Source organism: Thamnophis sirtalis, unplaced genomic scaffold, assembly GCF_051295495.1.
Source record: "Thamnophis sirtalis isolate CommonGarterSnake01/CBP01778 unplaced genomic scaffold, rThaSir2_p1.2 scaffold_7, whole genome shotgun sequence".
NCBI lineage: Eukaryota > Metazoa > Chordata > Lepidosauria > Squamata > Natricidae > Thamnophis > Thamnophis sirtalis.
Window position 1 is genome coordinate 45043798 of NW_028261387.1, and position 50614 is coordinate 45094411.

The window sequence follows — 50614 nt, forward strand, 5'->3', positions numbered from 1 at the left end:
GTGTGTGTGTGTGTGTGTGTGTGTGTGTATGTATGTATGTATGTATGTATGTATGTATATATGATAATCACATAGGAGAGGCACCTGATAAAATGAAAGCGTTGTTTCTTCTGCATACTTTTCACTGGGTTATTAGTTTGGCATTGTGCGTGTGACTTAATTGACAGAGAATTAATCTTAATCCATCACTAATGCGACAGTAATAGCCAGCTGCCAGGCTCACTTTTCTGACGACTGATCTGAGGGCGCGGGGTGAGGTGGGTGGGATCCATTCTTTTGCCTGATAGCCTTGAGTCTCGCAGCCAAAAAAGCAAGAGGAGCCGGAGACATTGTGTGTCTTGGAAGTTCTTTTATTCAGCAAATGACTCCTACCACTAGGGCTGAGGCAATCTAACCTTCAAAACAGGGACCTCCAGAAAATGCTATTCCTACATAGTTAGGAATTAGTCTAAAACAACAACATAACAGAGGAAAAGAAGCTTTGAACGTGAACATTTTAATGACCTCTTTTTAAGTGTTTTCCTAAGTGATTTCATGCACAAGTTTGAAAGAATTTGGCTAGGATATTCCACCCCTTCTTTCTCTGAGGGATTGGTATGCCCCAGGGACAGATGTCTTCAGATCTTTTAACATTTGGGATGTCGCTAATGCCCAAGTTAAATGAAATACCTAGTGGGGGGTGGAGGGAAATTTAGCAAAAGCACCAGGAACATGGAAGCTGCAGCAGCAGCAGCACAACTCTCATGCCTTCCAGGAAGTTAATGAAGAAGCTCAGAGAGAACCACTTCCTCTTTAAAAGGTAAGTGAAAACAAAGTAGAACTCTCTCTGTGTGTAAAATGTGGTCCATCCACTAATAGTTCAACACTTCTGCGTGGAAGGAAGTTAAGAGCAAATGATTCTTCTTAACTGATTCCTGGAAGTAATTTATAACTTTTGCCCCCCTCCCCCTGAAATCTTGTAATAACCACCAAGAATTAAAGGAAAGAATGTGGGAAAGCTGGCTTTATAGCAATTCCTTTACTGAAAAAGCAACTTAATGCCATTTTCAGAGGTTTTAGACCTGAATATCACTATCCGAAGATCCCCACCTACGCACCCATAGAAACACACAGAAGCCCAATTCTCTGAATTAAAGCATGAAAGTACAGGATTGGTGAGCATTATACCAACTCTTTTTTTTAGAAACTGCCTTTTTTCTTTTTCTTTTTTCTTTATCAGCTGCTTTGCCTTGGGGAGTTACTTAAAAGAAATGCTTTTGAGTGCATGAACAGGATATGGACCAGTGATTGCTTTCTTGAGTCCTTTGTTAAGAATGCATAAAGAAGAAATGTTTTTGGGCAGAAGAGCCATAGAAGCATCACATATTTTTTTATTAGTTGTAGGTTTCTCTTTTCCAAGTGAACTAAATCTCTGAGGACCAGATTTTTAGCTGGTTACCATGAAAACTTTAGCACCTGGAAACAAATGCAGGGTTTAAGAACCAGTTACAGGAAACATTTACAAAGCTGAAACTAATCTAGCCCTGAGTGTCACAAACAGGTTGGTGCTCTGCCTAGGAGTGTGTGGATTAAGTGATTGTATAAAGTGTTAAGTTTCTTACAACAGAATCCCTTGAAAAGTCTTAATAAATTTAGAAGGAGATAAGAAGGGATTTCTAGGTTGATTTGAATTATCAGACTTACGGATCCACATATTGTTAAAATTGCTTCCATTAAGCCACCATTATATTCACCTATTGATTGATTGAATTGCACAGTGTTATGTCTGATTATGGCATGTGGATACTCCATGGGAAAAGGCCAGTGCCTTTTTCTATCATTTCACAAAACTCATACAATTTAATGTTGGATTAGAGTTGTAGCATTTGGTTTCTGATACTCTCCAGTACTTGTCAGTGCTACACAGGAATGTGTTGCTTCAAGGTAATTTAATACTTTGTAGCAATCTATTGTAAAATTATCCCTTGGTGTTCTAGGATATTACCTTATTGTCAGTCTTTCTATGTCAACATCACATAACCTTGCAATAAAAATATCACATTTTTATATCTTCCCCAATGTATCAAATGGTTATGTCCCATTCAGTGAGGCACTTGCCAATAGTAGTTAATAATTCAAATATAAGTTTTGTTTAAAATGGATTGATCCTTTTGTATTTTCCACTACAAATCTCATGCGTGCGAAAAGTACTCTTTTGTCCTTGATTATTCTGCAAGAATTAGAGTTTGACTTCATTGTGAATTTCTGCTTATCTGTTTACACAGTGAAATTAATCTAATTTTTTCTTTCAGGCAACATAAATAACACATGTAGGATTCCTAGAGTCTTGATGTCATAATGATACGGATTGCATTTCTAATGAGTTAGATTCCATTGATCTTGGATGGAGAAATTGATGCTGAGGATTAATGACTAGCCTAGATGAAAAACAATCCCATGACAGAAATAGAATTTAAGCCAGTTTGGTGTCCACGACTCTAGCCCATTTATTCATCTTTTTCATATCCCATCCTGGCTTTGCCACCTAATTTCAGGCACGTGAAAGCTTTTGCTTGGGGAAGTATGCACTATTACTTTAAGGGTGAGCCTTGTGGTAAACCTGTCACAACCCTCGTACAGCATTCCATTCATTTATTGAATTGAATCCTAAATTCCTTTGTTCATACTCCCAGCATCTCTGGAAGATCCTGGAATAGACCTTTCAGTTTCCCACGGACAGGGAACAGTAGCTCATCAAAGACCCTGCTTGGATGATGGGTGAAATGCTTCAGGTTCCATGCCAGAATGAAGAGGGACTGAAACACAGCTGTGACATGCTTTATCATTCTGGAGCAAAGGAATTGGCCTCTCCTCTTGGTCTTGATGGGATGATGGATGGCCTGCATGTAGGGGGCACTAAAAGGGCACTTGTCCTTCACTGTTCTTTATTCTTGAAGAGCACATCTGGCAGCTAATTGAGAGAATGAGATGAATTCCTTCAGTGTTATGAAGTTAGCTCCTGTATGGCTGCCTAAGTAGGCAGAGCCTGGGAGAAGGGAGCTAGGGCATAGCTTTTTAGGAATAAAGCCAAATGGAATGATTGGACCATTTATGTTGAAATTCTTTCTTGCACTGTAGCTGGGGAAGCTCCCCGGAACACCCAATGTATAACACAGGTTATTTTGTACCCTGTTTCCTTTGGCAAGGGAACAGTTGAAAGAAGGGGCATAGTTGGCTTAAAAATCAGTCTGATTCTCAGGGATGAGGATATAAAACTCAAAAGAAAACACTGCTGTTTGCAGATCAACAGATTCTTTATTTCATAGTCACTCCGTGCTGCATTCAAACAGGAATAATCCACAGGCATCTTCCAGTTCCAACTCTCATTGGTCTCACTGCAACAAAGAGCCAAAAGATCAGTTTATTATATCATAAATTATTTCTACAGAACCTATACTCTGTGACAGTGATAGTTTTTCTTATGAATGGACAAAAGTACAGTTGTCAAGTAATAGTCTTGCAGTGGTAGAAGAATTTTAGGAAAAACTCTGTAAAATAGCTTTTTATTTTATTATGTGCTAGAGGTAATCAGGTGCTAGTGTCAACTAGGAGAATATTGAGGAGATGATGAATCTCAGATACGGGTAGTTGATGAGCATAGAATACTCTGATAAGTAATATTTCTGCATTAAATGAAACGGATGCTTCCAAATTCTACACAAAAACATTAATTTTTCATTTAATATATGTTGTCTTAAGACAGCAATGGTGGAAAAGTTCAGTAGTGCTGTGACAAAAAAAGGGGAGAATTCAGTGGTGGGATACAGTCTGCTGGGAGCACCAGGTACCGTTCCGGTATGGTGCTCCGGAGGGCCCACCCGCCCTCTTTGAGCCGATCGGTGCTTTCGCGCACGGAGCATACAGTGCCTGCGTGACACTCCACCAAGCAGCTGGAGCTTCGTGTGTGGTAAGTACGCATGTGCCCTTGCACATGGTGGACGCCGGGCCACGCTGGAGCATACCAGTTGCAACAGGATCCGGAACCCACCATTTGGGGAGTTTATTACTTTCCTCCCCTCCCATGCAAAATGAAAGCCGCTCTTTGTTAAAGAAGGAAAGCCCACAAAGAAGATCTTGGTGTGAAATGAAACAATTTTCCCTTCCTTAGAAAATGCATGCATGATCCAAGTTGAGAATCTCTATAGTAGACTCAATATACCTCCAAGGCACCAGAGTGTGGAAGATTGATGTAAGCTATTTTCAAAAGTCATTGACATCATTTCATTCCAGCTGGCCCAATCCCAGGCATTGTTCTGTAATACTCCTTAGGGTACCTGGGAAGTGGCAATTATATTGTAGAGGTGGATACTCTTATCAGTAGGTATTGGACAAATATTTACTCCTGGGGCTCTGTTTTCCTGGTAAGGCCTCTTTGTCTTTAACAGCTCATTATTAGCAGATGTTTTAACAAAGCTTTTGTTATCATTTTATCCTGAAACAGCTTGCCTGATTGATAGACTTTTTTTCTCCAGTACAGGGACTTCTCAACCTTTGCAACATTAAGTTAGGTGGGCTTCTAATTCCAAGAATTCTGCCTTGGTATCTACAGTAGACCAATTTGGCAACAACAAAAAATACTTCTTGTTTTTCCCCACCCTATTGATATTGTGGGGACGTGGTGGCTTAGTGGCTAAGGTGCTGAACTTGTTGATCAGAAAGGTTGGCAGTTCAAATCTCCGTGAAACGGAGTGAGCTCCAGTTACTTGTCCCAGCTTCTGCCAACCTAGCAGTTCGAAAGCATGTAAAAATGCAAGTCGAAAAATAGGAACCACCTTTGATGGGAAGGTAAAGTGTTCTGTGAGCCTTCAGCGTTTAGTCATGCCGGCCACATGACCACAGAGATGTCTTTGGTCAGCACTGGCCCTTCAGCTTTGTAACGGAGATGAGCACTGCCCCCTAGAATTGGGAACGACTAGCACATATGTGGGATATTGTATTGGCCTTGAAAATCGAATAGAAAGAAACAGATTATTCCATGTTTACTATTCTGTTACAAAGGCAGCTTCCTGTGATGCTGTTAAATATAAACTCATATGAGTTAACTTTGCTCCTTCTAAACAGTTTACTGGGCTGACAGTGTTTATAAAATGGCCCAATGTGCAGCTGCAATTATTTAAACAACCTGTATATATGCTGGCTCCATTACACCCAGGACTTTTCTGCATAGCAGCCTCAAACTGCTTCACTCCTGTGTTGAAAATGAAGACAATTTAACAAATCCCTTTCTGGATTTCCAATCCTTCCTCTGCTTTTGCCGTGGAGATGGCAAAAAGTACAAAGAAGCGCAACTAAGATGATTAAAGGCCTGGAGACCAAAACATATGAAGAAAAGTTGCGGGATTTGGGTTTGATTAGTTAGAGAAAAGAAGGACTAGGGGGGACATGATAGCAGTATTCCAGTATTTGAGAGGCTGCCATAAAGAGAAGGGGGTCAACTTATTTTCCAAAGCACCAGAGGGCAAGACAAGAGACAATGGATGGAAACTAATCAAGGAAAGAAGCAACCTGGAATTAAGGAGAAACTTCCTAACAGTGAGGACAATTAACCAGTGGGATAGCTTTCAGATATTGTGGATGCTTCATTACTGGAGGTTTTTAAGAGGAGACTGGATAGTCACTTGTCTGAAATGATATAGGACTGTGATGGCAAACCTATGGAACACTTGGTCTTTCGGTCTCTGCCGCGCATTGGGGGGGTCATGTGGGGGCCTGTGGGGGCATGCACATGTAGAGGGAGGTGCATGTGCAGGGGGCATGCACACATTGCATTTTGGGGGTTCGGGCATGTGTGCTTTGGCCCCTCAGTCTGGAAAAGGTTAGCCATCACTGGGGCTACCCCCGAAAAGCGTTCAGAGACTGCAGTTAGTCCAGAATGCGGCTGTGTGAGCGATATTGGGTGCACCGAGGTACACCCACGTTACACCTGTCCTTCACGAGCTGCACTGGCTACCAATTGGTCTCTGGACGCAATTCAAGGTGTTGGTTATCACCTTTAAAACCCTACCTGACTTAGGGTCAGAGTACCTTCAAGACCGCCTACTGCCACATACCTCCCAGCAGCCAGTAAGATCCAGTAAGATCCCACAGATTGGGCCTCCTTCAGATGCCATCAGCCAGACAGTGTCGGCTGGCGGGCCCTCCGAGGAGAGCCTTCTCTGTGGCTGCTCCGACTCTTTGGAACCAGCTACCCCCAGAGATCCGGACTATACCCACTCTCATGGCCTTCAGGAAAGCTGTAAAAACTTGGCTGTTCCGGCAGACCTGGGGCTGTTGACCTCATTGTTGAGGTCCAGCCCTGATTAGAATGAATGTATGAGGTGTTCCTGTTTTATACTGTTTCTTTCGTTATGTGTTTTGTTAAGTTTTTTTTTCCTCTTTATTTTTGTAAGCTGCCCGGAGTCCTTCGGGATTGGGCGGCATATAAATGTGGTAAACAAACAAACAAACAAACAAACAAACAAACAAACAAAGGATCTCCTGCTTGAGCAGGGGGCTGGACTAGAAGCCCTCCAAAGTCCCTTCTGGCTCTCTTCTGATTCTGAAATTACTACAATTACCATGCTGGATTCCTATGCTACTGTAATCCTTTCACTTTTGCTGGGAAAGCAAACACTAATCATTTTCCTTTCCATGGATGGATTTTTGAAGACATGAGGTTGATAAATCTTTTGTATGAGGGTCCCTTTCCTGACTCATATTTGACACGACCCATCTGGTGTCTTCCATGATAAGGCAGAAGATCAGACCAGACCAGACCAACCTCCATATTACAATTCTATTATTGGCGCTAGAGGGGAAAATGGAGAACTCTAGTCACCTGGCTTTTTAAAAAAAATAAGGGATTAGGTGTTTGACTTTAATGTAGGGGGTAGTGGAGGAAAGAAAGCCCCATGGTGGCCATTCTTCCTGTCACTTGATCCAGAAGGAAAACTAGCAGAATTGTTATCAATGTTTCCTTTAATTTTTGTCAGTCTTGCTATTGTTTCAATTCCCCTCAACAGCGAACTCGTAAAACAATAAAAGACAGAGATCAGCCTTGTGACATTCCACCATTATTTATGTTTTAAAAAAATATTTCAACATTTCACAGGCCCACAGAAGTTCTCTTGAAAAGGTTATGTGAGAAGGTGACAAAATGGCCATGGTGGGAAGTGATTGGTGACTGGAAGGGATTGGGCCCACCTGCCACATCACAAGGTACCCAGCTGGAGGGTAGATGGAGTGCTTACAATGAAATGAGATATGAGAGGTAAACCAGAGACCAATGCAACTTTTGATGTGTAGCAAAAAAAGAAGTGTGTGTGTGTGTGTGTGTGTGTGTGGTGCCTTCTTGGTGGGCTGGGTAGAAGACAATATCATGCATTCCTCGAGAAACTGCAGCTTGTGTTTCCACTGGGGAAGTCTGGATGTGCACATCAGTCCACAATCCATTGGCACAAGATTCTCCCTTCAGGGTTCTTTAAACGTGCACACAGCCAGGCAGTAAAAACACCATGTTTGGTTAAAAGCTGTTCAGTGTAAAGATCTCCACACCCACACCCACACCCCTGTGTATTTTAACACTTTAACTCATATCTTTGATTATGGCAATTTCATACATTATAGAGAGATAAACACGGCTTGGAGAATAGAGTGTATCAACTCCATTGCCAGGTGGGAAAATACCACAAAGGCCAAAAGAAAATTAAGACATTTTAAAAACATTCTGAAGATAATCAATGATTTGATTATCATTAAAAGAGCCTGAGTTCGTAAAGATTTGTAAGAAAGGAAAAGTGGCACGTTGTGATGTCCAGACTCTTAATTTGGGGTGGAATATTTGGTGTATAATGATTTTGAAAAGTGGAAAGAAAATAAGAATGACAGAGACGAAAGGGTAATTTGGCTTACTATCATGTTAGGCTTTGATTAGAATTATATTATGAACTCCAAAATAAACAATGCCAAAGTTTTGCACCAGCTTTGTACTGTTTTGTTCTATTAAGCGTAAGTAGCATGCAATATTCTTGACAAATTATCTTCAGAGAATATGACCTTTGATTAAAAAAAACACAAATCTTTAGGCTATGTGATGATAAACATTGGATCTCTCTCTCTCTCTCTCTCAGACTTTTAGCAAAGCTATTTCCATTATCTTTGCAGCAAGGCTTAAATGATTCCCTAATTCTGATTAGGACAGCACTTCCATACATGTCATATTATTGGGTTACCAGTTTTAATCTTTATCTCTTTCTTCATGCTAATTTAAACAGGTGAATTCTGCCTGGTTTTGGTGCTCTGATCAAAATGTTATCCATACAAAATGAGTTCTTTTTTTCTCCTGCCTCTTTACTTGACCCAGAAAACCTTCATACCCTTGCCAGAAAAAAAGCATTCATTAGTTGTCACTCACTATGTCTAAAGAGAAAGTCAACAGGTAATTAGTTGCTGGCTGTTCTTTGAAAGGATATTTAGTTTTTGACCTATATTTTCAAAATGAGGTGTGGTTACGCATTTGCAAACCTTCAATCGAAAATAAAACTCTTTAGATGTTGTGTCAAATTGTGACATTAAAGAGAGAAAAATATAATATAAGAAGGTAATAGTTAATAATTTGCTGGCCTTCAATCCTTCAACATAAGGGTGTATCTACAGAAATCAGAGGAAATGACAGTCAAAAATGAGGATTAGCTCTAAAAGAGCACAGGTGACATAGAAAATATTTATTGCTTACAATAACTCAGTTGCCTCAGCTTAGAGTTTCTAGGCATTTTGCTATTAAAGTTGATTAGTAAATGGCTTAATATTTCTTTTGAACCCAGGTTAAATATTTGAATAATCTTTTTGGCTGGCATCTAATATGATATACAGAGTTCCTAGTCTAGTTTCTATATTCAAAGTGGAACTATTTCAGATGCTTAATGTACTATTTTACTTTTATACTTAAGTACTGTACTAACAATTTAAAGGGATCCTTAAGTAGATATGGCAATGCACATTTAATGGGCTTTGGCATCCTTCAGTAATCTTGGATTAAAAAAAAAGAGGAAAGAATTCAGAATTACTTTTGGTAGGCAGAAACATCAAGACAAAACTTGTTTGCATGAAATAGAACAGGTAGGTTGCTTTGGAATGAGGAAACTAGGATGTTATACCACATATATTAGTTTTTTGTTTTTGGATCTCAGTAGCAGTATTTTAGATAACAATGTTCCAAACTAGGTGGGGTTTTGAATTATGATTGGAAGAAAATAGGAAGTTTGTAGAGATGGTATAACGTAATTAGAGACTCATGCTGCATTTTCAGAGCCGAGGTGGCACAGTGGTTAGGGTGCAGTACTGCAGGCCACTTCAGCTGAGTGTTATCTGCAGTTCAGCGGTTCTAATCTCACCGGCTCAAGGTTGACTCAGCCTTCCATCCTTCCGAGGTGGGTGAAATGAGAACCCAGACTGTGGGGGTGATATGCTGACTCTGTAAACCGCTTAGAGAGGACTGAAAGCCCTATGAAGCGGTATATAAGTCTAACTGCTATTGCGATTGCTATTATTGGTATAGCTTTTGTATTTTGAACGGTAGAAATTTGGACAGTTTTCAAAGACAAACCATACCAAATACATTCTGCTACTTACATTTGGACCTGCCTTTTCCTGGAAAGAATGCAGTTGACTTAGCTTCATTTTCAATTTGATCCAGATATAGAAACCCTTCCAAGCAAAACACCTGTTCATTTAGAAGATAATACAGGTAGTCCTTGTTTAGCAACTGCCTCATCAAATGACTACTCACATTTCCAGTGGTGATGAAAAAGTAATTTTGTCCGGCAAGATCCAGGAAGAGAGCCTTGTCCCCACCCTTTGAAACACCTTACCCCAGAGGTGAGGTGGGCCTCCATTCTTCCGGGCTTTAGGAAGAGTTCAAAAGGTTTTAGGCAACCCTGGGGATGGATGGTGATGTGAGGGTGTTCTCTCCATTTTTTTCTAGATTTTTAACTTTTAATAGTGTAACCCTATATTTTAATTGTGTTTTTAAACTTTATTTCTATTGTATGCTTTTATATTTTGTTGTATTTTTATTGTAAACTGCCCAAGTGACTTTAGTGAGCTAAGCAGTATAGAAATAAAATAAAATAATTTTTTTACAACCAATCCCTGCATTTACTACCACAAGTCTGTAAATCAAAGGAAAGCTGAAGGTCATAAGCACTGTTGTGGTTTTACTTAGCAATCACTTCATTTAATGACCAAATTGCTAGTCTCAATTGTGATAACTAAACAAGGATTACTATACAGCCCCATTCAAGAGACACAAAATACTGAATAAGTATCTATGGAGATTCCCAGTCATCCAGCAGGTCACGGTTTTCCCAAAGGCGCTTTTTCAAGAGCTGAAAAAGCTTCTTGAATGAGAATCGAAATGCCTTCAAAGAAAAACCAGAAAGACTAGTTGCCTCTTGAAAAAACAAGTATTTGGGAATACTGAATAAGCCATTCCACCAAGAAATAGTATTTCTGCCTTCCTTGCGTTAAATCTGTTTGTTGCTTTATCCACATCACATTTCTCGTGAGCTAGGTTCTTTGTGTATATGATGATTAGACTTCTCAGACATCAGTGATTTTACCCTGAGAAAGCCAGCTACCTCAATGATGTGGCTGCTCTTACAGCTGAAGTATACTTTGCTGATAAGCTTGATCAATGGTCAAATTCTATGGAGGTCAAAGTTGAAGGAAAATTTGCAACAGATATGCTTGGCACTTTATCTTGATTTATGGTAAATAGGCCCTGAGGACTTGTTTAATTCAATAAATATCACATTTAAATTTTCTTGGGCTACATGAAACACAGAACGAAACCAGGGGTGTAAAGTTCCCAGGCTTAAGATTTGCACTGGTGTGCGTGTGTACTTGCTTGATGTACAAATTATTTGATCAAAGTAGACCAATCAGGACAGGAGCCTTTATGATTGATATGCACGCTAAAATTTATATAATGTATTCATTTTGCAATCCCTGTTTTATTTATCCTCTGGATAACATCATTAGGCAGCTTTTACTACTCTGTGAAACAAGGCCAAGAGTCACCATTTGCCCAATAACACCCACAGGGGCCATAGATTTGAGTAATGGTGGTATTCTGGTCCTTTCGATGAAGAATATTCCAGAATTTACTGGAAATCCTACTAGAGCTCAGTTATAAGCAACAGTCTCAGGTGAGCTGGAACTCAGTTTATGAGTAAGAATAATTGAAGAGTAAAAATGAATAGACAAATGAGGCAAGCCAAAAATTAAACCCAAAATCAAATCGGGATCGAAGCACAAGCCGAGAAGTAGGGCTATTGAGCAAGTCAAATGTTAGAACTGAAAAACAAAAATACAAAAACAAAAACTCAGAAACACTCCAGGTTTTCTTACTCCAGGCAGCTTCATCTTTTATATTTTTTCCTTTTATATTTCTTCCAGGGACCAGCTTGGGTGGGCAGAACTTTACCTGAGATATTTCGCTAAGAAACATCAGTTATCAGTTTAGTGATTTCCCATACAGGATAGCTGCTGGCAATCCCATCACCTCCTAATTGGTTTGCATCCGTGATTGAAATGTAGGATGCTAAAGAACTTGAACTGCAGTATTTCTTAGGGATTTTTTTTTTTTTGAAATGATAAAATAGCAAACACATGCTGATCTAATTGTTTCTAATATTTATTATTTGACTTTATTTCTAGACTAGAACACATGTCTCCTGACCACATTTGAACCTCTACACCAAGCAGATTCTTTATTTATATTGTTAATATTCTTGTCTGTACTGTTTTCAGTGGAAATAGAATAAGGAAACAGTAAAAAGGGAAATCGATTTCATCTGTACTATAAAGGGGGGGGGGGAAACCCCTGATTTTCTAAGTTTCTATAATGACTACTTCCTGGAACACGTAAAACTACAAACGTAGTATTTCAGTTGTATACCCATAATCTTTTGCAAAAAATCTGAGGGACTACTTGCTTGCATGTGGGCATATACACAAGGGCTTATTGGAAATGTGGGTATTTTTAAAAAGTATCACCATATGCAGCTAGTCCTTGATTTACGACTACATTTGCGCCTGGAATTTTGGATATAAATTGGGGTGGCTTTTAAGTGGGTAGCCATGAAATCCTACGTGACTTTGTGGTCAATTTTACGATGGTTATTAAGTGAGTCACATAGTCATTAAGTGAATCCAGTATATCCAATGGGTGTCTTTTGTTGTTTTCTGTGGAAAAGGGCAAAAGCCGTCACAAACTGATCACATAGCAATGGGACAGTGCAATTGGTTATAAATGCAAGCCAGTTGCCACCAAGTGGTTGAAATGCTATCATGTGATGGGTCAGATGTTTTATGATGGTTGAAAGTGCGTTAGAGGCTGTAAAGCATCCTTTCTGAGGCCACCATAACTTTGAACAGTCATTAAGCAGATGGTCATTAAGTGAGGACTAGTTGTACATTCACAATTAAGCCGATCTACAGCTAAGCCAAACCTGGTTTTTAAAATGCATTTTAGTACACAAAATCCCTGACTTATCTGCGAATATGAATATATATATATATATATATATATATATATATATATATATATATATATATATATATATATATATATATATATATATATATATATATATATATATATATATATATATAGTAAATATATACATATACCAGTATATATATGATTGACTGGAATGCAATCAAATATATTTACTTTTAATTAAAGGGAAACAAGTGTTGGGTGTGTTTATCCCTAACAGCTACTTTCTAAAATGTAGTCAAATGCTCGGTGTGGTCCTGGATGAAGCTACTGTGTTGTTAAATGATCATGTTTGGAGGCAGTTTTTCTATCCTGTGACACAAGTGCTGATAGTGGCAGACTCAAAGGGATGCTAAATGGACAGGCCTTACTTTGGTATGACAGGATTTGTCCCTCTTTTCCCCCTAGCCTGGTGCCTTCTAGGTGAGTTGGGCATTCTGTAAGTTTTACCTTCAAAAAGTTGAAGCAAAGGCAGTATTGCTTTGAGTCATCACAATCTGCAAGGCCATAGACCTTAGATAACAGTAGCCACACACACATGAAAACTAGTTCACCATGTATGTTTATTGCAGGGCCTGGATTAAAGGTGATTACATGCCTGACTTTAGTTCCACACCTTTATCTCGGTAATGGCAAATATTTTGAATGCAGAAAATGGCTAACCTCTTTTGAATTAATGTTTATCTTTCATTCCAACTGGACCTGTGTACATTACTTTAGGTTTCTATATCATCCCTCATCAGTAAATATTTTAAGTGCTGCTTTTCTTCCAATGCAGTATATAGAGAAGTGGTAGTTGAAAGAGGAAAAGACATCTCTGTTAGTTTTCTCTTTGAGAAAAATGGTGACTTAAACATTAATAAGAGATACACTTTGCACTTTAATACCATAGTTTTAAAAATACTTTAATTGCACATTTTGTTTACAAACCATTCTGGATAAAGTTCTGTTTTCATGAGTGGTTTATAAAACAGTACGGTGCTTCAATTCATTTGCTGACTGCATATATATATATGCAGTCAGCAAATGAATATATGTGTGTGTGTGTGTGTGTGTGTGTGTTGTATTTGTGCTGATAAATAAATAAAGGGAGACTAGTATAGATTTATTTATCAGCACAAATACAACACAAATGTAACAAAGGCAACAGTAAAAACATTGGGTTTTCTGTCTGGATGGTCTCTTGTGACGAGCCAATGGACAGAGAATGGAAGCAGTGAACTTCCTCCCATATTTGGGCATACCAGGGGTTGTGACTTTAAATCTATCTATCTATCTATCTATCTATCTATCTATCTATCTATCTATCTATCTATCTATCTATCTATCTATCTATCTATCTATCTATCTATGCTTTAAAATTCAATGCTCCTTGATTCTTCTACTATCCAGTGCTATTTAAATTTTAAGTTCTTTTTAGAGAAACTCATCTGGAATTCTGTATGGCTAATAATTACTTTTGAGCAAAGGGTCAAACACTTCCCCCACTCTGTTTTTCTACTACAGCACTTCAGACCTCCTCTAAAAGCTGTTTTTTAAAATATATATTAGTTGTCCCACTGTATTTTGTTTTTGAGCATAACATGTATTCTATTGAAAACAGCATTAGGAAAAGCAGCCTTCACATCGATTGGATTACAGAACTATAGGAATAGTCTGGTAGTATTTTCATGCTAATGAAGTCTCTTGCTGATCATCAGAGAAAGTGCTCAAAGCGTGTTTCTCTGGCAGTAAGTTACAAAGGCAGAAAATACATTTTCATGTGTGTGGACTTAGAGCTGACTGCAGGGAGTTATTTTAGCTTTCCCTGCTCATCCAGGACTAGGGGATTCCTTGCTAACTTTTGCAAGAGATGTTTAATAAAGTCCCTCCCTTCTGGTGTTATGTGTCAGCTTGTCCTTTTGTGCCTGGAAGGATTTGGCTCCACTGATTCTCTTGCGCTGAAAAGGTATTGCTCACCTGCCCTGCTTCTCTGACTCAAGTCAAAACAAGTAACACAGTTTCTTTGGCACAACCAGAGTGAGGCAGTGCTGGGAAGGGAGAAGGAAGGGACTGGAAACAGGAACAAAAACTGCATGCAGTTGTACTGACTCGGATATTAGGATCAAACCTCCCCGATCTTCCTCTCAGTAACAAGTACTTGGAAGCAAAGCCCCCTAAAGGTAAGACTGCTTTTTCATTCCAGAAGGGTGGCAGGACAGCTGGTAACTGAGAGCTCATATTGGCCCATGTTAGAAAACAGCATTTTGATTTTGTATAATATATGGCTTTCCAGTTTTTTTTAAATCTTCAAATGACAAGTGGAAATCCATTGAAACCTGTTAATTGCAATGATGAGTCAATATTTGGGTTTTAAATGTAAAAGAATGGGAACTCAGTTTAAATCAATTATAGAAGTCTTCTGTGTACGGATATTTTAATATATTATTGAGATTCTCTTGGAAATTAGTAGCAATTACAGAAAAGTCTACATACAGATTGCTATGTAAGCTTTATAAGTTTTTTTGCTCTGGTCAGTGACAGCTTCAACAGCCGCGTGATTGTATTTAATTGTGTAAGTTACTTGTAATTTTTTACACAGATTACTTTTTCTTGGCAAATCTGTAACAAGTAGTGTGGACTCTAAACCCAGAAAGGTATTCTGTAGTTCCTTCAATTCATTTTCAGTGTCTGGAGGACAGGACAAAAAGAGAAGGCTATGAGATGGACAAACAGCTCAATAGAACCAAGACAGAAAAAAGAAAATTCAAAATTGCTTTTTATATTTAATGCAAATATCTCGGATTTTTGGATCAGAGGACTCTAGGGTCACAGGCAGAATTGCTTGGATGTAGCAAAAGAAGAACAAAAATCTTTGCCTTTATACAGCCAGCCACAGTGATTAGGAAATATATTGGGAATTGAGTCTGCATTGCTGAGTGGCAAATAAAGGTGATCAGTGATGACCTTATCAATAGGACATCATAGCACAGGTATTGGAATTGATAAGTCTGTACTGTTTCATCATGCGACCTCTGCCTAGTTAGCTTTCCTCATCATAGACTTGGACTGCGTTATCAAAGTCCCTTAATGCATGATGTTTGGCACCTGCATATGGCTAACTCAGCAACCTCCATATTTTTTAAAGCTAATTTGTGACTTCTGCCAGTGAAGACATCAAGTCTCCCTGTTTTAGTGGTGCTTTCTAATTCCTCTATACTGACTTACTAGCTGTGCCTGCATCCAGTCTCCAGGTTGTGACTGACTGGTCCCTAAGTCTGTCTTTAAATCAAATTTGTAGGTAGTCAGAATTATTATTTAGCATTAAACAAATGCTTGTCTTAGTAGATAGTATATATTACAGCTTTCATAAGTATATGTTATAAATTATAGTTTCAGATGCTCTTATTATTCTCACTTTATCTTTTAAATTTGTTCCAACTGTTGACCCATTGTAGCCTAATACTTTTCCAGTGGTATGGTGTTTCACATCTTTCTGATTACTTTATATTATTTTCATTTTATTTTCAATCATTAGTTTTCCTTTTCTTTGATGCATCATTAGTGCTTGCATTGGATTTACCCCTTGGAGGCATGGTTACCAGAGTAAATAAGAGAAAAATGTAAGCCAAATATGAAGTTGCATACTCAATGCTTTGTTAACAGTATGATCTGACCTAATCTGGCAAAAATCCTTTCTCCAGCCGATCAACCACTGACGCTGTGCAGTGTTTTCATGAGCATCACATAGTAGCGTGCGTTTGTTGTTACAAACCATAATATTTAACACAAATGTTTGATATGGTAGACTTTATGACAATCTGTTCAAAAATACAAGTTGTCCGTAAATTAGATGTTCTTATCCTAGGGATTGCCTGTACCATGTTAGTGCCATATCATTCAGTGAGATCTGACGGTCATCCTGCATTATAGAACAATGGAAGTTGGAAATAGGGTTTTATTTGTAATTGTGGAACTTGAACGATGGGAAGACATCATTAAGACAATAGGAGGGTTCATCCAGCTACAGGGAGGGACCTTGTTGCTATCACCATGTATTCCCATGGCAAAAATGGGCCCACCTGATTTTAGTTCAAAAACAGTGCAAACTATATTTGTTCGGGCATGAATTTCCACAAGTAATTTCAGAAAGAATTGTGCATTGCCCTGGTTATATCAAAGTTAAGGAACTTTATATTCTGCCAGTTAGATATATTTTTCCGTCCTACGTGTGCATCCTATTAATGCTATTACTCTATGTTAAACATAAAATATCATAGGGAAGATATTTGTTGGGAGAGCATAACATTGAAGGAACTTCCAGGGTGCACACCCTTTGTTTCATGAAGCAGAAACAGATGACCAAGCTTCACAGGGTGTGAGAGAGCTGCGAGGCTGCTGGGGGAAATCTGGAATAATAATGGCAAGATTTTAATCTCTTAATTGTTCAATTAGTCAATTAAATAAGGACAGTTAATTAAAAATAATAATTCAACCAGTAGGCAGCCCTGTTTTGACTTTGGTGGTTAGCTGACAAAAAAAGGAGCTCACTCAGCACACTCTTTAGAATGGCTTGGAGGGGGCGTTCAAATATCCATTGAGTTTGGGGTGGCGGTAAGAGTGGGGCACTGAGTCAAAGTCTGGGATCTGGTGCCCAGAGGACAGTTTGAGATGATTATTTAATTACTGTGCAATAAATATGCAGTTGCTAATCTGGTGGGGGAGTAGGGAGGGAAAGAGATGAGGAAGAGACGGGCACATTTTTTCAAACAGGTTCCCCCCCCATATGGTTTTCTGGGCATAGTAGAAGGTGGGCCATCTGTTTGAACTTGTATTTAGGGATTTTTTTTTCCACTTATTATTTCTATTTCTATGTTCTATTGGCTAGTTTTGTGATGTTCTCAAAGTCACTTCCACATTATAATTACAAATCATTTTATTTTATATGTATTTTGTTTATTTTCTTAAAAAAATTACTTGTCTAAAATTTTTACTCAGAATTTCTCTCTACTGTCCAGTCTAGATATCTTGCACTGTTAAATTTCTGTTCTGCTGGCTACCACAAATTCTTTTGCTTAGTTTTAGGTTATACTCCCCACCCCTCCCCTTCAACCCTGAAATACATGGATGGTGAACAGGCTGCCTCCTTGAAACTCTACTCCAAGCTTTTCCTCACAATTATGGTCACGACTGGGAGGGGCAGGTACGACGGGAGCTTCAGGGCTAGCCATTACCAGGGAAGGAGGGTTCGCTACATCACAGCGATCCCTCGTTCCGGCCCTGATAGCTCAACTTGGGAACCAGGTGACATGGGAAATCAGGGCCCTGGTCTCAGGCTGCTGTTGTTAAATGCCAGGTCTGTGGTTCATAAAGCTCCCCTCATCCGGGATTTACTATTAGACAAGGGGGCAGACCTGGCATGTATTACTGAAACCTGGCTGGGTCATGAGGGAGGAGTCCCCCTCTCAGAAATGTGCCCAGAAGGGTTTCAGGTGCTCCACCAGCCACGACACTAGGGAAGGGGTGGAGGAGTTGCTGTTATTTTATTTTTTTTTCATTTATTGAACATTTATAGGCCGCCCTTTTCCCTGAGGGGACTCAGGGCGGCTTACAACAATGGGGGGAAGGGAGTGCAGGACAAGACATAAAAGATAAACGTGAGTGGAAAAAAAAATTAACCATAAAACACAACATTCACTCAGCATTCGGGCGGGGTGAGAATAAATCCTATCCCCAGGCCTGACGGGATAGCCAGATCTTGAGGGCTGTGTGGAAGGCCTGGACTGTGGTGAGGGTACGGATCTCCATGGGGAGGTTGTTCCATAACGTCGGAGCTGCAACTGAGAAGGCTCTCCTCCGCGTAGTCGCCAGTCGGCACTGGCTGGCGGATGGAATTCGGAGGAGGCCTACCCTGTGCGATCTGATGGGACGCAGGGAGGTAATTATCTGGGAATCATTAGTTCCTCGGAGGATCCCTGTGCCAGAGAATGTTGGATGTGAGTCCCTCCTTGTGAGGTTGGACCTAGGGGGGTCAAGTGGGCTTGTTGCTGACGTACCTACCTCCCAGCTACGTCACAACAGCCCTGCCTGTGCTCCTAGAGTCAGTAGCCGGACTGGCGGTTGAATTCCCCAGACTTATAGTACTGGGGGATTTCAACCTGCCATCTCTTGGTGAAAGCTCTGATGGGGCCCAGGAGTTCATGGCTTCCATGGTAACCATGGACTTGACCCAAGTAATTCAGGGTCCGACTTATATGGCGGGACACACACTCGACCTTGTGTTTCTCTCAGAGCAGTGGAGACGTGATCTGGAATTAAAGGGGATTGAGATCTCACCCTTGTCAAGGACAGCACTTCCTGCTAAGGCTTGATTTTCGGAAGCTACTCCCCCACTGCAGGGAGGTGGAGCCGATTAAATGGTTCCGCCCCAGGCACCTGATAAACCCTCTGGGATTTCAGACGGTGCTTGGGGAGATACCTGACTCCCTTGCCCACAATTCGACTGAGTCCTTGGTCGCTGCCTGGAATACCGCAGCGACTAGGGCTTTAGATCAGATTGCGCCTTTGCGGCCTCTCCGCGGCAGTGGATCCAGGAGGGCGCCTTGGTTTACCGAGGAACTCCGGGAGATGAAGTGCCAAAAGAGACGCCTAGAGCGACGGTGGAGGGCTAGTAACTCCGAATCCGACCGAACATTACTAAGAACCTTTATTAGGTCTTATCTAGTGGCGATACGGGCGGCAAAATGTGCACATTTTTCCGCCCTTATTGCGTCCGCAGAATCTCGCCTGGCCGCCCTGTTTAGGATAGCCCGCTCCCTCCTGAAAAGGAAGAGCTGAGGAATTTGTTCAGTTTCTGTCGGATAAAGTCGCTCAGATTCGGAGGGACCTGGACTCCACTTGGACAGTACCAGCAGAGATGCCGAGGGAGAGCCTTGATCAAACTTTGTGGAGTGAGTTCCAGCTTGCCACTCCTGAGGAAGTGGACAAGGCCATGGGAGCGATGAGTACTGCCACCTGTCTACTGGAACCTTGTCCATCCTGGTTGGTTTCGACCGGCAGAGAGGTGACACGGGGCTGGATCCAGAGGATTATAAACACCTCACTTCGAGAGGGGTCTTTCCCGCAACCTTTGAAGGAAGCGGTGGTGAGACCCCTCCTCAAGAAGCCTGCTCTGGATCCGGCCGTCCTTAAAAACTACCGTCCAGTCTCCAACCTCCCATTTTTAGGGAAGGTTGTTGAGAAGGTGGTGGCCTCTCAACTCCAGTGGACCTTGGATGAAGCGGATTATCTAGATCCCTTTCAGTCTGGTTTCAGGCCTGGTTACTGCACCGAAACCGCTTTGGTCGTACTGATCAATGATCTCTGGCGAGCCAGGGATAGAGGGCATTCCTCTATCCTGGTGCTTCTTGACCTCTCAGCGGCCTTCGATACCATTGACCATGGTATCCTTCTGCGGCGGCTGGAAGAGGTGGGAGTTGGAGGCACCGTTTTGCGGTGGTTCTCCTCTTACCTCTCTGGCAGGTCGCAGTTGGTGTTGGTCGGAGGACAGAGGTCGACCCCTAGGCCCCTTGAATACGGGGTGCCACAGGGCTCGGTCCTGTCCCCCCTCCTATTTAACATCTACATGAAGCCGCTGGGTGAGATCTTTCGTAGGTACGGGATTAAATACCACCAGTATGCGGACGATACCCAGCTGTATCTGTCTGCCCCATGCCAACTCAGTGAAGTGGTGGAAGTAATGTGCCAGTGCCTGGAAGCTGTCAGGGTCTGGATGGGACTGAACAAGCTTGCGCTCAACCCTGATGAAACTGAGTAGCTTTGGATGCTGCCCCCCCAAAATAGTCCAGATATTCCACCTCTAATCCTGGGGGGGGGGTATGAAATCTTACACCCCTCAGAGAGGGCCCGCAACTTGAGTGTTCTCCTGGATCCACAGCTGACTTTAGAACATCACTTGTCAGCTGTGACCAGGAGAGCTTTTGCCCAGGTTCGCCTGGTGCACCAGTTGCGGCCCTACCTGGACCGGGAGGCACTCCAAATGATCACTCATGCCCTCGTCACCTCAAGGCTGGACTACTGTAACGCGCTCTACATGAGGCTGCCCCTGAAGAGTGTTCGGAGACTACAATTGGTCCAGAATGCAGCCGCGCGAGCGATACTGGGTGTACCTAGGTACACCCATGTTACACCTATCCTCCGTGAGCTGCATTGGCTTCCCATCGGTCTCCAGACACGCTTCAAGGTGCTGGTTATTACCTATAAAGCCCTACATGGCCTAGGACCTGGATATCTCCGTGACCACCTCTTGCAACATACCTCCCAGTGTCCAATAAGATCGCATAGGGCGGGCCTTCTCCAGGTACCGTCGGCCACACAATGCAGTCTGGCGGCTCCTCGGGGGAGAGCCTTCTCTGTTGTTGCCCCAGCCCTTTGGAACGATCTACCCCCTGAGATCCGGACCCTCTCCACTCTCCTGGTCTTCCGTAAATTTGTTAAGACCTGGCTGTTCCGGCAGGCCTGGGGCTGTTGATCTTGACTTCAGCCCCATTATAACTGAGTGCATGTTGTGTTTTCTGTTTTTAAGTTGTACTGTCTTGTGTTTTTAATCTTTTTAAATATTTTTTAAATTGCTTTTATGTAAGCCACCCGGAATCCTTCAGGATTGGGCGGCATACAAATCTATTAAAATTACAAATTACAAATTACAAGACCTTTGCTTAAATTTCGGAGGGAACTCCAAATTAACTCTCCCTTAGTTCCCCTTCTCAGGTGAACTAATTCAATAGGTAACTGATCTCAATGGCTTTTCAGATAAGGTTGATGCTGTCAGCCTGGAATTTATGGATTTGTTAAATTTATACGGCTGCCCAACTCACATACAGTGACTCAGGGTGGCTCATGGCATTAAAAACCCACAATCTAAATTTTCTTTTAATCCTGATTTGTTTGCCTGTTTGTTTACATATTTTCTGCAGTGTTGAACCTGAAAAGCCCTGAGTGTATGTGTATCAGTCAGTCAGTCAGAGAACTGTATGGCTTGAGACACAACCTGAAGCAAGATTTTGCTTTGTCAGTCTTGAGGGCTAGAAATATAAAGTGAAGATAGTTTTAATGCAGTTTATTTCCATCTATGTACAGGAAATTTGGCTCCATTTCTTGGTTATTAATTAGGTGCTTCTGCACAATCATAGCCCACGAAAGTGCAGAAATACAATGCAGGGATTTAAAGGCTGATTCAGATAACCACTAATAGTTAACTGGCTGAAATTTTGGCATGCACTAAACCAGTTGGATGCATGTATATATGGGTGGGAGGGAATAATTCTGATATTCATATCCATATTCTGTTTGCCTAAGAATATTGTAAGTGAAGGAGGTAAACTCCTACTATATTATTTATGGTTGCATATGAAAGCTGGCATTAGAACTTTAATAGCCTTCCCCCTGTTTTTTACAATATTTCAAAGGGGTATCAGTCTAAAGTAAGTAGAAAAGTAGTATGAAAGGAGGTATTTGCTTCCTTTCCTCCCCATCATTTCTCTACTCCAGATCAACCTTCCTAAATAGTCCCTTATGAAGGCTGGCCCCTATAAAGATAAGGTGGAAATCCTTGGAGGAGACCCACTTCAGAAATTTGGGAACAGAGAAAAGTTTAAGCACTGCTTCCCACTATTTTGTTTTCACGATCTGTATCTCAACTAGCTTTTTTTAAAAAAATCAGAATGCATTGGAATTGGGCTGCTAATAAATTCAAATAAACAGAATAAAATCATCACCATCTTTTAGACCTTTAATAGATGCATTGATATGTATGGGCTGGTTTCATACAACATCCATAACTGTTTACTGGATTAAACCATTTGTAAATTTGTGCAGTACATTGAGGTGCTAAAACTGCTGTGCGAATGCAGCCACAAAGACTTTCACTAATTTGATTGCGCTATGCTACTCCAGCTGTTGTAGTTGCGGTGTTGGTAATGTTTTGATATCTATCAAACATATTTTTTTTATTTTATCATCTCAATGAGCCCTGAATCCTAGCTATTTATGGAAGTTTGAGAATATAGTTAAGGCTAATGGATGGATTATAACTCTCTATGCTCAGAAGTTAAATAAAAACTGGGCTCTCTGCCCATGGAACTAGTAATTCTGTGTAGAAAGCCTTTATCTTATTCTGATTGGCTACCTGTAGCAAATTTCCTTTTCACTAACAAATGGGCAGTGTGGTTTGAAGTAATCAAGAAATACTTGAAATAATCAAGATGGTCAAGAAAGACCTTTTGAGCATCACGTAGGTAAACTGGGAGGGGGTTGCTCTTTGTTTACAGCCGTGTAAAAACAGAATTAAAAAATGAAAGCTGAATCTATTTCAGAATTCCAACAAGATTTGTTAAATTGACTCAACTATTTATCATACAGCAGCACATATTCCCCACCTCTTCTGTAATCATGAGAGATGATTGTATAATTAAACCAAGGCCAATCAGCAGGGCATAGATTGCATGAAGTACAGGAGAACTAAAAATAGAGTGAAGGCGAGGAATATTTGGGTGAGAGTGGGGCAATGAAAGCCAGGAGGGCAAGGAAGGGTGGTGGTGGAAATGTACTTACATAAGCTTCATAGCTTAGTTTAGTAATCAAACAGAATAACTTCCTTAAGGACTTTGTGAAACCCTAGTTGTTTAATGTTTTAAATCAGGCAGATTTTGCTGTTTTGTATATAGTGTCTGTATATATGTTGTAACATGAACATTATCAAGGAGAAATAATCAAGTATGGCTACAACTTTTGTAAATAAATGGCAAACAATATAGGCACACAGAGATAAAAGAAGTGGATTGGGTTTAGTACAGTTCCTAGGGTCATGTTTATTTGAAGTCTTGTTTGTTTGATTACATATTTAGAAGATTAGAGTGGGTTGGTTGACTTTTTTAGCCAGGATGAATGCTATGGCCATCTTCTGTTATTAGATTATTTTCATTGATCTACCAAAGTTGCATCTATATCTTAATGTAGAGGCAGGTTTTGTTTCTCTACCTGTGGCTTCAGGTTGCAATTGCTTGAAGGTGGGAAAATCCAGCTTTCTCAACCATAAAGTAAAATTCATCATCTATTGCAAATTGTGGTTTTGATTAGCAAGCCCAGCTAATTATTAAAATTTTCAATTAATTAAGTTAAGTTAGCAAGGTTTATCTCCCCCCCACACCTTTCCTGCCACACAGGGCAAGTGTGTATCTTTTATATCTATTGCCAAGCAACAGGTTTAGAGAAGGGGAGTGGCAAGTGGTAGATAGAAACCATTCTTCCTCCTCCTGTATGGTGAAATGGCCTAGCTCTGCCTTGCACTGTTTTGAAAAAGGCTATTTTAAAACTGCAGTTTGAATGGAATGATTTTTATTGTTATGCTTGGACATGTATGGATTCTACTTGTGTTTTTATTTTAAATTATTGAAAGCTTGTAGCTGTATGGCACAAGTATATCATAGAGCTAAAAAGCACCCATGCACCCATTTCTTAGCTTCATAATCAAATTGAAAAATGTGCCTTCCTCTTGTTTAATATCTTTACCTCTAAAAAGCTAAAATTGGCTCAAGATTCAGTCTTTTCTAAAATGCTTCTTAGTTTCATTACACTTCAAAGTGTGTGCTGTATGTCAGAGGTGGGTTGCTCCCGGTTCGACCCAGATCAGCCAAACTGGTAGTGGCAGCGGCGGGCGGCTCTGCCCACCCACCTGGACACTTCTGTGCATGCTCGGAAGTGTCGTGCACGCAAGGGCACACAAGCACGAGCAAATCAGTAGCGCCAGGATTTGAAACCCACCTCTGTTGTATGTGCCTTGAAGGCACAGAATGACATGGCTTGGTTATCCCATCCCAGAAAATGTAGCGAGGTTGTTCCTCTCCTGATGACCTTACAATTTATGTTGCCTCTTAATATCTGACCCACATTTTGTCCATCATTCAAGTTTGCCTTTCATCCACTATAGTTGATAGAATGCTTGTTTTGCTTTTTAAAAAAGTCCTGGGTTAGTTTTGGCATCTCCAGAAAGGCCAAAAATCTGGAGAGTCGTTGCTAGCACATTAAAATCTCTCTTCAACTTGGGTTCCCTCCAAAACTGTAGATTTCCATGTCCAGAATTCCAGGATATGATATTTATTACAGAGAAATTTACAGTTACAACTTCTAGCGGGTGAGAGTAGTTTGCATTATTAATAATATTGTCCAACTGGGATAAAGGTCTGATCTAAGGGATTTTCTTACATATCTAGTTCTTGCAATATGTGCTTTATTATGGAATTTTCTGAAAAACCAAAAACACACTTTTTACTAAATAGGGCTGAGGGTCTGGGTGTTCATATTTGAAGACTGAGAATATCCTATAGTTTTGAGGGAGACACTGATACTTAAACTTGTGTATTTTCTCATTGGGAAGAGGTTCCAAAGCTCCAATGGCTTTTGCCATGTGCTTGCTAATTTGTAAGACAGATATCAGGTGAAAGGAAAGATGGGCAAACTGGAGTTGTACAGCCTGCAGCAGATAGGACAAAACTGAATGACTACTAAATGGATTGCGGGCTGGCAATTTGGAAACAACTGAGACATTTTTTCTTGTGACAAGTTATCAGATCCAGGAAGCCAGCACTCTTGAAAATACCATACATTTAACTATTGAGCTGTTTCTTTTTGTTTACTGACCATAAAAGTAGGAGCATTATGAGTTTCTATTTTAATTTCCTGGCTGAAGAGTTAACTCTTACTCATGTAAAAGTTATTAATGTCTGATCCAAAACAGAAAGCCTGATATGTGTTATAATTGTGGGAATTATATTGTTCTGAGGAAAGTGTACAGCACTATAGCTTTGTGGTTGCCTATTTCAATTTATGAATGGGGTTGTTTGTTTATGGGAGGCAGAGGAACAGGCTCCTACCCACACAGCCTCCTATGCTAGTTTGGAGTGGAGTGAACAATAATCTGTACAGGTCTAAGCAACATCACCTTAGGTCATACAGCTCACTAACAGCTGTGAACCTTGTCCGTCCACCTCCTCCTGTTATTTATTTTTTTCACCCCCAGGAGACTGGCAGTCCTGTGATAAGCTCCAGACAGAAACTCAGAGTGACTTTCAGATTGACTCACCCAGTAGGGGTGGGGAAGTGCTGTGCAAACAAGTGAGGTTACAAAGAGGAAGGCTTGGAGTCACCCTGGCTGCTGGGAAAGCAATAAAAAAGTGATCCCTACCATATAATGCCCCAGTTTTGAATGGCCCATCTGGGCATCTGCAATGAGGTCTCATGGTCACTGCTTCCAATGCTGAAGTTTGTTTGCTTAGCACTTCCTGCCAACCTTATGGCGTAGCTTCTATAGATTTACTTTTTGCTGGGGTGGGGGGTGGAAGAAACAGAAGTGAAATGATGGGGCGCATGGCGTCATCACAAAATTAGAGATAACATGTAAGGGAGATAAGAATTCTCTCCAGCAAGTTTCTTTCTTTTTGTCTCTCTCATTGTCTTTTCCCTACAATTTTCTCCAGACTGGAAATGTGCTTTCTGGTTTGGTTTAGTTACTAACAATGAGTGGAACATAATAGCCAGGAGACTTGGATTATATATTAGTATGTCCTGATTTGATTCTCAGTCTGTTCTGAACTAACTTAGAGGCCCTTCCCCTTCCTACAGTTTTTGGACAATAATACTGAATTATTCTATATTCTTATTATTCTATATTCTATAACTATTCCTATAAAATGTAAATTATTACTGTTAATTCTAGTTAAGGTTCTGCACAATCTTAGTGACAAGGTAATTTGAATTTGTATTCTATGTGAATTGGATTATTTAAATTTACATCTGAGATTATCCCTTTTCATACCCTTCATTAGATACTGTATGTTTAACAGGTTTACAGAAAGCAACTTCTCTTTATGTTAAGACTGTAGCCCTCCAAATGTTTTTAAATATAAACTAGCAGCCTCATTCATTGTAATAAGTTCTAATGGCCTGTGGGAGTTGTAGATTAGCAATAATTAGAAGTCCAAAAGTTACTATTTTGTTGGGAGGTTATGTGCCAGATCAGGCACTGAGACACTATTCACAAGGCATCATATGACATTCATGCAAGAAGAATCCACATACCGGTAGTTCATGTTCAGGTTTCTAATGAAAACCAAGAAAGTCCAGTTGCCTCTTGGAGACGCACCTTTGGGACATCCATCACCTGGATGATTGAGAATCTCCGGAGACACTTATCACAGTAAAATAATTTCTCCTTATTGAATAGAAAATCTGGAAGTTGGGAATAGAATAACATTTGGAGGGGATCTTGGAGGTCTTCTAGTCTAACCCCCTGCTCAGGCAGGAAACCCTATACCATGTCAGACAAATTGTTGTCCAGTCTCTTCTTAAAAACTTCCAGTGTTGGAGCATTTACAACTTCTGGGGGCAAGTCCTTCCACTGATTAATTGTTCTAACTGTCAGGAAACAGGAATGAAATGTGAGTCTTGGGCAGAAGTATGCTGAAGCTGGCTCATATTGGCTTATGAGAATCAACTGTTGACTTTTTTGGAAACTTTGTGAGCCATTTGAAAACAGAGTTTAGCTCTGACATCTAGTGTGCAATGAGCTTTTAGCATCTAGTGGTACAGTATGGCAGCAGCAATAGAGCCAGATGTTAAATATTTATCTATTGGTCTTGGGTACATCAGTCCACATTGGAGCCCTAAGTAAAACCTTTGCAAAAAAGTAGATAACCAAGTTCTGACAGCAGGTTCTGCAGTCAGTGGAAGGCCCCCATCCAGCCCTTTCTTTTAGCATTGTTCTTGCTTACTTTTTATTTGTATCGAGCATACCTCAATCATGCCCTTTTTGTATTAGCAGAAGACGTTACAGCATTTTCCAGGTGTGATCATACTGTTTCTCTCCACATCCTGAGTTTGATCATGAAGAGTAAGAATAAAGATGAGACTAGCGATACAGACAGTGGCATCATAATCCAGTCCGGTAAGTGACTAATGGGGAAATTTTTTCTTGGAAAAATGCAGACAATATCTGGATGCTTTCTTGTGTCAGCAAGTTTAAACAACAATATATGCTCTGCTGGGGTCTTTCTTCCGTAGAGTGTTGTAGACTGAGGTTTGCTTAGGCTAGACTCGATTGCTGTTGCTAACAGTTATTTGCTGCAATTGACACAAAATACAGCTATGCACAGAATCCCACACCTTGTTAGTCATGGCTGGCTCAACACTCAGAGATTACCAGTGTGGCTTTATCACAGATGGGTTATGATGTTGCACAACAGATAGTCTTTACATTGAAATGATGAAGGGCAATCTTGCAAAATAGGAATTGATCTTGGACAGGAACCAGAGCCAGGAGCTGGTGACAACAAGAGTTGTATCAGATTTGAGGAATGATAGGGCAGGGTGGAGTCTTCTCTTTGGCCTGATGCTTGCCACTCATCTTGCAGTATAACTTATTACCCACTGCAAAGCTTTTCAGTTGCCCTGAAATACAGGCTGTTATAGTGAAGAATTAATCCTTTCTTTTTCTGAGTAAGCAGACTCTTGAGAAGCTATTTCATTAGAAACCTAAGCATGAAATATGTGGCATTCTTTTTGCATGACTGTTGTCTGATGCTTTGTACGTCTTTAGTTATTTCTAAACTTTAAAAATGGTTGAATTGCTAAAAAGCGCTGAGCCACATACTTTTGTAGCAAAAAAATAATAATAATTAACCACAAATCAGCTAAAGTAATGCATATACAGTTAAATGCTTCCTCGTGTAGGAAAGTGGTACATGTCCAATGCTGTGTGCTGATTCATAATTTATTTTAATCACAGTTTATTGAATAAATTACAGGAGCTGAGTGTACATATCACTAAGTCAAAACAAAGCAGGCTATTTTGCAACCTGGCAAGATTCATAAGCCCAGCCTTTGATGTGACTCTGGTTTAGAGCCTTTCTTCATACAGACAAGAATAAGTATAAGAATTTATACAGAGAGAGAGTCGGGCCCATTGATTCTTCTTTTTCTCAGGATAGTTTGGTCACTCTCACAAATTACCATAACATCCTTAATAACACAAGAAAATGCTAAGAAAGAGCTGATGTGGATTATTCTAATGATGATGTAGTCTAATTGCCAACAAGACATGTTCTGTTGTGGTCTGGACAGGGCGCAAACCTAGATTTTCCTTTTAGCCTCTTGGATAAAAGCAGCATTCAGAAGTACAAGCCTAATGAAAAAGTATTTTATTTACTCTGGAAACTCTTGGGACTACAAAGAGCTCGGCTGTACCACATCTAGCTGGATTTCTTAGTTTGGAAAGAAAGAAAAGCTATTTCCATTGGCACTTGGAAAATTGATTTTGAAGTACCTAAATTAAGGAATTTATTATCAAATTTCTGCTTCCTCAGCAAATTCCTTTGGGTCCCATGAGTTTATCACCAAATACAGTTCACACATCTGAATGAGGACTGCCCTTTCTTCAGTGCCACCAAATTGAGGGCCTACTGACAGAATCTTGCCCTGCCCTATGTTATGAATCATGTATAGGGCACATATTGTTAGTGTCCTGTTGGATTCAAACCTGTATGGGCTGATAGCATATGCTTGAAAGGAGTCATAAAGCTGACCAAGCCCCTCTGATCCCATAGGAGGAAATTCTGTACTTAAGTGAGAGCCCTGATACATATTTTTTTAAGGCTTTAAAAAATCAATACCTTGCATTTCTTCCTCAGTCCATGGGCAGAGCAGAAAAATAAATGTATTTTTTCTTTGCTGATAACATAACATTTAGGGATATTGCCCTTAGGCCTTGTCTTTATCTTGTCTGCAACAAATTGGACCTGCCTATTGTCTATGAAGTGGAGCTGCTCAGTCTTTCCTGTTGGACACATTCCATGCCTCATCCCATGAGCTTCAGAAGAGCTCTTTTGAAGTTACATACAGTTTTGTGATAACAGGGTTATTGGCCTTTGAAGATACCTTTACAATCCCCGGACTGAGCTCAAAGAAGCTGCCAAAGGCCATCTCGATCTGACTGATCAAATATTATCAAAATCCATCCCATCAAGCTTACTTTTCTCTACTGGCTGACAAATCCATCTGTATGTTTTTATTATTATTATTCTTTCAGGTCCTGATAGCCCCATAGCTGCAATGAAGGATTTGACGCAAGCCATGAGGAAGCAGCAAAAGGCCCTTGAGGAACGCCTGGAAGCCTGTTTACAGGAACTACGGAGATTGTGTTTGCGCGAAGCAGTAAGGAGCTGAGAGAATTGTTAACCTTATTAGGGATTTGGAAGCTGCATTCCTGCAGGAAAAAATGCATGTCTGGAAGGGTTGGGATTCCACTGTCCAAGGAAGTGAGAAGGGCTTTCCATAGAGATCAAATGATACCTAGGCTAAGTGTGAGGGTAGTGAAAGAGTAACATGGATCTCACAAACACTTGGTCTGTGATAGAACAAGTTCATGCATCATTTAAGAAATAGCTTAGTAAAGCAAGTAAGTATTTTAATTAAAATACAATTAAGAGTCTCCCTTCAAGTTCCTTAATAAACCTGATGAAGTTTTTCTTTCCTTTGCCGTAGAGTGCAGCAGTTAGTTGATATGTGAACAGAAGTGGGTTGCTACTGGTTCGACCCAGTTCGGCCGAACCAGTAGAGGTATATTGGCCTGGGTCACAGAACCGGCAGCGACCCAGGCTGGCCACGCCCCCGAACCAGTTTCCCAGTCACTGCTGCCAGCATGTTTTTTAGCAGTCCGCGTGCATGCACAGTTCACTGTAAATTGTTCTGCGCATACGCAAAGCATGTGTGAAGCGAACCAGTAGTAAAACCTGGAGCAACCCACCTCTGTATCTGAATATGGGGAAATTTCTATCAAATTAAATCAATGCCATCAAGTTATCTTCTATGACAATGTATAAGCACAACTACAATAAAGTTACTAAGTTAATATTAAACTTATCTCCAATTGGTTCCCTCTCAGGAGTCTCCTCCTAAATATTCTATCTACTTCTTCCCTTGGATCAGTTCATTGACTGCCTTCCTGTTTCTTTGTTTGACTAATCAACAACTTATAAAAAGCCTCTTAAAAATAATTAGTTTAGAAATTAGCTTGCAATGAATTCAATCCTGGATATTTTCCCAAGCATCAATTTTTGATCATTCTCTCTGCCTGAAAATAACTGAAGGCTATTTAGGAAATAAGAAAAAAGTCAAAAGCTAACTGCACACCAAGCCCATTAAAATTAATGTAAACTTATTTGTCTCCTTTTATTGGGTCTGTGTGTGTGTGAGAGAGAGAGGGGGGTGGAGGGAGGGAGGGAGAGAGAGGGGGGGCAGGCATGCATTAGTAGGGAAGCTCATTTTCAGGCTCATGATTAAATGCAAATTCAAAAAAGTTAAATAAAATACACTGTGGTGCTGTGCTAAATAAATAGTTTAGATATTGCCTGTGCCCCTTTGGCAATCAGCTCCAGCAGCAATCTTGGTTAAATTGCTACTTCAGGCAGTACAGCAAATAGCATCCTAATTCCAGGTCAAGGTATACAATGCCCAAGGCCTATTAAATCATTATGGCAGCAGAAGCAGAAAAATCACATAAATATCTCTTCTACCTGTCAGGAGAAATATATTAATAAATCAGTTAACAACAAATATGCTGCTCTTTCATGGTACTCAGTTCAGCTACTTTACATTGCCTAACACAGTGATGGCTAACCTTTTTGTCCTCACATGCCCCCACTATGCAATGCATCCTGCCGTCCTGCACTTGCGTGTATGACTCCCCGCCCTCCTACACATGCACATGATCTCCCTCCCCCTAGCAGGCCTACCTGAAGCTTCCTGGGACTCCCCACCCCACGCGCATGCGTGCGCATCTCCCACATATGCACCAGAGACTCAAAAATCAACTGGCTGGTGGGAGGCGCGTGCATATGTGCGCCCAAGCTGAGCTGGGCGACAGCTTGCATGCCGACAGAGAGGGCTCTGCATGCCACCTGTGGTACACGTGCCATAGGTTTGCCATCACGGGCCTAACATTAATATCTCCTTGACTTACACTACTGTATTTTTTTTGGCAGGAATTGACAGGAATGCTTTCTTCAGAGTATCCTCTGAAACCAGGAGAGAAACCCCCGAAGGTGCGCCGTCGAATAGGTGCTGCTTTCAAACTGGACCAAAAGGCTATTCTTTCAGGAGCAGTAAGACATCTTGCTCACAATTTTGAGGGGATTTAGAGAATGTGGATGATCACAGGCATTTGAGTTATCAGGAGGTTCTGCTTCCTGAATCAGCATGCTAATATAAATGGATTCCAGGAGGGGAAAAATACAATTGAATTGCAATTCAGTCATGGACACAATTATTTTGATTAGGAAAGAGGTTCTGGAAATCCCACTTTGATATTCTGGCCTCCAAAGGTGCCTGAACAGGATTACCAGATCAGCATCTAATTTTGCTTGCTCTAGTAGTTAATAGCAGTAGTAGTCATGGGAACTTCTGCTGCTAAGGCTTTTTGGAACAGGGTGGAAAAATAGCAGCTTTGCAATGCTGGTGATCTTGGCTGAGTACAAGTCTAGCATCTCTATTTTCTTAACCTGCTTGGTAAGGATGTCTTGTTATTTCTTAATCTTTATAAGGCCATCTCAGCAACGATCAGGCCAGTGTTCTGAATATTAAACATTTCTATAGGTTCAGCCATAAAGCCACAGAACGCTCTTCAAGAAGCACTGAGGCTGAGAAAATATATTTCTTCCTCCTAGTTAGCTGGTTTATACACCTTGATCATTTTGTACCTGATGTTCTTTTCATAGAGTTAGGTGCTTCAGGGTAGAAGGATCCCAACACTGCCAGTCAGAAGCCAATATATAGCACTTCCAACTTTGCTGCTCTAGTAAAAGGAGCGGGTAAATAAAAAAGACAGGAATAACTTCAGATTACAAATGAAAGATACCCAGTAGCATTTTGTAAATGGGGCTGGAGAGTTCCATAATTAAAGCCCTATCTATGCACACACAGTATATATCTTCTATATATATAAACACCAAATACCACTCACTCATCATGAAATCTCCAGAATCGTAAAGCCTACAAACTTGAAATTTGGCATGTATGTTCCTCTTGGCTTCTAGGTGCTCGCTAAGAAAGGATTTTTCGGAATGACCATTAGATCATTAGTATTTGTTATACAGTAATTAACACGCTCTGATGCTAAAAAGTTCTACTCCCTCTCCCCATCTGAAAAGAACTAAATAAATAAATAATGTGTGCTAAATAAAATTGCTCTTTTGGAAACCCATTGCTTCTCTTCGTATCACACACACAGACTCATAAGTTCATGTACATTCACAAGCTATTCTAATCTTGGGAAGGTTTTGTTTTTCTCCTCAACCTCCAAGCTCACTGAAATATTGCTTACTACTTTGTGTTTCCTCCTCAACTATTAGGAACCTGTTGTACTGGAAATAGAAAATATCTGCCTAGTCTGTAGATAGTTTTTTCTCATCCGGTTGGCTAGGTTCAGCAGGCTGCTGGGAATTTTGCCTTAGACATCAATCCAGTAGAATATACAAAAGAGCACACCCTTTTCACTGCAGATTACTTAAATCCAAAATAATCACCACCTAAATCTTTAAATTGGATTAGCATCCCTATACTGCTTGTAAGCATGTCTTGAAAGAACCGAAAACCATTCTTTGTTATTGCTGTTTAATTACTCTAGCTGCAAATGTGACAGGAGAATTACATTTAGTGAGGGAAGTGTCTGATACCTTGTGTAATATTATCTTGGCCCATCTTTTCCCATAAGTCTAGAAACATAATATACACCTTTGCGTGTATTTTATGCTAAGCATGATCTTGCCCTGCTTGTTTTTCCTTGTTTATTGAATGTTCAATATGTATTAGGAAAATTGATTTGAAACATAGTGTATTTTGCACACTAAGTCTCAGCATAATTATATGAATCATGAAAATCTTTCAAAGGCAATAAGTCCTGAGGTCATAGTTGGACCATGAAGGGAGATGTTATTCCCAGAAGAATTAACTTATCTTCAGCCTAAATCCAATTAATTACTTTTCTTTATGCACTCCTATGCCTGAAGGAACTTCATTTTGTTGTCTCTATGAACCTGTAGATTTTCTCATACTACAATGCTCACTGAATATGTATACACATGTATGTATATGCTCTTATGTGCACACATGCATGTGGTATATTGCAAGGGAACTCTGGGATCTTTTCTGCAACTGAGGATAGGGAAGATGCTGTTTTTCAGCAGGCCGTATTTGCCTAGCAGATCCAAAAGGGATCTACATGGCAGTTCTTTTATTAGTTTGTGAGCCATTTGGATTGTTATTACTTATGTTCCCAAGGGACACGGTGGCTCAGTGGCTAAGACGCTGAGCTTGTCAATCAGAAAGGTTGGCAGTTCGGTGGTTCGAATCCCTAGCACTGTGTAACGGAGTGAGCTTCCATTACTTGTCCCAGCTTCTGCCAACCTATCAATTCGAAAGCTCTTCTGGCTCTTTGGCTTTGAAATGGAGATGAGCACCAACCCCTAGAGTCGGGAATGACTAGCATATATGTGCGAGGGAAACCTATGTTCCACAGACTTTTATTACACATTGCCTGGAACATCAGTCATTCATTGAGCAAATCAAACAAACAATCCTTTTGTGCCAGAGACTCCCCGCCCCCATGTGGAACAATACACTATCCTTTAAAACAGTGTTTTTCAACACTGCCAATTTTCAGATGTGTGGACCTCAACTCCCAGAATTTCAAAGGTAGGATGCTGAAAATGCTCATCTGAAAGTTATCAAAAACATTGATCCCCCCCTTTCTTCTTTTTATCTGTTTTTCCATCCCAGACAAAAACATCTAGCCCAAAATAATCATTGAAACAAGCAAACAAAAAAAATGCTACTTCTCTTGCACAGCAAAGGTTTCCTTGCATAACCAGTGTCAACCCTAATTCGCACAGATTACCCACAGGCCAGTTGTAACAGCCTTACAAAACATGGCTGGCATCTGCTACTTTGGAAACCCCCAGTTCAACTTACAATGATTAAGTGTATTGCAAGAAAGCATTCAAAGCCTAACTAGGTAAAAAGGATGCATCATATTTAATTACCAAGATGTCTACAAAAGGAGACTTCAGAGCAGAGAATGGGGGTGATGTTGTCAGACCTGTGCTGACTTCTTCAAGGAGTGACTCTTAAGTTCTGACACTTTAGATCCCCCTTCTATTCTCTCTAAAAGGCCAGTCACACCAGCCCTTGCTAAGAACCACTCAGAAAAGGCAGATTTTTGAAATATACTCTTCCTCTCTTTTCTCCAGGATCCACTGAGCACATTAGAGAGAGATCTGGCTTTGCAGCTACAGATTGCTGAAGCTGCTCGGTGTCTTTCTAAAGAAGAAAATCTTGCCAAGCAGGTTCGAAAAAGGCGGAAAAGTGCTGTTTTGAAAGAGGAAAAGAAACTGAAGGAGTTGGAGCAAGCGCTTAGTGACTACCACCTGGCATCCAAACAGCCGTCCCAGCTAAAGACCATTGCTCCAGCCTTAGAAGGTAAGTGGAATCAATCTGGAGCATGGTTATGTAATTCAGTCCAATCTCTTTCATTCATTTTTGTAACTCCTGCTGCCTCATCCAGCCACATCACTGAATTTTTATTTCCTGCTATTTTGAAGCATGAAGTATGTAAAAGCCAAGCATAAACTTAAGCACAGTCCTCAAGGAAGTAAAACAACCACCATCAAATCCAGCCCTGGCCGTGATGTGTTAGAGTTGATGGTCATTTTTCATCATAATATGATGGTCATTTTGCCTACAGGTGGGCCACCCTTCTGTAATTTATACAAGTGCTGCACTGAATGACTTTAAAATACCTCTTAGATGGCTTGGAAAGCCAAGCTGTAACTACATATTTTGGGGAGCAAGCCAGATAGCCTCCCCCCCCCACAAAGGCCTGAAAACTTAAAGAGGTGACGGTAATAATAATAAATTCTACCTAGGGCAGGTTAATTGGTTTATTCTTTATAGCCACTACTGAGAATAAAATTAAAACTCCTTTTGACCGAAGACCTAAAAACCAGGAGAGTAGAGGCAGACACAAAAAATCTCACAAAACCTTAAGAATTAATAGTTTTTATTAAAATAGATTTGTTTCTCTTTAGGCTTGCCACAAGACTCTTTGTTATTATGAGGAAGTGGCTTTTGAAATTAGAAAGGTTGTCAGGAAATGAGACAGAAGTTAGGATTAAGTACATGTCCCTGTAATTCATAAGAAACAGGTTAAATGAACTTTTGACAGGCACGGCTTGGGTGGAATTCATCCCAGTTCAAAGCAGGAAGCTAACCTTTTATGGCTTCTTCCTGCTGTGATAAGCTACGAAGGGAAATTTTCTGTAAGTGGTTGCCAAAGAGAACTCAAGAAAAAAAAAGCAGGGAGAGGCAGCTGGAGGAGGAAACATGTAGAAGCTTGCTGTGAATGATTGACGCAAAGCTCCGTGGCATCAGATTTAACCCTTAAAAAGTCAGTCACCTAGCTTAGCTTCCCAAGTTGTCCCCTGCAGCTGTACTGGAACGACAGATTTCCCGGAAACATGGCTAATAGACATACTCCCTAGGAATTCTGAAAACTGTAGCGGAAACATGCCTGCAAGGCCCTGCATGGTAGAAGGTTCATTTAGATTTTTCTTTAGCCTCTGTCACTTGCTTGGCAGTGTGAACAATTATATCAGTAAAATGGTCCATCACTGGAGGTTTTCAAGAAGATTGAACAAGCCATTTGTCTGAAATGGTACAGGGTCTCCAGCTTGAGCAGGGGGTTGGACGAGAAGACCGCCAAGGTCCTTTCCAACTCTGTTATTTTTACAGACAAAAATGCAATCCTGTGAAGACCGAAGTGAGAAGTAAGCTGTATTGAATTCAGACTTACTTGCACAAAGAATAAATGTATTCTGGACTTCTATATTAGACTCAATCCTTGCTCCTTCCTTTCTTCCCTCACAGTAGTTGGCTTTAATATTTACTAGTTTAGATATTCTACTGTGAAAAGCTATATTGAAACTATATTTGCATTCAGTGGATGGCTTCTTATATACCCACTTCGTTGCTTTTTGCCCAAGAATTCAATATAGTAAATATCTGAAAACTTAGTGTTTTTTTTTATAGCTTGTACTATTTGTTTGCAGTATCTGGAACACAAAAAGGCAACTTATTTTAAATTAGATCATTGAGTACTGTCTATGCAACTGTTAGCAGCTTCTCAGGGTTTCTAACGGGCCGTGTCTAGTGTTGGTGGGGTTTGAATCAACACACAGAGACACTTTGTTGAATGGAAGGACAATAGTTTGCTAGATCCTGCAGGAGATCTTATTGACTGAATGAGATCATCTCTCCTCCCTCCCCCAACACCTCAGAGTCCACCTTGGTTGGACCATAAAAGGAAACTAGTGGTTGTTAGCATCTACCTGTTGTTTCAGAGTGAACCCTATGTAAGCTCTTTGAAATGAATCAGCTTAAGGGCATTTCTCTCTGAATTGCCCTCATGTCTCATCCACACGACATCTAAAGAGTAAAAGGAATTTTGAGCTATTAATTCACAATTTGATATTTTGACTGTAGGGAAAAATGCTGCCTGAAATGCAAATCCAAATCCTTTAGATTAGTATTAATTCGCTTTATCGTAGACTGTTTCTTTGAGGAGGGTAGGTTTGTGTACATGAATGCTTTGCCTTCAATGATGTGGTTGGGGTTATTGGCTTTAGCCCAGTACTAATAAGATAAAAACCTTTGTTGTCCCTTCTGTGGTTCTTTGGGGGATTTATGGCTGCATATTTCTAGCGAGTGTCAGAGATTCTAATAGCTGCTTGGAAATCTATAGCTCAAAGGAGGCCTAATTTTTAAGGTTTTCTTTGATGGCATGAGTAACTCAAAAAGCACTGTTGAAATTGATAGAATCTTTAGGAAGAAACTCCCCCACAGAACTTCTCAACTTCTCACTTTTAATTACACAGTGTGTGTGTTGGTGGGGGGTTATGCTCAGTGATCACAGAATGCTGGCGGGTCAGGGAGTGGACAGGGACATGACAAATAAGCGGGAAGAGTGAAAGAAATCCAATATCTAGAATCCTGAAATAGGAAAAGGCTTTGCAGATCCCATATACAGTGCCTTTCTTCATTTCTTCTTAAGGGTCCAGTGCCTCTGATGAACGTTCCTTGTTGGATGCAACTGTGAGAGGAGAAGGTAAGATAATTAAGTATGACCCTATTGGCTTTTCTTGGTATGTTCTTCCCTTTACATGCAGACCTGAAAAAGGTCTTAGGGTGTTCTTTTTTTAATGATAGAATGGTCTTGAAAATGCAGTTTCTCTCTTTACCGATTTTCTGTACTTTGGTATCTTTGAACACATTTTTTTACATCATTTTTGCATGGTAATGTAATAACATTCATACCTACGCTTCATTACTGTATTTTACACAAATATACCTTTTTTGCCCAGTCAAATAGTTGTTCAGAGGGAAGGCTGTTGCTGTAGCTCATCACACACACACACACACACACACAAACCAACCAACCAACCAACCAATCTTTTTCACTCTGGGGTTGGTGAAGTTGCCGTTTTTTAAATAATATTTTTTCATGCTAGAGTTATGAATGGCAGGGTCTTAGTAAGTAAACATTCTGACAGCTATTTTAGTCATTTTTAAAACATTTATTTAAATATTCTGCTGCTGTTGTTTTTATTTAATAACATCATGTTCAGCTAAAGAGATTAGCTATTTAATCACAGCTCTCAGCATCATATCCAGACCATGTGACTAAGAATTTGCATCCAACATTTTACCAAGCTTGAAGGCAAGGAAGGATGTTTACTAAGGATCAGTGAAATGGTCCAAGCGTGCCAAATTTAATGTCCTCCTTTGTTTTAATTAAAGACTGGTAAGAGAGTGCAGGTGTGCAAGGTAGTTTAGTGGATGTTTAAAGGACATTTAAGTGAGCCGAGGTGGCACAGTGGTTAGAGTGCAGTACTGCAGGCTACTTCAGCTGACTGCTAGCTGCAGTTTGGCAGTTCAAATCACACCGGCTCAAGGTTGACTCAGCCTTCCATCTTTCCGAGGTGGGTAAAATGAGGACCCAGATTGTTTGGAGCAATAGGCTGACTCTGTAAACCGCTTAGAGAGGCTGTAAAACACTATGAAGCGGTATATAAGTCTAATGCTATTGCTATTGTAGTGACAAGCTATTGTCCTTTCTTTTTAAAGAAGTCCCTGTGGTGAATCCTCACCTTCCAACAAAAATTACACCTTGGATACAAATCCAGTCTCACCACAGTCCTTCATCGCAACTTTCCCCCCTTGGCTTTCTAGAAGATTCAACTCCTTATCCAGCTGCTGAAGTGGAGTCTTCTCCCATCCAGAATAGCCCTTGGAAAGAAACTAGTTTGGACAAGCCCTACGAGAAGGCCAAGAAGTCGATGGGGTCCAACAGCACACTGAGGTTAAACTTGTTCACTAGATCTTTCTATTGTGCTTTTTTCTTTGTTAAGATGTCTCCATTTGATTGCAAAGAGTTGAGGTGAATTTGTGTTAATCATAACTTATGAACTCCTCGATGAGTAATATGCTAACTTGCAAAGTGTACTTGCAATGGTTGAAGACTGGCAGGTTGAATTAAACCTTCTGGTTCAAATCTCAATTTATTCATTGATTCTTAACATTATCCTTCTTTCCCCACTATATTAAAATTGCACTAATCTACCTTGTTGCATCCTTTCTAAGAAAAGATAAGAAAGGTGCCATCAGAATATTTTGTAACCTGGGTGTATTATTAATAACATCTCTACCTTGATTAATAACCACTGATAACAGTGATAGACATCAATTGTTTAATGATGACTATTTTTTTGCAAATATCACTTACTTGTGCACCTACAGGTGAAATTATGCATTAGCATAGTAAATTGGTAGTTAGATTATTTTGATTTGCAATAGGAAGTGGATTTAGGGAAAGTTGTGGTTCATTTTGATGCTCTGATTTTATCAGTGGCAATAGTATAACAATTTAAAATAAAAGAACCAATTCATATTTTGTGGAGATGCCACGTTAAGAGCATTTCCTGAAATCTTTTTCCCCCCCTGCTCCTGCAGTTCAAGTAGATGGAAAATTGGAGACAACATCTACAGTATTTACCTGTCTCCTTAGTGTCCCTCTTTCATTACAAGACAAAAATCCATTACAAGACAAATATTAGGGAAGTTAATGGCTGGATAATGCCAATTTAAAATTATAATTTTGAAAAAATATATTAAAAGATGCCAGCATGGTTTGGCATATTGCAGGGAAGAGATTGTTCCACAAGACAGGTGCCATCATGGATACTGCCTTCTTCCATGTCAATTTCAGACAGCAAATGCCTGTCTTCCCCCCAAAATTGTAGATGCCTGAAAAGGTAATGCACTTGAAACCTTGTTTTGGGTAATCTGGTCCCAACAAACTTGGAACTATCTATACTCATATTAGCACCTTGACTCTAGCTGGATGGTGGACCTGCAACACTGGTGTAATATGTATGGAACTCCAGTGAGTATTTTGTTCTGGCCTGGTACTGATGGAAGCACCTGGTCTCTGCCCAAAGGCAGCCTCATATGTCAGTCCATGACTTACGATTACATTTGGGATCAAAATGATCTTTGAGGAGTATTAACCCAAACTATCAAGAGTTAGCTAAACCTGAACTGTTCTTTTATTGACATCCTTGAATCTTCAGTCTTTTCTTTTGCTTCCATTCTGTTTCAGAAATAATGGGAAAGAATTATTTTTATAGCCCTTCACCAGTGGCCCTTGGTTTGCTTGTAGAAAAATAATGATAACTGGACAGTAGACAGAAAAACCATTTCTTACTTTTTATCTCATTGTGTTCTGTTATAGCAAAAGCAGCATAAAGCCCCCAGTGGCACCCAGCCCTTCCATTCAGAGAGCAGTTGAGACACATCTGGGTCACTTAGATCCTCCTAGGAAGCTGGAAGTAAGAAGGCAGGCTGGTTCCAGTGCCCCTCCAACCCCAGAACTCCCGGGAAGGAGAGGACGGTCTCAGCTGATAAGGTACTGTATTACAGAGCTTTAGGTACAGTATATTGAAGTATTCTTATGGTTTAACATGCTTTAAACATGCAGTTCAAACTTGCTTGTGATAAACACATATCCATCATCTGACAAAAATTAAAAAATAAAATATGAAAATAATAATTATAAATCTATCTATATATAAATGGCTGTATTTGTGTGTGTATGTTCCAGCATAACTCTGGAACGCCTTGAGCAATTTCAACAAAACTTGGTACACAGATGACTTCCTCTCTGGAAACAAATACTGTGTGTGTAAGACACCCCAACACCCCTTGAGGTGCATGTTCTGTTACCATACAGCCTGTTGTGCCTTCAAATGGATTCTACTGTACTGCTATAAAATGGCTTCTCCTATGCAGCACAGTGGAGTTGCCAAGATAATGGCTTCACAGTACTCCCTCTGGTAAGGGGGAATATCCAACATTAGAAATTACCTTTGGTCCGGACATTTCCCCCCCTATAAATAAATATCTTGACAATGACGGGTTATCAGCTAGTAAATAAATAAACTCAGAGAAGATTCAAGCGACCACTAGGTCTTTTTCTTTGTCTACGTTTCCATGATTACCTTGCCTAATCCAACAGTGAATTTTGACAACAAACAGACACTTTAAAAGTATATTGTAGCAAGAATAAATCAAGTTAATGCAGACCTTTATGTATGCCCCACAATACAGAGCCTTGAGAATCTTAGCTTTCATTTTTAAAAAGTTTCTAGTCTTTAACACATCTGAAGATAGCTTTGCATGAGAAAATAGTGTTTAGAGAATACCATCAGCTAGAAGGAGGAGGCCAACAGAATGAATATTATAAGCAAAATAAATGATAAAATAAACAAATAGATGGACTTGGGCGGGGGGGGGATTTGACTAAAATTGCAAAATTTTGATTGGAATGGAGAGAACTATACATTGCATATTGTCCTGAAATGAGAGATGTGAAAGAAAGGTGAAACATTGAATATAAATGTTTCTACTTGAATCTTTTCATAGTTCCATATAAATGTATATAAAATAAAAAAAGTTAATTATCCACTAAAAAAGTCAGAAATATACGCTTAAACATTTCCTTAAAACAGGAGTGTCCAACCATGGCAACTTTAAATCTTGTGGACCAACTCCCATAACTCCTGGCAGGGGAATTCTGGGAGATGAAATCCATAAGTTTTAAAGTTGTCATATTTGGGCACCCCTGGTTTAAATAGACAAATAGCCTAGGCATGAGATGAGTTAGGAAAGGCTATAGGAAATAAGTAGAATGCACAGTAGACAGAATGAAAGTTTTGAACTCCATGTTTCAAGAATATTTGTGTTAAGCTACTCAAGTTTTTTTTTATGGGGGACGTGGTGGCTCAGTGACTAAGATGCTGAGCTTGTAGATCATAAAGGTTGGCAGTTCAGCGGTTCGAATCCATAGTGCCACGTAACAGAGTGAGCTCCCATTACTCGTCCCAGCTTCTGCCAACCTAGCAGTTCGAAAGCATGTAAAAAATTGCAAGTAGACAAATAGGAACCACCTTTGGTGCGAAAGTAACAGTGTTCCGTGCCCCTGTGGCATTTAGTCATGCTAGCCACATGACCACAGAGACGTCTTCGGTCAACGCTGGCTCTTCAGCTTTGAATCGGAGATGAGCACCGCCCCTTAGAGTCAGGAACATATTTGCAAAGAGAACTTTTACCTTTACCTTACTCAAGGTTTTGAGAAGATAGTGTCATGTTCCCGCTTTTTCGCAGAATCAAACAATTGCTCCTGACATTTGCAGTCTTAACTAGCTTATTCTGGCCCCACAGGGTATGTTCCACGCGGGAAGGTTTGGAGTCCCGTGGAAGAAGTGCATTACCCAGGCGACGCCCCACCTACTACACCGTGACTGTCCCTGAATTCTGTTTCTCTGCATCCAACCCCAACCCTGCTCCGAAGGCCAATTTTCACTCTGCTTCAGAAGATAGCAGTTCCGATGTCTCCAGCATCTCTTACACAACCTCTGCTGGCAGCAGCAGCCCAGACATTTCCTTTATGAAGCCGGCATCTGTAGTGTCTAAAGAGGAGCCCGCACAGCTCTTCCATAACCAAGTCTCCAAGAGACAAGAAGCAGAATACCACCGTCTGTGTCCTCAGAACCTGCGTTCAGGGCCAGGTTTTTTCCCTGCCACAGAACATGTGCCCAGTAGCCACCTGACTGCTGGGAGGGAGCTCTGCCATGGTCGGCCATCTTTTATCTCTGGCAACTCAGCTCACTTTGCCTACAAGGAAGAAGGGGTGCCAGTTAGATTCCACAGGTCAGTTGTATCCCACAGCAGGGTAGTTCGTACGCCATCCCTGAAGGACTTTGTCCCAGTGGGTCCACGCATTCTCTCCAAGGCGGCAGTGACGGAAGAGTTAAAATCCTGGCACGAACGAACCCGGCTGCGCAATGCGCGTCCACATTCGCTGGATAGGCAAGGAGCTTTCCGTGTGCGCAGCATGCCAGGCAGAGAATTGCATTCTCCGTGTTCCTTGGGGCATCAAATTCAGGTAAGAATACAGAGCAGCTGTCTAGGGAGAAGGGAACAAGCATCTTCTTAATTCTCTCTGCCTTCTCCCAACCTGGCAGCTTTTCTACAGCAAGGATAGTGAACAAATGGGTTAGGTTTGCCAGTGTTGTTGAACTCTTAAAAATCCACAGTAGAAGTGGGCCAACTATGTGTGGGTTCTCCACTCCTGGCTTTTACCATCTGGATACATAAGAAAGAACAACTAAACTTAAGTAAATGGAAAAAACGGTGAAGGAGTGCTTTCTACTGAATTTGATGAGTGCTAACAAAAATGGAGAACACCCCATGATGCTGTCTACCATCAATGCATGTTCCTTTTGGATATAAATATGCAGGCCAGGAAATTATCAAGGGAAAGAAATTACTTTTTAATCTTGCAAACCTTCTCCTCCTGCCTCTCCAACTTTGGGATACATGAAAAAAAAAAGAGCTTATGAAAAATTTCCAATTATGTTTGTTTTAAATGGTATGTTAATTCATTAAGGGGTGAAAGAAATTAAGATATGCTTGGAAATGTGGCAACTCAAAGAGTAAACAAGCATGCAAAACTGTAAGAAAGTTTGTCTCAATGTAGGCTAACTTTTTTATTTATGGAAGATTGTGAAATTTATAAAATAATCAAAATCAAGGGTCTAAAGAAGTAACTCACTATAATCACCATTAACTGTGAGGATATTACTTTAGGTTCACTTTTGCTTGTTTAAACCATACTTTTTAACTGCATAACAAAACATACTTTTATAAGCAAGCTAACTTATTTACTTCGAATAGACTTTATGATATGACAGCTTCATATTTGTAAAATCTGTTAGAAATTTAAAATTGCATATATTTCTATCTACTCCCTTCCAATTTCTGTTTTTCTCTCCATTCATGCTTTTCTGGTTATTTTAACATTTATTTCATTTATGTGCTGCCTGACAGTGTAATCATTCTGGGCAGCTCGCTATGTAGCAATTTTTAAAAAAAACAAATTATAGATTAAAAAAGTCAAATTAAAAAAAACCCCAAGGTAAATAAAAGCCAACAACTCAAAAACATACACAAGCACTGCACAAAGGGCTTCAGCCACCTTAGCCCAGGGCCTGAGAAAACAGCCAGTTCTTTAATATTAGAGCTGTGCCTTCTAATATTGTGCTTCGGAGTTGTTGGTGCTCTCTGAGCTTGATTGTTTTCTTTCAGACGTTTCATTAACAAACTAGATAAACATCATCAACAAAAATGATGTTACCTGGTTGACTAACGAAATGTCTGCGAGACAACAACCAAGCTCAGAGAATGTATATGCAAGGACAGCGCAATTCAACCCTAAGCTACAAATATTCTACCAGTATTATGCTTGTGATACCACCTTTTCTAAAACAATATTTAAAAATGTCATTTTCCAAGTAAGAGCTATATACAGATATACAGTAAGAGGAGTTGATGTTTAGGACACTTATGGGTTATCAATGTCAATAGGAGTTGCTTAAGGCTATGACAAAGACTGAAATGATCAGATGATAATCAGTAAATTTTGCCTACTCTACTTCTACTGAACTCATCCCTGGTTTGATAATTCTCATCTATTGTTCAGTTTGTTTATTTGAAACTGGTGGGAAATGGTTCAATGGCACACAAGCTCCTTTATTTTGAGCAGCCTTTCTGAACCTAATGTCCTCTGGAGCAGTGGTGGGTTGCCAATTTCTTTACTACCAGTTCAGGCGTGCTCGCGCACGCACACAACACTTCTGCGCATGTGTAGAAGCTTATGCACAGAAGCGACCAGGCGGGGGGCAGAGTCTCCCACCACCGCTACTACCGGTTCGCCTGATCCAGGCCGAACCGGGAGCAACCCACCTCTGCTCTGGAGACTTGGTCTTCCACTCCCACAATTCCATACTCATTCATCTGGAGGGCATCTGATGGGAAAAGTTGATTAACTGCTTTTGAGGATTACAGCAAAGGCCTCGCCAGGTTAGCTGGATTTAGTTGATCTCAAATGGCTGTGCAGAATCAGACCTGGTTATTAGTCAGGTTCCAGATCACCAAGCAATGGCTGGGCTGGAAGCTAGAATGAAAAATTGAAAAAGTCCTGAAAGAAGGCAGGGGCAAATTTTGTGTGATTCACAAGAATGATCTCAATTTCTGGCCATTGCCATGTTGTCACCAGTTGTCAAGTTGGACTTGAGGGAGTATTTATCTTTGATCTTTGCATTGGCAGAGGATTCTGGGAATGCTTCCGCTACCTACTTTCAGAAAAATAGTCATTGAAAGGCATCTGTGCGGTACGGATCATTTTTTGTTTGTTCTACATTCCCCCCCACCTTCAGATGTGTGAATGTTTCATAAGGAGTAAAACCTTCATCTCCTTGGACATCTCCCTTGCCTGCAGCGTAGGCCCACACCATGCAAGCATGAGCTTGCCCTTGGTTTCCTCCTCTTATAATCCCTAATGTTTACCTTCCACTCCTTTGAAACAGAGCTGCAAAATTGTTATCCTAGGAAGTGGTTGCATGAGCTAGAAAGGCAGGTTCTTGAACAGCTCATTGCATTTTTTTTTCTAATCTGTTTTAAGTAGAACACTGAAGCCATGCAGCGATGTCATGGGAAATTAACCTTTTGCAGTGCTCTACCACCCGTCCTGAAAGTCTACTATTAAAATCATGTACTTAATGGGTTGGTTTGCGAGTGTTGGAGTTAAGAATTCTAGGCACAAATTTAGAATCCAGCTGCATGAAATCTGCTTCATGTTTATCAGCCTGAGAAACACTGTTTACAGTGTGAGCATCACATTAAAATGGGCTTTAGTCTGTAAACTGATTCAATATTACATATGGTAGTCTTTAAGATTCTCCCAGTGCTTATTGCATTTGCCACCACAGGCTAATGTAGCTGACCTTCTGGAACATCTAGCCTGATAATTGGGCAATTGACTGTGAATGAATAGAAACCTGGTGGGTTTCACTTCAGTTGTGAAGTATTTCAGCTATTAAGAGATTAACAGACATTACCAATTCTTGATGTTTCCCGAGATCTCATATCCATAGTTGTTTGACTGCACAGCAGCACAAGTAGAAAGAGAAATTCTAAAACATAAATTAATAATCTGTAAGCCCCCATGCAGCCAGCTAGAGTAGCTACTCTATTGCCATGTTCCTCAATTTTCTCCTAAGAAGTGCTACTGATTTTAGCAATGGAGTACATAGGAATGGTCCATCTGTTATGCCATCTTTTCTAAATGAGTGTTGATGTTAATATGCAGGCTGTTGGGCACACAGTTAAGGCAGAAGGTAATGTAATTATCTCTATTAGTCACATATGCCCCCCACCCTTAATAAATTAGTTTCTTAATAGAAGCAGTTAGATGGTTAGCTCCCTTAAATAGTGAATTATGACATCTGTCCCATTGCAATTCTATGGCTCCATGTTATGGTTATATGATTATGATTTCATAATATATATACACACACACACTAATACTTTTATTTAAACTAAATTTGTATATCAGTGATTGCGTGTTTTCTGTAGATGCCTTACACTGAATAAAAATAAAATAGATGAATTGTAGTGGTAACAGATTAAATAGGTAATGGGAAGCCCTGTTAAAAATGACATAAAAGGTTTTCTTTTGAACTTTCAGGTACCTCGTGTCCACATCCTCAAACGCTCTCCTGAAGGAGCCCCTGTGCAGGTCTACGTCCCGGAAAATGGAGAAATCATTACTCAGGTTTAGAGGCTGCTAGATCCTGGAAGCATGAGCAGGATGATTACCTCTTAGGCCCTTGTCTGGGAGGGGAAGAGGAGGCCTTCATTCAAGTCTTGACACATTCTTGCCTCTTGTGCTCCTTCTATTTGGAAGAGAAACTTTGGGACTTGTTCTGCAAGCTACGTGAGACCATGTTCCTATGATGAATTGAAATAATGTACTGATGACAACAGAATTTATGTTTCTTGTATTATATGAAATATAGATCAAAGTAACTAGGATTTGTCTGCCTATTTATTCTCTTAGGTCTGTGCTGGAAACAACTTTAGAGTGTCTATAGATTATGCAAACGAAATTAGTGTAGGATTTTCTGAGCTATTTCTGACTACAACTTACTTTCTGGTGGAAGTAGAATGTACTTCCAGGCTCCTTCTCAATTACTGGATTTGCCTTCTTTGTTCCTGAAGAAAGCTACCCGATGCAGCCAATGGTCTGCCTGAGTAAACTTCATGCTCTGCTCTCTTATTCTGCCTTTCTTTAGACTAATGTAATTCACAAATCTGTGGACCTGTGTATGAATCCTTATTTTCAGTTTTAATGGAATTTTGTATTAAAAAGGTCCATTTTGATGGATGAACTATAAAATTTGCTCAACTTCTATATGCAATCCTCATTAAATTATGGAATCGGGGTTACCTATATAGAACAAATTGCATGTTACATAGTTGATAATCATCTAGCACTGAGCCAGACAACCAGCTTTAATTTTATTGCAGAAGAGATTAATGACTGGTTTGTCGGCTGTAAGAAAACAAGTCCCTGTTTACTGACCTCTTTTGCAAAAAACAAGATGGTTTACACAAAGACATTCGCAGAGCATTACACTTAGGGCCAGAAACTAGTCTTATAGGTTTATAAGGTAATTTAGCAATAAACTCAGCAACCTTAGAGTTGAGCAACATCTGTATGGCATGGTTAACCTGGGGTGATCTGTGCCTAATTGGAAACACTTGTTGGGCTCTTTTGTTACAAAGATGGACTAAAACATGGTTCCTCTGGGTAGAAGTGGGTCAGGGAGGGGGAGGAGCAGGAAAAAGCCAGGTTTGAAGGAATGTGCAAACTTGTGGTGGCAGTGACAATGTAAGAGGACAGAGGTGGCACTGGAAAGAGTTGAGCGAAGGCAAGAGACAAAGAGGGCAATGTCTAAAAATTACTCCACAATCCCCCTGAATGCTGTTTTAGCAGAAACTTTGGAAATGTGGGCTTTGTCCCTACCAAGCCGCAACCAATCCAAAACACTTGGTTTATCATGGATCCCAACCAAAACACCACACACACCCCCACAGCATTTTCTGTATAACCTTACAGTATACCAAAGCCTACAGGGTGGATATAATATTCAGTCCTTCTCAAGGGTATATACTGCAGTTCTAACTTTTGGTAAATTTTTAGTACTGCCAACTACTTTTCTGTCAGTGTTCTAGGCCTTTTGGCTTCATTAAAAGTAGAAATCAAGCTAAGGAAATGTTCAACCTATTTACATTATTTTTCAAAATCGTCGGCAATGTTCTGATGACTTGGTTGTCATTCAGATATGAAGGGGAAAGAGAACCAGAAGACAGCCTTTTGTTAGTCATTGTAATTTTATATAAGTATTAGGATGCAACATTTTCAAATGACATTTTTCTTACCCCAATTACTCTGTATGTCAAAATTCAAACTTGTCATCTCCATTTTTCAAGGGTTTTTTTTCCTTCCACCAAGTGAGAACTAATACCTATGGTAAAAATCAATTTCACTTCAACTTTATATTAAAAATTGCATTGAGTTTGATTCAGCCCAGCCTAGAACCTTTATTGCCCAAATCTCTGAAAAGAAGTCTTTGGGAACACTGAATGATTTACAAAAGGCGATTTGTATAACAACAGGGGTTTTGAGCCTCATGGGGCTGCTTCATTCCTAATCACTAGAAATGTTTTTGTATCATTCATCTGCTTTTCACACTTCTGGTTTTGGGCACTCAAGGAATAGTTTAATAGTCTAGAAAACATTGAAAAAGTAGTAAGTCTGCTACCTTAGAATAAGTGTAGACTTTCTCTCTGTTCCATTCTTCATTTTAAAATTGGGGGAGGGGGTAATTTTGCCTGAACACATAGATGTTATAAGGGCGTGATGGGGAACCTTTTTGGCATCAACTGCCCAAACTGGAAAGCGCATGCATGAGTGTGTATTGGCGTGCCAGAAACCTGAAGATCAGCTGGCCGGTGTGTGCATGCCTGCTTTTTGGGCAGTTTTGGCCATTTTTCAGGCCGCTTTCAGTTTTCAAGCTGTTTTGGGGGGCATTTTCAGACTGTTTTTCAGGCCGTTTTCCAGGCCATTTTTGGTTCAAAAAAATGGCTGGAAAACAGCCTGGAAAACTGCCCAGAAAAGGCCCCAAACAGCTCAGAAAACAGCCTGTTTTTTGGCTGCTTTTCAGGCCATTTTTAAGCGGTTTTCTGGCGCTCCGGCGCCTGCAAAGACCAGTTGACCGGCAAGCATGTATGCCCAGGAAACCAGAAGAGCAGCTGGCGACGCTGTGTGTACCCACAGAGGGCTCTACATGCCACTTCTGGCACATGTGCTATAGGTTCACTATCATGGTTATAAGGCGATAAAAGAGTTTGGGAAAGAGACATGTCTTTTTAAAGTTAATTTCTCTCCCTTCAAGGCCATTCCCTATGCAGAAAACTTCCCGGGCAAAGAATAAATGGTAAGGAATACTGAAGGACTATACTTCATCAGATTAGGCCTGTGAGACGTAGTGAGACTATGTCAGCTCAGGACTATTTCCAAGTTCTTAGCTATTTTTAATTATTGCATTTATTCTGTAATAGCTTAGGGAACCAGCTTCTCAAACCCACAAGCTTCTGATTTAATTTTTTTTAAAGGCTTTGCATTAGACTTTTAACGTAAAAAACAGAGCTGGGATTTCAGTTGAATAAATTTATTACCAGGAGGAACAAAAACATTCATTGGAAAACCATGTACATCAGAAACTTTAAATAACTTACATTATTTACACAGAGGTATAAAATATTACATACATTGTATCCTTACATGCACACACGCACACACGCACATTCACACTTAACACCATTTTGCCAGATGACACAGCCCTCACAGAAGCCTCAGACAAGCACCAGTGTTTTCTACAGGTAAAAACCCCCGACCTTTCTGGATAAGGAAAGGCACCTGTTTGAAACAAAATTTAAACCTGGTCACATCCAGGTAATGCTGGGACTGCAACTAAAACTATCGTCCCAACCCTGGATTGAGGTGGCTGGTGTACTTTAGTACACAATCAAGTAGGCTTCTTAAACTGAGAGTTTAGCCTTAGGGACAGCATGATAACATGTTCAAAAACATCCTTGCAGAGATGCAAAACCATTATTAGTCTCATTAGTCTTATTACGGTAACCTGTTGTTCAGTGCTTGAAAATTATGAGAGATGAAATGTCCATTGTTGCTTATTTTGTATCCTCTCAATTATGTGCTTCAAGTACAATCAACAATAGGGTAAATTATACTTACTAAACCCAAGAAATCAGCTCAATTCCCCTCCTACTACATCCATGGGACCAGAAGTATTACAAGAGGGAAGGTTTACCCTCCCCTCCCAAAAAATGGAGAATAACCTGGTGCCAAAG

The 50614-nt window shown here is 40.3% G+C and overlaps 1 protein-coding gene across 3 annotated transcripts; it reads left to right on the forward strand.

The window, feature by feature from the left end:
- Positions 1 to 693: 693 nt before the first annotated feature.
- On the forward strand, positions 694 to 47652 carry INAVA (innate immunity activator). Of its 3 annotated transcripts, none has more exons than XM_087719888.1 (10): positions 694 to 799; positions 27435 to 27557; positions 29697 to 29821; positions 31651 to 31770; positions 34912 to 35140; positions 37770 to 37823; positions 38843 to 39077; positions 40509 to 40682; positions 42497 to 43220; positions 46863 to 47649. In XM_087719888.1, the coding sequence occupies exons 2-10, from the start codon at positions 27497 to 27499 to the stop codon at positions 46953 to 46955; spliced, it is 1815 nt and encodes a 604-aa protein (XP_087576014.1). In that variant the 5' UTR covers positions 694 to 799; positions 27435 to 27496; the 3' UTR covers positions 46956 to 47649. The 3 variants fall into 3 exon arrangements, with proteins under 3 accessions (XP_087576014.1, XP_013922316.2, XP_013922315.2); XM_014066841.2 differs by lacking the exon at positions 694 to 799 and adding an exon at positions 14619 to 14742 and having other exon boundaries at positions 38948 to 39077; positions 46863 to 47652; XM_014066840.2 differs by lacking the exon at positions 694 to 799 and adding an exon at positions 14619 to 14742.
- The last annotated feature ends 2962 nt before the right edge of the window (positions 47653 to 50614 follow it).

Coding starts and splice junctions, on each gene's coding strand:
- INAVA (XM_087719888.1), top strand. CDS start 27,497: ATGAAGAGTAAGAATAAAGATGAGACTAGCGATACAGACAGTGGCATC. Junction 27,558..29,696: donor TGGCATCATAATCCAGTCCG/GTAAGTGACTAA, acceptor TTATTCTTTCAG/GTCCTGATAGCCCCATAGCT. Junction 31,771..34,911: donor AGGCTATTCTTTCAGGAGCA/GTAAGACATCTT, acceptor TCTTTTCTCCAG/GATCCACTGAGCACATTAGA.